This window comes from Sarcophilus harrisii, chromosome 5 (genome assembly GCF_902635505.1).
Source record: "Sarcophilus harrisii chromosome 5, mSarHar1.11, whole genome shotgun sequence".
Classification (NCBI taxonomy): domain Eukaryota; kingdom Metazoa; phylum Chordata; class Mammalia; order Dasyuromorphia; family Dasyuridae; genus Sarcophilus; species Sarcophilus harrisii.
Genome location: NC_045430.1, coordinates 274,846,138 through 274,902,703, shown reverse-complemented (window position 1 = coordinate 274,902,703; position 56,566 = coordinate 274,846,138). Strand labels below are relative to the sequence as shown.

Below are 56,566 nucleotides of genomic sequence, written 5' to 3'. Positions count from 1 at the left end.
ACCCGCGAGCACACGAGCGGGAGGGGGGGCGGGGGGTCTCCCGCAGCATTGGTCCGGCCCCCGAGCGGCGACGCGTGAGCCCGGCTGTGCGGTGGGCGCGGGGCCCGGCTGCGGGAGCGCCCGGACAGAAGGAGGCTCCATCCAAAAGTGCGCTTTTGTTTTTGTCTTTGTGACCGAGGCCTCGCCTTCCTGCCGTGGAAGAAGCTTCTGGCTGACCATCCCAGCCCCTCGGACCCCCCTGCCGGCGCGGGAGCAGCGCGGAGCCGGAGGGGAAGGGCCATTTCCGAGGCGCCCCGCTAGTCCCAGTACCCGACGAGAGCCGTTGGGGTGTGAGGGAGTCCGGGCCCGGGGTCACATCTGCCCGGAGCAGATTGTCCGGCTGTGGAGCCAGTCCCAGGCAGCCCCTTCCAGAGCGGCTGGCGCTCTAAAGCTCAATTAGACACTACTTTCTGTAGGCACCTCGGGGAATGGCGGGAAACGATGGTAAGCGACACTTTGCAGCTGCTATTCGGGAGCTCTCATTAGTCCCTAAAACCTCAAGGAACTTAGTTTTGGGTTTTTTTAAATAGAAAGTGTTTGTTTTCCTTTAGGACCCAAAGCCGATTTCGTTTTAGGGAATCGAAGAATTCTCTGGTGTTGTTGTTGAAAATGTCAAGGCCACATAGGGCACAGAAACCCACGAGGGGATGACTGAGGCGGCGAGGCAGAGGGAAAGGAGGGCAAGAAACAGCGACGACACGGGGAAAGCTCATTTTCTCTTCTGGAGCACATGAAAGATGTTTTTCACTAAAATTCTGTTTTACAGTTACAACGATCATTGGCTCCAGTTCACAGAGATGCTGAGGGGAGATTTGTACAGAGCTCCTGACTCCAAATTCAGGGCCTCATCCACTTGCCTAAGGTCTCACAACTAGTATCTGAGGCTGATTTTGAACTCGGGTCTCTTGATTCCAGAACCGGTGCTCTATTCAATGCACCACCCACCTGCCCTTTCTTTCTTTGTTAATTTCTTTTCTTTCTCTTTCCCTTCCTTTTTCTTTAAAAACTCCAAAGCTTTTCCTAATCCTTCAACCAGACTCCAGGGATTTCTTGGTAATTAATATATACACACAACGATACAAGCACACATCCCCATATACATGTTATATTTGTAGCATACACGTGTTATATATGCATACGTATATAACATGTATGTATAACAGCAAGGCAAAGATTTAGATAAAACGTAATCCAATACCCTCGCCATTTGATTGAGCACTTAAGAGGTACAGCAGCGCGCAGCTAGCTGCTGGGGAGAAGAATAAGGAGAGATAGCAAAGTTTAGGGGAAAAAATCTGTAGATATTTGCCCACGGGACCTGAGAGGACACTCACAAAAAGCAGGTTTCCTGATTAGAAGGAACGTGACTTCTTATGTCTTGGATTCTACAAATGAGGCTTTCTAGCCAGAGAAGGGAGATTTAGTGGGCAGTGCCTACCTTGGTGTGTGAGTGTGTGGGAGCTAATCTTAAATTTGAGAGTCCTTGAATCTGAATTTCTAGCCAGAAAAAATATATATATAGTTCTTAAAAACCTCCTCTTTTCAAACCAGAAGCCAGTTTATCAGGAAGAGCACTGTTCACAAACTCCCCTGCCAGGCGCATGGATGTGGCCTTGTAGCTCCTAAAAGCTGCTCGGCCAAGATACCCCAGCCTTTCTGAGGGGGCCACTGCCTGTCCTTGGAATCTTTATTCAGATCTCAAAAAGGTGCTTACTTAAAGAAAAGCAAGAGTGAGCCAAGGATCTTTCTTTTTTGGCTATATAAGTAAACAAAGGCATCAGCCACGTGCTTCTGCCCCTAGGCAGTCATTTAAGGTTCCACCTGGCCTACCCGCTCCCTGAGTCAGAAGGATGAATAAATAAGCAGGCTAGAAAGTCAATTGGCTCCCCTTAAATCCTCACTCCTGGGAGGGTAAAGAGGCTGGCTCTTCCTTAGTAGTAGTCACAGGATTCAGCCAACAGAGATGATCTCGGAGCTATAAACTCCAGCCTAGAGGGCCACTTGTCAGGAGTAAGCAGGACTGGACTCAGTGCTGATATTCTGTCCGGTCTGTCCCTAGAAAAAGGTAAATGGCTCATGGGCAGGACTGGTTGGCCTCACTCACTGCCTGGAACAGCATGAATTGAATGTTTAATTGAATGGAGTTGTGTGACTTATGGATGAAGCTAGGGGTGAGTTCCACGTGAATGATCTGGGGCTACAAGATGGAAGAACTGGGAAGGTTGTCAGCTTGTCAGAAACTAAAACTCTTAGCTCATTGAAATGTATTCCAGCCTCCCTAGATTGCCTCTCCCTTGAATGTGTTGGCTCCATTCTCTCCACTTCTTACCCATAGTCCCCTTCTCAAGTTATTGCAGATTGATTCATTTTTTAAATTAAAGACCATCAACTAAAAGAGGTGAATGCTTACCTCTTGTATTCAGCTACAGACCTGCTTCCTAATTATTAGCAACATACTTTGTTCAGTTTTAAGTTGACTCTCCCAGAATTGAGGGCATCACTGTGCCAAAGTAACAAGGAAATCTTTCTCTTGATTGAGTTATATCAAGGTGTCAACTGGCTAGCTCAAGGTATAAATCCCTGAAGTGAAGATTGTTTTTTCTCTAGGCCTAGTTGGATGCTAAGTACTTAGTAAGTACATTATAATAGTTTGTTGAATGGAACTGAATTAGTTGCAAGTCAATAAAGATAATATGAACCAAGTCTCGAAAGCTAGACACTTCAGGGAAAGCGATTTCCTGAGATGTAGCAGCAACATTGACAAGACCAGAGCCAAACATCAAGCCTTGGGCATCTTCCTTCCATATCGCCTACTCCCCTGGATTGGGGAGAGAGGCGGGGCATCCTCTATTTGCTTTTTATCCTTGATTTAGAAACTTTGAGTACAAACTCGCTTCAAAATTGTTTTCCAGCATGGTCAATCTTTTCTAAAGCACAGTCACTTTAAATAGTACTACGCAGGTCCAATAAAACTCTTCTAACAAAAACAATTCACCAACTCCAACTTTCCTGCTTAGTTAAGTAAAGATCATGTTATTGTCCCCATCCATCTTTCCCTTCCAGCTCCTCAGACCTTTGACTTCTTTGCCTTCCCTTTCCCCTTATTCTAAAATTTGTGTGTGTACTTTTTTTTGGAACAAAATATCCTGGAGTGGTTCGCCATTTTCTTCAGGTCATTCCACAAAGGAAAAACTGAGGCAAACAGAATCAAATGACTTTGGCCAAGGTCACACATCTAGTACCCGAGATCGAAAGTAGCACTCTACTGTTATCACCAGCTGCCCAATTTAAACTTAGCAAACACCAAATAAAACAAATATCAGCATTGTAGATTAAAAAAAAAAAAAAAAAAGGATTGGGGATTTCTGCTGTGAGAGTTTACTTAAATACATAATAAATTCAACATGTAGCTTTCAAAGTTATCTTGTCTGTGATTCTCTCTGACCTTTCAGTTCTTTTCTCATTTGGGTGGAGGAGGGAAAGGGGCGGGGGATTCCTATAATCTCTTCTATTTTTCATCTTATTCCTATCAATTGATAAAGGAAAGAGAGAAAGAAAACTCATGTAACAAATATACAAAGACAAGCCAAACAAATTCCTTCATTGGCGGTGTCTAAAATTGTGTGTCTCATCTATCACTTCTCTGCCAGGAAGTAAGTAGCTTATTTCATCAATTATGGTTAGTCATTCTACTGAGCAGTTTTTTAAGTCTTTCAACATGGGGTTTCCCCCCTATATTGTTATTAGATAAATCGTTCAGTTAATTGTGCTCACTTAACTCTGAATCAGTCCATGCAGGTATTTCAGTTTTCTCTGAAACCTTTTCTCTCATAAATGTTAATTTTCCATTATATTTATATCTCATAATTCTTTCAAAAATACAGCAATTAATGGGAACTCCTTTAGTTTCCAGTTCTCTTTGACTACAAAAAGAGCTATTACATTGTTGTGCACTTAGAGCTTTCTCGTTTTCTTTTATAATATATAGAACAATTTGCAGTATCTCAGGGTCCATAGGTCTATGGTTTAGTGATTTGAGGGCATATATGTTTCTAAATAGTTTTCTGGAATGGTCTTCCTATTTTTTTAAACCATAATCATTTAATATATATTCTTCCCCACGTCCAACAAAATTCACTCTTCTAAGGAGGAAAAATAATTCAACAAATTGGATTGTAGCACTGGTTGTGTCTGACAGAATACAATACATCTTTGACTATCGTCTCCAACTTTTCTCTCGAGACAAAATTCATCTTAACTGTTCTCTAGGACTTGAGATGTTTCATTACATTTAATATAAGACAAGCTGCCTGTTAGTGTTGTTTCTGTTTCTGTTGCTATAAAGCATCTTTCTCTTGGTTCAGATTTCTTCACTGTTAGTTCATGTAAATTTCCCCTTGCTTCATAGAATTAGTCATTCTCTACAGCACAGTAATTTCCGGTTACATTCACATACCACAATTTCTTCAAACAATCCTTGGAGAACAGTTTTGTTTTCAGTTTGTTTTACTAACATAAAAAGTGTAGTATAAATATTTGAGTATCTATGGGACAATTCCATCTTTGAACTCCTTGAGGGGCATATTTCCAACAGTAGGATTACAGTGAGGTAACAGTGTAGTGACTTTTTTCTCTATATTCCTTTTCTGTTGGGCTATCTGGAATCTTCATTCTGTCATTAACAAGTTTCCTTGATCTCTTCTTTTCAATCTTTTTATTTTCTGGAACTTTTGGAAACCTTGCTCTTCTCCAGACAGTATTTCATCCTTGGCCATCCTCTTCCAGGCAAATTACGCCTTCTTTCACAAGGAGTTAAAGAATGGAGAGAACACACCCCTTCCTTGCCTCTCCTACACCCACTCATTTCAATTCAACAAAGATAAGAGAATATTTATTGCAAACTAATGCTCTTGGCTTAGATACCTATTTTCCTTCAAGGTTCACTCCATCTGTCTATATCAGGCAGTGCAGATCTTTATGGTAGGGATCTATCTGACAAATCCCTTCATTTTCTTTCCAAAGGAGTTCAGGAGCTAACTTAAAATCTTCGTTTTTACTCCGGTTCCAGACTGGTTTATTGAAAAACCCTCTTCAGTTTGTGTCCCTGCCTCAAATACTTCTCTCCAATCCATCCTCCACACAGCTGCCAAAGTGATTTTCTTGAAGCACAACTTTGACCATGTCACTCATACTTCAGGTGGTCCTTATTCCCTCTAGGTTACAACTACAAACTCCTCTGTTCAGCATCAAAAGCTCTTCACAAGCTGGTTCCAACCCTTTTTTTAAAAAAAAGTTTTATTTATATATGACTCCCCCTCATCCATTCAACAGTTTTATCAAAATAACCTTTTTGATCTTCACACAAGCCGTTCCCTCTCCTGCCTTTGTGTCTTTTCCATAGGCTTTCCCTCATACTGAAAGATGTTCCTCACATTCTGCCTTCCCTCCTTCCCCTCCTACCCCCACCATGTTTTCTAGAGTCTCCAGTTTCCTTCAAAGCTCAGTTCAATTACCACTTCTCACATGAGAGCTTTTCTGATGCCTCAGCTGCCAGTACTTCCCAAATAAGCCTCGTATTTATTTTGCCTCTACTTATCTGTGTGTTGACTCATCCCATAGAGTGTAATGTGCGGGAGAGTAAGGATGATTTGTTTTCATCTCAGTTCCCAATGCTGGCACAGAATAGGCACTAAATAAATGCTTGTTGATTCACTGAGGGGTATTTGGGTGTATCATTATCTAGGCTGATGACTAGCTGTTTGTGAACAGCATAAGGATGACAATTCGTTAGAGTTGAGAATGTTGTTCTTTGCTTTACTTAGTGGCTCTACTGGATCACCTCTGAGGTCCCTTTGAACTGTGAGTTTCTGTGTGTTTCAATCCCAAGAAGTGATTATTTTTCAGCCACAGCAACTTGAGAACCAATGTGCAAAGATGGATAAGGCTTCTGAATGGCATCAGTGTAGGGTGTGTCCTTGCTCCTAGATCTGTTGAGATAAAGAGGATTGAATTCGAGGTTTTCATAACATTGTGTTTGTAAGGCACTTAGCCATTTTTCAGAGCATTTAAAGATAATTGAAATTATAGAAGATAAATTGGTCTCAAGGTATCGAGAGATGAAAAGAGAGCTGAGGATGAACTCATTAGATACTCATCTATTGGGAGTTGGAGGAGGAAAAGATAGTGGGGTTAGTTTGTCAATAACCATCTATTAAGCACCCACTATATGCCAGCTCTGTACTAAGCACTAGGAATATAAAAATAGTCAAAAGACAGTCTCTGAACTCAAGAAGCTCAAAATCTATTGGAGGACATGACACAAACACATGGACAAACAAGCTATTCTTAGGATAAACGGGAAATCAAAGGAAAAGATATTAAAGGATTGGGAATGGTTTCTTGTAGAAGGTGGGAATTTAGCTGAGATTTGAAGGAAGCTAAGAGATAGACATGAAGAAGAGCATTCTAGGCAGAAGAAATGAGACTGTCATATTCATAGATCAGTAAGGATCCCAATGTTACTGGATCAAAGAGTACTCCATTGGGGTATGAGACTGGAAAAATAGGAAAGTTGAAGGACTTTGAATGCTCCAGACAGAGAATTTCATATTTTATCCTGGAGGTAATAACTACTGGAGCTTTTCAAGTAGAGGACTGATATGGTCTGACCTTCACTTTAAGGAAAATCACTTTGTCAGCTAGTTAGAGGGTAGAAGAGGGGAGGGCTCTGGCAGATAGACCCCTCCCACAGCGGCAATAGTCCTGGAATGCAATGATGAAGATCTGAACCCAAACAGGGGTAACATTGGAAGAGGGAAGAGAGTCATATTCGAGAGATATTGCAAAGGTGAAATCTAGAGGTCTCTATAGATTGAATAGGGAGGAAAGAGAGAAAGACAACAAGACAGAAAGAGAGGCATAGAGACCAAAGAGGGAGGGAGAGAGAAAGGAAGGGAGACAGAAACAGTGAGAGAAAGAGAATGAAAGAGAGTGCAAAAATTCAAGGATACCATCGAAATTGTGAGCCTGAGAGGCAGGTTTTGCTCTCTACAGTAGTGTGGAAGGGTGTAGGGGGACAGATAACGAGTTTGGTTTTGGACTTCTTGAGTTTAAGATGTCTGTTGGTTATCTAGTTTGAGATGTCTATAAAGCAGAGATTCAAAATTGAAAGCCAAGTAGAGGTTGGGACAGGCAAGGTAGATTTTGAAAATTGTCAGCATAGAGATAGTAATTAAATCCACAGCAGTTATCAGACCACCAAATGAAGTAATAGTGCAGTGGTGTCAAACAAAAGTGATCACTATATTGAACATAAGAATCCCAGTGACTATATGTTGACTTAATTTTAAAATCTAATATTACCTATGTTTTATTGTATTTTTACTTATACTGTTAATTTTTTTTTTAACTACAGTTGGACAAGTGGAGAAAAAAGGATGGTCAGAGAGATGGATAGAATACTTAATATTTTGGGTAAAGAGCACAATGGACTTAATATATTTATCTTAGTATAATTGTTTAATAACTATTAATATATTTATACTTCACTAACATGGTCACCTTCTTAATTCAGGCACTTAGTGCCTCTCCCCTCCTGCCTCTAGTCTTTTCCCCTTTCAAATCCATTTCTTATGATCAACAAATTAATTTTCCTAAATCATAGGGCTAACCATTTGATCTCTCTGCTCAAAAACTTCCTATGGCTCCCTAGTAGAGTCTCTAGAATATACAATATAAATTCTTCAACTTGGCATCCAAAACCCTCCACAATTAGATTTAAACCAAACTCTCCAGTTTTATTTTCATTTTCATACTATATTTCATCCATTTTCCTGCCTATTTCTGAACTGCATATCATGTGTTACCTCCATTCAACCTTTTAGTCTAGTCCTTCATGTCTGAGGTGCCATCTTCCCTTGAATTCACTTTTCAGGATCTTTAACAATTATTTCTCTTCAATTTGGAACTATGCCTAAAAGGCTATCAAACTGTGCATATCCCTTGATCTAGCAGTGTCTCTACTGGGTCTGTATCCCAAAGAGATCTTAAAAAAGAGAAAGGGACCACATGTGCAAAAGTGTTTGTGGCAGTCTTTTTTGTATGTCCAGAAACTGAAAACTGAGTGGATGCCTATCAGTTGGAGAATGGCTGATCAAGTTATGGTATATGAATGCTATGGAATATTATTGCTCTATAAGAAACAGTCAGCAGAATGATTTTAGAGAGGCCTGGAGAGACTTACATGAATTGATGCTAAGTGAAATGAGTAGGACCAGGAAGTCATTGTATACGGCAACAGCAAGATTATATAATCAATTCTGATGGACGTGGCTCTTTTCAACAATGAGATTATTCCAACCAATTCCAATGGTCCAGAGAGATGACTCTGGATCACAATATAGTATTTTCACTCTTTTTGTTGTTTGCTTTTTATTTTCTTATTTTTTTCCCTTTTTGATTTGATTTTTCTCCTGCAGCATGATTGTGGAAATATCTATAGAAGAATTGCACATTTTAAACCTATATTGGATTACTTGCCATCTAGGGAACAGGGTGGTGGGAAGGGAGGGAAAAAAATCTGAAACACAAGGCTTTGTAACAAACAGTGAATGTTGAAAATTATCTATGCATATATTTTGAAAATAAAAAGTAATAAAACATTTAGAAAATAACAAAAAGAAAACATAATTCTCGCTCCTGGCACTTGTTTTTAACATTTGCTCAATCAAGCTCTTCTTTTTAGTTCATTTAATAAACTTAGAAAGAGAGAACTAATTTCTGAAGTCAGGAATTAAATTTCACCTTTGGCACTTATCAGCTGTGGCATCCTGGGCAAGTCACTTCACTTCTGACTGAGAACTCTCTTAAGATTTAAGTTTCAGAGATGGTACCAGCTTGCATTGGTAAAAGAGTTTCCTTATCTGAGAGTTTCCTACACTAATGAAAAAAAAAAAAAAAAGATCCAATGTCTTCTAACCCTAAGAGCTAGATAGTTCAACTGTTAGTATCTCTATTTTGCACCTAGGAAACAGACTTATAGAGGCTACAGCACCACACGATCAGTTAAATGTGGAAGGAGAATTTGAAACCAGATTCTCTGGCTCCAAGCTCAGAGCTTTCCCCACAACTTCTTCCTTCACTTGAGACTGATTGCTTAAAGATTTAGCTTTAATGCTGAGGTGTCTGGGGTGTTCAGGAAAAATTTGATATTCAGGGTTGCTTACCCACCTTTTGTGTCCACCTAGCATTCAAATCTCACCTGTGGCCCCAAGAAGCTACCAGGGGTCCTCAAACTACAGCCCGCGGGCCAGATGCGGCAGCTGAGGACGATTATCCTCCTCACCCAGGGCTATGAAGTTTATTTAAAGGCCCACAAAACCAACTTTTTGTTTTTACTATAGTCCGGCCCTCCAACAGATTGAGGACTGGGCCCCTATTTAAAAAGTTTGAGGACCCCTGTCCTAGACAGCAGCCAAAGCCCAATTAAGCTGTCTCAGCAGATGGGCTAATCCAGGTCAAGAGTAGTTGAGTGGGGGTTTACTCCAAGTACATGAGCACTTCTCCTATCAGAATAGGCAGATGACAATTTGTTCCAAAGGCCATGGAGATGACTGAAGCAGATGTGTGGGCCACTTACAGCCTGGGGTGAGATAATGAAAATGCCAGAGTCATCTGGCTGGGCTTCAGATGAATCTGGAAGAGAGAGTGAGGCTGATGACTTTGTAAAACTTTTCCTCAGATCCAATTCACTAGAAAGTCATCATGCCTTATTTATGATATTTTTGATCCTCTTCAAAAATGGAGGCCCACCAACAACATAGTAACTTAAGTGCCTGATCAATGTCTTCAGCTAAAACTTGTTCCCAACCTCTTTCAACTTTTTAAGAACACTTTGGATTTTTTTTTTTTCTTTTTTCACTCTTGATCTAGTATCATGCCGTGGGTAGCTATTTTATTTCCCTGGCAGAGAGAGAGGCTTCCTGCAAAACTTGGGATTTAATTATTATTAATTAGAGAAATTCAAATTAAGATAACTCTGAGGGAAAGGAAACTACATGGGCAACAATGTTTGTGGCAGCTCTTTTTATAGTGGCAAAGAACTGGAAACAGTGGATACTCATCAATTGGAGAATGGTTGAACAATTTATGGTATGTGAATGCTATAGAATATGTTTATTCTGTAAGAAATGATCAGCAGGATGATTTCAGAGAGACTTGAAGAGACTTACATGGACTGATGCTGAGTGAAGTGAGTAGAACCAAGAGAACATAGTACACAGCAGTAAGAAGATTATGTGATGATCAACTGTGATGGACATAGCTCTCTTCAACAATGAGGTGACTCGGGGCAATTCCCATAGACTTATGATGGATAGAGCCATCTACAGTCAGAGAGTCCTCTGACTGGGGACTGAATGTGAATCACAACATAGTATTTTCACCTTTTTTGTTATTGCTATTTGCTTGCTTGTTTCTCTCTTCTCTCTCTCTCCCCCTTTTTTGATCTGATTTTTCTTGTGCACCATGATAAATGTGGAAATATGTTTAGAAGAATTGCACATGTTTAACCTAGATTGGATTACTTGCTCCCTGGGGGAAGGGAAAAAGAAGGGAGAAAAATATGAAACACAACGTTTTACAAGGGCGAATGTTAAAAAACTATCTTTGCTTCTATTTTTAAAATAAACTAATATATTAAAAAACAGGGATTTAAGCTGAAGGAAGACATTCTGGAAGCAGATGTGAGGGGGGAAGAATAAAAACAAACATACCAAAAGGATGTTATCTGAATATCTTCAAGTGAGTCGTTTTCCTTCTCTGTACCTATCTATTCCTGGAGGGCAGGGACAATTATAAGGATAGACCTTATCCCTGGAAGGGATCTTAGAGAGCATGTGGTCCAATCCTTTCATCACTCAGATAAAGGGAGAGGGAGACTAAATAGTTTATTCAAAGCCATGTACCTAGAGAGGGATAGAGAGGAGCTTTGAATCCACGTCTTGGTGGCTCCAAATGCTTTGCTTTTCCTACTGCAAAACCTGGTTCTGTCGTGTTTATTTTGTGCCCAATGTTTAGCTCATTGTCCTTTTAATATATGCTTGTTAATTATATTTTGAATTCTAAAGCTCAATTGACATTTTTTCAAAGCTGATAATCACCGAAAGATATATTCAAAATAAAATAACACCTAAGATTTTCATAGCACTTGAGGGTTTGCAAAAAAAGTTTTACCAATATCTCATTTCATCCTCACAGCAACCCTGGGAAGTATAGGCTATCTACTGCTATGCCCATTTTTTTTTTTTCAGATAAGGAAATTGAAGTATGGACATACTGCTAATAAAGTATCTGAGGTTATGTTCAAACCCAGGTCTTTCTGACTGCAGGTCCAGCACTTGATGCACTGTGCTACTTAGTGGTCTTCATTTTGAAAATATCTACTCAAGGTGGTCCCTAAGAGCTTTGGAAAAGAAGAGGAAAAAAGGAAGGAAGGGAGGGAGGGAGGAAAGGAGGAAGAAAAAAGGGAAGGAGGGAAAGAAAAAAAAGAAAAGAAGGAAGGAAAGGAGAAAGGAAGGAAGGAAAGAAGGGGGGGGGAGGAAGAGAAAAATGGAAAGAAAAAGAAAAAAAAAGGAAGAATAAAAAATGCTTTTTATTAAATACTCATATGTGTTCCAAATTCTGTTTACACCAGCGGTGTAATTCTAACAAAACAAACATGATTCATTGCACAATTTATATTGTCCTGAAACTTGTCTGCCTCAGTTTTTCATTTGTTAAAGGGGCATAATAGCTGCAATTCACTAGGATTATTGTGAAAATAAAATGAGATATATTTGTAAAGCATTTTGTAAAACTTAAAACGTTATAGAAATGTTAGCAATTATAGCTGCTATTATAAATACTTGTTGAATCACTTGAAACTGCTAATAATCACAGGCATTCCACAATTCTTTAAAAGTATGCAAAGCACTTTATAGACATCTCACTTGAATTTGTTAAAGTTTACCAATTAAGATTTTTTATTTGGAAAAAAGCAATCAGCCTTACACCTTAAACAACTGTTTCCGCCCCCACCAAACCCTGCTTCATATTATCAAAAATAGGAATAGAATGAGAATATTTAAAGCTGAAGAGGTCTCAAAGATTCTATTTTTTTTTTTTTTTTTTTTTTTAATCTAACCCTCTCAATTGATAGCTCTTAGCAGTTAGTGATGTTGACTTCCTGGGTCTAGTACAGAGACTGGGCTAGCATTTTGTTTGAAATTTCTGAGCTGTTCTTTCTCTGCTTAAGGTATCCTAATCTTCGTTTTTCTTCACAAATGATTGTTAATCCTATTACAAAGGGACAAAAGGTTGCATAATAAGCCTTTGGTTTTTGACATCCCAGGTCTCTATCATTCTTTCCAGGCTACATAAGGCTGCATAATAAGCCTAATTAGGCTTTGGTTTTTGACATCCCAGGTCTCTATCATTCTTTCCAGGCTACATATTGTTATTCTCAAGATTTAATGCTGGTAGGGACTTTAGAAGTCTTTTGGTTTAACCCTATTTACAGACCAACAAACAGAAGCCCAGAGAGTTTGTGGGTTGTAGATTCATACATAGATATAGGGTTAAAAGGGAGCTCAGAAACCATTCTAGCTCAGCATTTCATTTCCAGAAACTGAGGCCGACTAAGGGAAAAGAGCCCTCTCCAGGATCCCAGAGCAAGGAGCTGGATGAGGCTGGATTTGAACTCTCTTGGATCTTGCAGGCACTCTGGCGCCATCTAGCTGCAAGTCACTCAATCTCTCCATCTCTGTTTCCTCATCTATGACATATAATTAACACCTCTCTCACACAATGGTTATTGGGCAACTCCAAGGAGATCTTGGCTGTAAAGAACTTTGCCAAATGGCTAAAAAATAATTCTTTTAAAATGTTTTATTGATGGTTTTTTTCTTTATTTCTCTCTCTCTCCACCCTTCTTTGTCTCCTTTCTCTCCCTCCCTATCTCCCACTCCCAGCCCTGAAAGTAATTCTTGTGAAAATGAAATGGTTTAGAAGGATGCAAGCTGCCTATGAATCAGCATTGTGTTGTAGCTGCCAAAGAAGCAATTTGATCTTGGATTGCACTAATGGATGTATAATATCCATATCGAGGGAAGTCAAGTCTTCCATGTTTATTTTTACATAAGAAAAATCTAGCATCAAGTTTTTGATAAAGAAACCCAAGGTGTAATTTCAAGGGAGCTTATCTCTGTGAACTACCAATATTGGACAACTTCCTAAAGTCATGTAAAAGTGACAAAGATTTAGAAGACATAGATTTATATGGTTTTTATAATCACATAGGAACATTTATAAAGTTAACATTAGTTGTCCTATGGTTTAGTGGAAAGAGCACAGCTCTGTAGTCAGAAAGTCTGCTTGCCTATCTTTAGACACCTAGCTATGTGACTCATGTAGGAACCTCAGTTTCTTCATCTGTCAAATGCTCATAACATTTTTGAGGGACATGTTTTTTTTATGAGGGATGTGTTAAAATTATGAATTATTTAAATTATTATGAGTTTTGTTTGTAGGCTATGAGATTTACAAAGTAGAAATCATCTACTTTCCATCTACTTTCCACTTCGTCAAATTAGGTACTAGTTGGGAAAGGCCACATAAACTTTATGTTGATACTTACAATCACAAAACAGAGTTTATAATGACAATGAATTGTATCATGGGTAAGAATAGTAGACCTAGATTAAATCAATTACTCAACAAGCATTTGTTAAGCACTTACTACTATTCAAGGCACATACTTGATTAAGCACTGGGGATTCAAGAAAGTCAAAAAAGAACAAGAGAGCCAGAAAGCATGGCATGATGATGAATTTGGAGTCATGGAGACTTGCCTTAAACACTTAACTAGCTCTGTGATCCTGGGCAAGTCACTTAATCCTCTTATGTCTGTCTTAGCTTCCCAGTTTATAAAATGAAGCAATTAGGATACATGGTCTCTAACATCCCATTCAGCTCTAAATCTGACCAGATGAAAACTACTCCTTATCTTCAAAGAGCTAACATTCTAAAAGTGATAAGACAACATACACATAGATTGGTACATCCAGTACAAGATACCTTCAATGAAGATAGAAGACAGGAAAATCACTAGCAGCTGGGGAGAGGCAGGGATCTAGAAGAGTTTTTTTCCGGAAGCATTTGAGCTGAATCTTAAAAGAAGCCTGGGATCACATGAGGTAGAGATTAAGAGGGAATGGAGAAAAAGACCTGTTTTGAGTCCTGCTTCAGACAGCCATCAGGCAAGACATTTAATTTCACTGAGTCTCATTTTGCTCATCTGCAAAATAAGGGAATTGGAATAGATGGAATTTTAAGATTCTTTCCAAATCTGAATTTGTGATTCTATGATCATAAATTATAGAATTATGAGAAAATTTTTTTTACCATGAAAGTCGGCACTTGACCAGGGCAACATACCCAGTATATGTCAGGGGTGGGGCTAGGAACCAAGGTGTGTGTACCTGGGTTCCTCGGATTCTTTAAAGCCACTAGATGGCGCAGTCGATAGAATGTTGGACTGGACGCCAGGAAAATCTGAGTTCAAATGCAACCTCAGATTCTTTGTTGTATGGTCCTGGACCATATCTATTGGACAAAAGAAATGGTACCAAAGAAGATGCCAGACTTTAAATAAAGTCCCAAAGTCTCAAGTTTAGCATATCTCCTTTAGATCTGGGACTTTTTTTTCTTTCTTTCTGGATATGTTAAAGAAAGGAAAGGATAAGGATTGAAGATTCTGTAGGTACCACAAGGCAATAAGTATTATTTTTTCATTGATGTTTGAATCCAGGGCCAAATACTAGAGATGTGTCAGATGTAACTGAGAGAGGAGGAAGCTGAACAGGGAAAGTCAGGAAGGAAAGAGATACCACCAGAAAAGGCTTTTTTTTTTCCTTTTATAATTCTTTTATAATTCTGATTCTTTCTCTGAAATGTTGTGCAGATGTCTTTTGCTACAGAGAGGTCCAAGGGTCTATTGTGCCAAATGGCAAACTTCTCAATAACCATCTGCGACTCTCTAAGTTGCAGACTCATAGAAAAACCCTAAAATTGCCAAAAAACAATATGATTCTAGGTCTGAAATAAAAAAAAAATTCAGCCTTTCAGGAAAGAAAACGGCAAGAAAAGCATCATGGTGTGGTGAAGAATAAGTTACACTATGCCCAAAGGGCTATCAAACTGTGAATACCTTTTGATCCAACAGTATCTCTACTGGGCCTGTGTCCCAAAGAGATCATTAAAAAAAAAAAAAGGAAAAGAAGCTACATGTGCAAAAATGTTTGTAGCAGCGCTTTTTATAAGATGTTCTTTTGTAAAGAACTGGCAACTGAGTGGATGCCCATCAGTTGGAGAATGGCTGAATAAGTTATGGTATGTGAATGTAATGGAATATTATTGTTATGTAAGAAATGATCAGCAGGATGATTTCAGAGAGACCTGGAGAGACTTACAGGAACTGATGGTGAGTGAAGTGAGCAGAACAAAGAGAACATTGTATACAGCAACAAGATTATGCAATGATCAACTGTGATGGACGGGCTCTTTTCAACAATGAGGTAATCCAGACCAGTTCCAATAGACTTGTGATGGAGAGAGCCATCTACATCCAGAGAGAGGATTGTGAAGGCTGAATGTGGATCACAACATAGGTTTTTCACCTTTTTTTTGTTGTTTGCTTGCTTTTTGTTTTCTTTCTCATTTTTCCCTTTTTGATCTAATTTTTCTTGTGCCTCATGATGATTGTGGAAATATATATATACACAAAAAAAATTGTACTTGTTTAACATAAAGCAAACGCAAGAATAATAGTTACCATTTATTAGGCATTTGAAAGTGTGCAAAGTAGTTTGCAAATAGCCATTTTATCCTCACATCATTACCCAATAGGTACTATTATGAGCTCCATTTTACAGATGAGGAAACAGAGGCAAATAGAAGTTGCATGGCTAGTCCAGGACCATACAAAAAAGTATCTGAGGTTGTATTTGAACTCAGGTCTTCCTGACATTTGCTCCAAGACTCTACTCCAACATTTACTGTGCCACCTAGTGGCTTTAAAGTAAAGTACTATCTTTGAATCCAAGAAACCCAGATACACACCTTTGTTTCCTAGCTCCATTCCTGATGTATACTGGCTATGTTGTCCTGTCCAGTGCTGACTTTCATGGTAGAAAATGTTTTCTCATTTGGAATTTTCTAAACCAATGAAATCACAGGTCTTGACAATCCCTATTCCATTTATGGAAGGACAAATTCAAAACTATTCTGTAGTTTTTATGTTCTTATAGTGAGTACTTTAGGGACTAAGCATAGAACTCTAATAAGAACTGTAGAAGTTATCAGGAACTATTAAAATCATACGCAATGAATTAAAATGCTAAACACTTTCCAAAAACTCCTAGATTATTAATATTTCTAGATTAAAATTTCTTTTAAAAATAGAACATCTAAAATGGGAAGGCTGATTTAAAATGTTACTATTATTAACCAATCCAGGGCAGTTAGGAACAGGTAGCTTTGATAATTATAGAGGATGAGACAATGAAATGTAGTTTTCGAAGAGAGAGGGAATGGTTTATTCATTAGATTCCTTTGTTCTGCTCAGGAAAAGGTTTTCATGGAGTCACTGCAATAATCATTAAAATAGCACCTTCTAAGACTTTTAGCTCTAGGATTGGAAGATACCTTACATTTGATTTGGTCCAATGCTGTCATTTTACAGATGAGGAACTAGAAGTGCAAGGCAGTTGAGTGATTTGCCATAGCTAGTAAGTGAAGAAACTAGAGTTGGATGGAACTCAGGTCCTGTGATTGCCATTTTTGGAAGTACATAGCTTCTCTGTACCCCTCATTCCATTTTGACTTCTCTTCCTTCATCATAGGGTTAGGTCTAACAGGAGTGCCACATTTCTATTAAATGATGTTGTATTCAGAGTAAAGACACTTAGATTTTAGTTTTGACCCCGTTACTGACTAAGCTGATAATTATCATACAAAATGCAGTGATTTTTACCCAGACCTTTATATTTGTTGTTGTTTAGTTGTGTCTGACTCTTCATAACTCCATTTGGAGTTTTCTTTATAAAGATACTGGGTGGTTTGCCATATTCTTCTCCAACTTATTTTACAAATGAGGAAACTGAGGCAAACAGGGTGAAAATCACACATTTGGTAAATGTTTGAGGGCAGTTTTGAACTCAGAAAAATGAGTCTTCTTGACTCCAGTTCCCCCACTCTCTCTCTCTCTATATGCGCCACCTAGCTGCCCTTTACTAAATGGTAAAGCAGAAGAATATAAGTTACTCAGTAGAATGCATCTCTGTGTGTCTGTCTGTCAATGTCTCTGTCTCTGTCTCTCTTCTCCTCTCTTTTCTCTCTCTCTCTCTCTCTCTCTCTCTCTCTCTCTCTCTCTCTCTCTCTCTCTCTCTCTCTCTCTCTCTCTCTCTCACACACACACATACATACACACACTACAGGTCAACCCCAAATCTTTCCCACTAGTGTCTATGGGAGAAAGTGGCCACTCCCAGAAACCTAGTAGGGAGACACAGACATAAGGAAATTCAGATTTCTGGAGAACTCCCTTTTAAAAAACCTTCACTAGAGCTTATCACCTCTTCAAGATACTTCCTTTATATCAACCAAATTTCTTGAAAAGAATTTCCTATGCTTAATTTCTCCATGACTTCTCACTCCTCCACACTTTGAAAATTGCTTTTTTTTTTTTTTTTCCCCTTTGAGGCAATTGAGGTTAAGTAGTGACTTGCTCAGGGTCACACAGCTAGGAAGTGTTAAGTATCTGAGGTGAGATTTGAACTCAGGTTCTCCTGACTTCAGGGCTGGTACTCTATTCACTGTACCACCTAGCTGTCCCTGCAAATTGCTTTCTTGCCTCATTATTGCCAGTCATTTTACTTTTTGTCTTCTCACTAGACTCTGGTGACTGGAGAAGAGAGTGGGGCAGATGACTTTGTATGGCTCTGGCTCACTCAAATCCAATTCACACCCAAGCCAAGACATTAGCCTCATTGGTTTTATTTGAGAATGAAGGACAGACAACAAACGATCTTCAACTGAAAGAGTTTTTTCCAAAGGTGTCAGTGATATCTCAATCGTTAAACCCTCTGTCTTCTCTTAATCTCATTGTTCTTGGTCTATCTCCTACATTTAACACTGCTGCCCACCTTTTCTCTTGTATGTTTTTTGTTTTCTGTGTTTCCTTGACACTATTTCTGATTTGCCTCTCACCTATGGGACTGCTCTTTCTCTATCTCTTTTACTAGCTTATTTTCTATATCATATCCTTTAATAGTGGATGTTCCCCAGAGTTTGCTTCTGGACCTTTCTTTTACTTTCATTTGTACTGTTGGTAACCTCATTAAGTTTAATTATCATCTTTGCAGCAAATGTTTGCAGACATTTTCTACATTAAATTCCAGTACCCTTGAGCTTCAGGCCCAAGTTATCAATTGCCTATGAGACACTTAAAACCATATCCTGTAGTCAACAGTCTAAAATTCACTTTACCCTTAAACCCTTTCCTTTTCCAATTTCTGTTGAAGTCACCAGAATTGTTTCAGGATCCTGGATTGATAATTCTTGACTCTTTAACTATTCTTCACCTCACATGTCCAACCAGTTGCCAAATATTATGTTTCTATCTTCATAATACTTCTTAATTCCAACTTCCTTTATCCACTCACAGAGCTCTCTTCTTTGCGCAGGCTCTTATCACCTTCTCCTTAGATTGTTGCAACAGCCTCCCAATTGAAGCAGGGAGAGACTCTAATCCATTCTCTACACAGTTATGAAAGTGATCTTTCTTAAGCATGGATCTCAAGTCATTCCCCTACTCAATCAATTCTAAGGACTTCCTCTTGTCTCCAGGATGAATTATAAACACGTTTTCTTTATAATTATAGCCTGACTCCTTGCTTTCTTTCCAATCTCATTGTTCATTACTTTTTTTTTTTTTCTGAATTCTGCAATTTGAACTGTTTCTCACACATTTGTCCTGGCTTTTCCCCTGTTACCTTATCTTCACTTTATACAATCTTATGTTGAGCTATTTTGGATATGTCTAATAATTCACTTTATATTTATGCAGTATATATTTTCCTATGTAATCACTCTCTCCCATCAGAATATAAATGTATTGCAGTGGGGATTGCTTTACTTTTTGCATTTGTATTTCTAGCCCCACAACATTGACTGACAAATAAGGAACACTCAAGACCTCCTTGTTGATCAATTGGATGATTGATTAGGGCTCTCTCACTGCCTCCTCCAACTCTCTGTGCATTTGGTAACTCTTTTTGTTCAGGAGATTAGGTCTAATAACTTTGTCCACTCTAGAGAATCACATCGAATAGTCAAATTGAGAACTCTAGTAGCTTAAAAGCATCATTATCCCTGATTGGTGCCATCTCTTGGACAATAGTGTCTTCCTCACTTGAAGTCATTTAATTGTATTCTCTAAAGCTGCTCCCTCAGAGTCTGAACAGATTTCCTCTGGGTTCTGCTATCTTTACACCTTTGAAATTATTCTCCACTCTTTTGGATTTAGATACATTTCTCTCAACTAGATCTCTTAAAGATCTATAGGTAGGCTTCTGTTTATGGGCCCTAATTCCAGGTTAGTTCAGCTATACATGTAAGGTCCAATCAAATTATTCTCTAAAGCAGAATTCGATCATTTTCAAAGAGGTGTCAAGAAGTCTATAAGTATCTAGATTAGGATCCTTGGGGCTGTTACACCCATTAGGGAGATTTAATCAAAGCCTAAAGGGAGGTGTCAGACTTTAACTTTAATCCACTTCCAATTCAACTAACATTTTAAAGTACTTCCTACTTTTGATAGGCAGCCTGAAAGGGAAAGGAAAGGAAAAAGAAAGTATATAGCACCTACTTTGTCCCAGGCACTTGCTAAGTGATTAACAAACTTTCATTCATTTGATCTTCCCAACTAAACTATGGGGTGCTACTCAAAACCCTATTTTCTAGTTGAGGAACCTGAGGCAAAATGAGATAAGTGTCTTGCCCGGGGTCACACACAGCCAATAAATATCTAAAGCTGGATGGAGGTCTAGCCCTCTCCCCATTGGTGTAGTGTAGGGCTGACTTTGGATCAGGAAGACCTGTATATAGGATCATACATTTAGTGCCGTAGAATTCAACCCTCCCACTTTACATGAGGAAATGACTGCATAGAGAGCTTGGATGATTTACCCAGAGTCACACAGATAATAAGTGTGGATGGTTGGAATTTGAACCCAGAGATTCCTAACTCTGAATCTAGCCCCTTGGTGACTCACCTCGCTATCTCAATCTTCTGGCTGAAATCACTTATCCTCTGCTCTTGTCAACTCTCTGGGTCTATACATTTCTTTTATTGATAGAAAAAAGTGTTTTCACCTGAGAGTTCCCTGATCAGTGAAATAAATCACAGGCCCAGTTCCTATCCCTAAGATTAATACCTTTTGTTTTTGTATCACACCATTTTTATATTTTTAAATTATAAGTTTAACAACCACGAATAAACACTTCAAATATTTATAAGATCAGTTTTATGCCTGAAATTTTAAACTTCCACTATTTGTTTTTGAACACTTCACAGACTTTATAATTTATTTTTCTTTTGGCAAATTTATAATTCTCAGTTACCCAAAGAAACATTTACTATATCTTTATCAGAAGGACCACAAATGGTCATCACAATCTCCCCACTAAAATAATTTTAATAAAGTAATAACCAGAGTAATTTGGTTTGTTTGTTCCTTTCTGAATTTTTTTTGTTTTTTTAGTTTTTCTTGAAACATTTCCTGATTTTGCTGCTGTCATCCTTGTTTACACAGTTAAAATGAGAGTGGACATTTCTTTTTTATATCTACTTAATTTTGAATTGCTCCAGAAAAATCTAAAACTCTCCCAAATTTCTTTGTATTGATTATGCTTTTCATTTCTTATGGTGCACTAATAATCCATCACACCCACATCTGACTATTTGTTTTGCCTTTCTTCAGCTGATGGTCACAAGCATTGTTTCTTTTGTTATTAAAAATAAGGTATTTTTTATGCAAATAGACTTTCCTTTCCAGGGAAGAGTATCCTCCGAAGGTTTGGAGAAAGGACAAGTAGTCCATAGTTAGGATCCCTGGACTAAGAGTAAAGCTCTCTAGGGAAGGTGAGGGTAGGGGGATTGGAGCTCTCAAGATTTAAACTTCAAAGACAGAGGAGGAAAAAAATCAGAAGGGACTGTTAGGGATGCACAAGGAACTCATTCAATTTAAAAGAAAGAATGAATACAAAAGCGTGATACACACAATACGAATGAATCCAAATACACATTAGCAGCGGTAGGAAAGATCTAAAGGAGCCAAAGTGAGGGAAAAACTGCAGGGTGAGGGCTGGGATTGTTTGCTTTGGGGTTTTTAGTTATTTTGGGGGAAAGAGTCATTATATGGGATTGGGATTCAGAAGGGAGTGTCATAGACAGGGGACATCAGGGAAAAGACAGAACCCCTCAAGCCGTCCTTTTGCTCCTGTTCCCTCTGCCACAGACTGTCGTCTAAACAAAGTTGGAAGCTGCCAGGTGTCTGCTTTGGAGCTCAACTGCACCCATTCATCTGGGCAGCTAGATGGCGCCATAGTGCATAGAGCCCTGGGTCTGGAATTAGGAAGCCCTGAGTTCAACCTTGGTCCCAGACACTTCCCGGCTGTGTGACTTTGGGCAAGTCACTTCACCCTGTCTGCCTCAGTTTCCTCATCTGTAAAATGAGCTGGAGGAGGAAATGGCGATCACTCTATCTTTGTAAAGAAAACCCCAAATGGGATCATAAAGAATTGGACATAATTGATGTGAATATTTAAGACAAAAACCAACTTCCCAAAGACAAGATGGGATAGGTGACCAGGCAGTATTTTACAGGAAAGAAAAACCTGGCAATTTCTGCCCCATATTTGAGCCCCATAAGGGCTTCAATTTTGCCTTCCATGTTTTCAGAAAGACAGTGGTAACCTAAAAACATCCACAGAACCACCTGGCTGCAAATGGCCTTGAGATCATGTCACCGAGTGACCTCTTTGTTGTGCACAAGGAAAAGGTGACTGGAGGATAATACCCCTTTGGAAGAGACTTAGTCCAAAACTGGGTCAGAATGAGGATCAGAAGATCGAGACCTGTCTCTGAGTGTGATGTGACTCCTTCAAAAGAGTCTGCCTTCTTTAATATTTGAATGGCTTTTGGGGGGAAAGAGCATGGAGGCAGGACAATTATTTGTGTATCTATTTAAATAATTGAATTTTCTATTTAATATGAAATTTCTTTGAATTTTCATCCATGTTAAATTATTTCTGAAATGTCAGGATACTTTCTTGCCTTAGTAAATAGTGGAAAGAATTTAATTTTGCTCTAATGATATTTTTTAAAAGCCCGCAATTACAACTGAACAATATATATGTATAGTGTTCAGCAAAGACTAGTGCCCTCTAGTGGGAGGGCTGCTGAGTTCATTTCAGGGCTGCCCTTCTACCTTTGGTTTCCCCATGGCACTCAACTCTCACCTGTAGCTCCAAGAAATTGTAGCTTGTGCAGCGGCCACAGTCCAATAAAACCATCTTAATAAGTGAGCTACAGCAGATTAAAGGTAGCAGGCAAGCCTAAAACCCATTGGTGACTTAGGAGGATACTTATTCCAAGAATGTGAAGTCTTCCCTTGGTGGAATGGACAGATGAGAACAATTTGTTCCATTGGCTTTGAAAGTGGTCCTTAGAGCTTGGTCAAAGGTGCTAAGGTCATTCGCTGAAGGCTGAGCTGCCTTGACTTTTGTCCTGACACTGGACTTTGATTGACTCAAGAAGAACTCTCCATGATGCCATTTGGGGTTTTCTTGGCAAAAATGCTGGAATGGATTGCCATTTCTTTCTCCAGATCATTTTATAAATGGGGAAACTGAAGCAAACTGTGCAAAGTAACTTGCCCACGGTCAATAGAAAGAAGTAAATATCTTTTTCTGATTTTGAAAACAGTTTAAACAATACAGAGATTACTCTGAACATTCGATAGAATTCAATAGTGATTTTACTCTTTTTCTTGTTAAATAATAGCTTTTTATTTTCATAATACATGCAAAGATAGTTTTCAACATTCACCTTTGCAAAACCTTGTGTTCCAATTTTTTTCTCCCTCCCTTTTCCCCATCCTCTCCCCTAGATAGCAAACAATCCAATCTAGGTTAAACGTGTACAATTCTTCTAAACATATTTCCACATTTATTAAGCTGCACACACACAAAAAATCAGATCAAAAAGGGGGAAAAAGAGAGAAAAAAACCCAAGCAAACAGCAACAATAAAAAAGGTGAAAATACCATAGTATGTTCTGATCTACACTCAGTTCTCACAGTCCTCTCTCTGGCTGCAGATGGCTCTCTTCATCACAAAACCACTGGAACTGGCCTGAATCACCTCATTGTTGAAAAGAGCCACGTCCATCAGAGTTGATCATCACATAATCATGTTATAGTGTAACATGTGTACAGTGTACTATGTTCTTTTGGTTCTACTCACTTCACTCAGCTTCAGTTCATGTAAGTCTCTCCAGACCTTTCTGAAATCATCCTTCTAGTCATTTCTTATAGAACAACAATATTCCATAACATTCATATACCACAACCTGTAAATTTACTCTTTACCCCCTGTAGACTGGAAATTACTTCACAAATATTTACTTTTCCACTAGAGATTGGAAATTAACTTTGCAAATATTTAATTTTTCCATTCCAGAAATACTAAGAATTACAGGAGGCAAGACAGATGTACTATACTATATTAAAATTTGAAAATGTTGGCATAATGAATCAACTAATTGCAAAGACATAAATCAAACAGTCCCAGCTCTTAAGGAGCTTAGTTTCTGTAGAGGAGATAGCATATTCATATAAAATAAAATGCAAACTAACTAGAAGATAGTTTAGGGAAGATCATTAGTAATCAGAAAAAAACCTTCAGGTGGAAGCAAAATTGTGAGCAAATGTTGAAGCAAGACTTCAAGGTGGAGGTGAGGAGTAAGAGCATTGAAGATATGGAGGAAACCCAATTCAAAGATATAGAGATGGGAGATGGATTACCATGTGTGTGGAACAATTAGAAGGAAGAGAGAATTCGTGAAAGGAAGTGTTGTGTAATGAAATTGATGGCAAATTGTAAAGGAGATTTGAAACAAACAGAGGAGCTTATGTTTTATCCTAGAGGCAATAGGGTTTCACTGGAGTTTATTGAACAGTAGAACTAAGGATTCAAAGAAGAAGTGAAGGAGGAGGACATTCCAAGAATGGATGATAGTTTGTGCAAAGAAGCAAAGCTAGACGAAAGAACTCTGGGAGATGATTATGAACCACTACATAGAATTCCCAATCCCTATATTTTTGCCCACCTGCATTTTTTATTTCCTTCACAGGCTAATTGTACACTATTTCAAAGTTTGATTCTTTTTGTACAGCAAAATAACTGTTTGGACATGTATACATATATTGTATTTAACTTATACTTTAACATATTTAACATGTATTGGTCAACCTGCCATCTGGGGGAGGGGGTGAGGGGGAAGGAGGGGAAAAGTTGGAACAAAAGGTTTGGCAATTGTCAATGCTGAAAAATTATCCTTGCATATATCTTGAAAATAAGAAGCTATAATAAAAAAAAAAAGAAAGGAAGAATGCTAGAAAATGGATTGTTGTTTTGTTAGGAAAAGCAAGCTGGTTGCCCTCAAAAGAATAGGGATATTAGACATGAGTGGCAAGTTTGGGAGGGAAGATACTAAGCTCAGTTTGAGAATGTCTTTGAATCCTTGATTTCTTTAGTTTCAAATATTTACTTTCAAAGCTCAGCTCAGGTATCACCTTCTACATGAAACCATTCCTTATATTTGGTTCTTAGCTTCCTCTCCATTACCTTGGATGTATTTATTTTGTCCATGATTTTCTTTCTCTGTTTTTGCTCTTCCTAGTTTGGGTATCAGCAACACATTTGTTTCATAAAAGGAGTTTGGTAGGATTCCTTCTTTAATTACTATTTCAGATCATTTATTTAATATTGAAATACTTGGTAGAATTCATTTGTAAATCTGTTTCTGATACTTTTTCTTAGGAAGTTCATTTATGGCCTGTTCAGTTTCCTTTTCTATAATAGGTTCATTTACATATTCTATTTCCTCTTCTGCTAATTTAGGCAGTTTGTTTTTATAAGTATTCTTCCATTTCATTTAAATTGTTCAATTTATTGGCATATGCTTAAGCAAAATAGCTCCTAATAATTGCTTGATTTCATCTTCATTAGTAGCGTATTCAGCCTTTCCATTTTTGATTGGCTGTCTCCTCTCTTTTAAAAAATTATATAAACAAATGGTTTGTCTTATTGGTTGTTTTTGTTTTGTTTTGTTTAGAAAACTCCCAGTTCTATTTATTAACTCAATGGTTTTATTATATTCAATTTCATTAATTTCATCTTTAATTTTTAGATTTTCCAATCTGGTGTTTAATTGCAGATTTAAAATTTGTTCTTTTTCTAGATTTTTTCATTGTCTACCCAATTCCTTGCTCCTGCTCATCTCGCTCTTTCCTCCCCCTACTCTTTCTCTCTCCCCATTTAGAAATAGACATTTTCTTCAATTGCTTTTGTTGGCTTTGGTATCTTGTTTCATTATTATTATTCTCTTTATAAAATTACTTTTTGTTTCTCTGCACATGTTGGTTCCCCTCCTTTGCAATGTAAGGGCAGGAGCTGTTAGGGGTTCTTTCCCCACTGTATCTCTGTGCTTTGCATACAGTAAGCACTTAATAGATGCCTGTTGGAGGAAGAAACAAATGGAGCTCTCTGAGCTCCGGGCAGTCTGTGGTGGGGCTGTCCTTCAAGACTCTAGCGCAAAGTGAAAGGAGAGAATGTAAGGGGCAAGCCTCCGTCACAATTCTGTGCTTTAGAATATTGACCCTGTACCACCATGCACCTACTACTAATACCTAGCGGACCGCTAGGGGGCGCCATAGTGCACACCGTGTCAGGCTTGGAGTCGAGAGTGGAAATCCAGCTCCCGACGCTTCCTAGAGACCCTGGGCAGGCCACTTTACCCTGCTTGTCCGTTTCCTCATCTGCAGAATGAGCTGGAGGAGGAAATGTCCGGCGTCTCTGCCGAGAAAGCCCCAAATGGAGTCCCGGGGGGCTCAGACAAGAGGGACGAGAACCGAAACTAAGTCTCGGGGCCTGGGCTGCATCGCTGAGAGGTGACGTCGTTTGCCCGGGTGGCCAGCCGCATTGTGGCCGGAGTGAAGGGCGTGGAGGAGGCTCCCGGGCGCCGCCACCGGCAACACTGTAGCGACGCCAGGGATACATTGTTTCCTGGGACCCAGGCTGCAGTCCGGAGATTTCAGACGGCAGCATTCGAACCCACACCTCCCAAGACTGTCCATTTTGTAACCCAGAACTAATCCAGGAAACCGAACATAGGACTGGGGCCTGAATGGCTCCTGTTTTGACCAGGCTGACCTCCAAACGGAGGCGGACATAGGGAGTTGTCTAGGGTCTCACAGTCAGCAAGGGTCTGGGGCAGGATTTGAACTCGGGTCTTCCTGACTCCGAGTTCAGCGTTTCTGCCTCACGACTTCTGGGGCTTTCAGTTTCCTCGTTTGTCAAATGCAGGGCCTAGGCTCGATGCCCTCTAAGGGGAAACTCCCAGTTCTGAATTTAGGACACAGTCCTCAAGTTTCATGCCCGCGATCCCTTCTCCCCATAGATCGCATCTCACCCGGCTAGGGCTGGAACGGGGAGAACGAGGCTGCCAGCGCACATGCGCACAACTGCCGGCCGTGAAAGGGCGCCCGGGGCGGTGGAGGCCCCCGGTTGCTTCGCAACAGCGTTTCCGGGGGTGGGGTGGTGGGAGGAAGAGGCGGAGGAAAGAGGCGGGTCGGTGGGCGGGGCCGATTGGAAGCAAGGGGCGGGGGCGGAGTACCAGTAGGCGGAGATTCCAGGGACTCCTCCCAGGAGCCGAGGCTCCTCTTTAACTCCGCCAAACTACACTCCCCACAATGCAGCGCGAGGGGGCGGAGCGGAAGCCGGGTGAGCTGGGGGCGGCCTGAGTGCAACGCCTCGGAGCCGGAGAAGCAGCTCCCGCCTCCGCGCCGGTGCCCGTGCCCGAGTCCGTGCCGCCAACGGGGTCCGCGCCTCGGCCCCGGCCTGGACTGACGAGCCAACGGACGGACGGACGAGGTAATCCCGGGGCTGCCAGCGCTGCTCCGTGCCTCCCCCGTCCCGCCGGGCCCGGCTGGGCCTCCCTCCGCGCCCCCGGGGACCCGGGACTTGGGACCCGGCGCCCGGACCCAGAGCGCGAGGCGCCTGCGGGAACTCCCCTCGGACCCGGGCCAGCCCCGCCCCCTCCCCGTCCTCTGGGTCCGGCGCTCCTCCGCGGGGCAGTCCCTCCAGCAGTGCAGATCGCAGCCCCCCTCCCTCCCGGGGCGGTGGGGCGGGGGAGGGGCGGGGCTAGAGTTCTGACCTTGACCTCCGCCCTCCGCCCTCCGCCCGTGCCCCGGCGGCTCCCGCTGTGTGGGAGGCTGGAGAGGTGCCCGGCCCCGCCTCCGGGGCCCCGCCTCCGGGGCCCCTCCCTCCCGCCCCCTGGCCCGGACCTCCACGTTCCCATCTGCGAAGTGGGCACGGCCGCGGCTACTTCCGGGCCGGGAATCGGTTAGCGCTCCTGCGTGCGCCGCCTCCTCCCCGACCCTGGTCAGCAGTGGAACCCGGGGCTTCGCGGCGCCAGGTCCAGCGGGGGCTCCGCCGCGGCCCCTCGGAGAGCTCCGAGTCCCGCCGGATGCTAGCGGGGGAGGAGTAGAGAGAGCGCTGGGAGAGACCCGGGGCTCCGCGGGGAAGGGAGGGAGCCGGGCTCAGGCTCCGCGCGGAGGGGCTTCAGGGATCCTTCAGGGTCCGCAGGGCAGTTTTGGGGACCCTCGGGGGCTTTGGGGACCCTCGGGGGCTTCGGAGACCATTAGGAGGCTTCAGGGTCCGCAGGGCAGTTTTGGGGACCCTCGGGGGCTTCGGAGACCTTTGGGGACCATTGGGGGGCTTCGGAGACTTTGGGGGACTAGATGGTCGTCATTTTTCAGATAAAGGTGGAGAGGGGGCTGCCAGGAACGGGCAGCCTGCCTAATCTTAAATAGCTAAGAGAGGGTCAAGGCAGAAGTTTGACCCACATCTCCCGCCTCCAGGGCCGGCAAGCGGCCTTTCCTCCACACTTTCCCCACCCCCAGGAAACTCCTGTTGTGCTGCTGGCAGAGGGCAGATGAGAAGCCCCGGCGCGCTTTCTTCATGTCGAACCTGCGTGTCATTCAGCCTGACCAGGACCAGAATTTCTGGATTTCTGGAGTTTAATTGTTCTGAGCCTCCCAGAATTCTTTGTCCCTGACCACAGCCTCCACCCTGAGTCCTGGCCCTTTCCACCCGCTTCCTTTCTGCCTTGTCCTGAAGTCAGACTTTTCTGCCTCCCTGGGGTGGTCACAGTGAGAGAGGGCACTTGGGAGAAACTGGTGATCAGGGGTCCGAAGTGCAGCAAAGGCTTGTGCAGTTCCAGCTCCATTTACTTTTGTAAGCCCTTTTCTCAAGAACTCTCCCCAGATCTCATTGGTTTAACGTTCTCTCCCATCTCTCAGATTTTATGTTTTCAAGAGTAGTTTTCGGCTGCTGAGGAACCGCTAAATAAAGATAATCCTCTCTGTATTAGCAGGGATGTCAGATGTTCTGTCTATAGTTTTGCCATCATTTCATCTGCATTTGGGATGGTGGGCTTTCTTTTTTTCCTATTATATATATTGAGCTTAGTAGGGAATTTCCCTTTTTTTTCCCCCCAAAAAAGAAATGTCTGTGACCTTTAATGTAGTTGAGTTTTAATTAAAATATCCATTCTTTTGTATTTTATGGACACAAAATATTGGAACCATCCTAGCCCTGAGATTTTTATTTTCTGAATGTTCATTAAAAAAAAAAAAGAAAATGGCATGTGGCACCCAAGAAATTACTTGATTGGTGGCAGTGATTTTAACTTTAAAAAAATTTAAACATTCATTTTTTAAAAAATTAAAAGCTTTTTATTTTCCAAATCCATGCAAAGATAGTTTTCATCATTCACCCTTGCAAAGCTTGTGTTCCAAATTTTTCTCCCTCCCTTTGACAGCGAGTAATCCAATGTATGTTAAACATGCAATTCTACTATACATATTTCCATAATCATCTGGCTGATCATTTTATTTTATGATAACAGTTTTGTTTTTCCAAATCCATGCAAAGATAGTTTTCAACATTCACCCTTGCCAAACCTCGAATTCCAATTTTTTTCCCCTCCTTCTCCCCAGACAGCAAACAATCTACTATGAGCCAAACATTAACATCCATTTTTAAAATGTTGAGTTGCAGATTCTCCCCCTCCCTCCAGCTCTTCTCCCACCCGTTGAGAAAACAAGCAAAATATACCCATTAGACATGTAAAGTCATGCAAAACATTTCGGGATTAGCCATGGTGCAAAAACCAAATGAACTCGCCCTCACATATAATGTAGCCTCCGTTTTTCACCATCACTTTCCTGAGCTGCCCAGGGCAGGGGTGTGGCTCATCCTTCCATCATCCCCAGCAAATGGTTGTCTTAGGTCCTGCAGAAAAGATGTGTCTTTGCATGAGGGTCTGCCCTCTTCCAAGTCACAGGTGGGCAACAGGCTACTTTTGCCAGCAGAGAGCCTGCTGGGGGTACCTGTGGGCATGGCTTAGCCCCACCAGTATTCCTCAGGACTACAGTGTGCTACCCCCTATAATGTGCCATTGAAGGAAATGGCCCATGCTGGAGGTTTTGCGACTTCTGATCATGGCTGGGGGTCATTTCCTCCCTCTTCTTCCCCTCCAACCCCCCTACTTCCCAGTGAATCAAAATCTCGAATGGAGGGGGTTAGAAATCTGGCCTGTGTCTGAGCTTAAGATGCTTAGCAAGCCTCTGGGAAGTCCTGGGCCAATCTGTTCTTCCTTTCTTGGCCCTGCCCCCAACCCTGGGCAGCTCCTGTTACTTTTGGACTGCTTGGATGGGGGCGAGGTGTAGAAGGGGGCTCCTTAGCCAGACTCTCCATCCATTTCTTTGAAATATTCCCCCCGCCTGGTTCTAGTTCTGCCTCCTAGGGTCCTCCCAGGAAAGGAGGCCTTATTCTTCCGTCAGACGTTCAGACAGACGACACCTGGGACTCTGCTCAGGGGCCAGACAATGTCTCACCAAGACATTGTGGTTTTTCGAACTTCAGGTGTTCTGCCACTTTGCCATCTCACAGTGAGGGACACAAATAAGTTGCCCCTGGTCACCGCTGCTGCCTCTCTGCAGACCCTTCTAGCGCATAGAGATAGGATTTTATTTTCAAGGCCTTGGAAGGGAGACTGTCACAGGGAAAATAGTGAGCCGGAGTGAGTCATTTCTTGTTCATTTGTATGGTGCGGCCTGAGGGTCACTGGAGGCAGAAGAGATCAGGATCCCGCAGGAGGGAAGCCCATTTCACTTGACCCCCGAGCGCTGAAGGAGATCTGTGGAGAGACTTCTGGACAGTGGCAGTGACGATGGCTCCCTGTGGGGGGCTGTGCACAGGAGGCTGTGAAGGGAGGCTGAGGACCGGCTGGAGGCCTCCACCCCTTCCTTCCTTCCTCCTTTCCTTGGTGAAATTGAGTAAATCAGCCACCTTTCTTGGGCCACTGTTTCCTTATCCAAAAAGCACGAGGGTTAGGCTATCTGATGTCAGCTCTAAACATGCAACAAAAGGCAATCCCAGAGCTTTGCCTTGGGAGGTCAGCAGTGGGAGTTTGATTTGGCCTTTTTTTACAGGTGGGGAATTTCATAGGGATTCTGAAATCGGAAGAAGAGATTTTTGAGTGAGAGGTTCTCCCTGGCAGGGAGCCGAGGAGAGCTGGGGAGACGGGCTCCGCTGGGGAGAGGAGAGGAAGGTGGGGAAAAGCCTGGGGGACATTGGCTTTCCCCCCAACTTCCTGAGTCCTATCTACAGACACTTCATATAATCCGGATGAGTCCAGCCTCCAGCCCAAAGAAGCTAGAGGCTAGCAAGAGGCAGAGCTGTGAACTCAGCAGAGAGCCCCCGACTTAGAGAGCTTCCTAATTCAGGGGCCCAAGGCAATTGTCACCAAACTCAGAACTCTCCCCAGAAATAAACTCCCTAGGAAACATGAGGGGCCGGAGGGGCTGGGGCATGCCCCCAGATTTAAAGTGGGCTAACAATGGTTACAGAGGGTTTGAGAAGTGGAGAGGGCATCGAGGGGGCTGCAAGGTGGAGTAGTTGGAGAGGAGGAGGAGGAAGTAAGAAAAGGTAGCTGAGACAGAGTTTTGGTGCTTAAGTGGGAAAGTCCACACTTACAGAGTAGGGATGTCTGGTTAAAGATGTCAGAGTAGGAGTGTGGGGGGAGAAACTAGGACTGAGGCCAACCCTGGGCATTGTAAAATCAGCCATCAGTCATTTATTAGCTACCCACTAGTGCCAGGCACTTATAAACAATCTCTGTCTGCAAGGATTCCTATTTATCATTTAATTAAGGGAGATATTTGCATCCATAGGTACAGACAAACTAGGTAGAAGGCCATTGGTGGGAGAGGAACGAGGCCCTGGCAGTGTTGGGAAGGACTTGGTGTAGAAGTGGGGCAGGAGCTGAACCCTGGAGGACCTGGGGGATGTAGGAGGGGTGGGAAGGGCCTGCATCCGGCAAAGGCAGGCTGGAGGGGATGGCGCTTAGAGAACCTCTCCTCCGCAGGTTTGCCTGCAATGGAGAGAGTTGCAAGGAAAGTTTAAAAAATAAAATTAAAGCAGGAAGGTAGGTGGAAGACTCTAAAAAGCAAGCTGGGGATTTTGCATTTTCTCCCAGAGGCCACAGGGAGAAGTTTGGGCCCATCTTCCCCCCGCTGTGAGTTGGGGAAGTTGCTTTCTTAGGTGGAAGTCCAAAGAGATCAAGGGATCGATCTCCAGTGAGGGACTGAAGCAGGGAGGCCTCAGCTGCCTCCACTGCTGGGGAAAGGCCTGAAAATGGAGGAGAAAGCCAGAGGGTTAAGTTACGCTTACCCGGGCCCTGTGGTTTCATGTAAAAATAAAAGCACTGCTGATATAAAGTGTTTAATTTGATTCCCTTTCTTTGTCTCCCCTCCTTCCCACTTATTTTGGATCAAAAAGGTCCGTGTGGAGAAGAAAGTGGCTTTAGCTATTAGCAAATGGACATTGGCCCTTTTCTTTGAACCTGAATTTAGGTGGGATCGGCTGCTCCAGGAGATCGGCTGCTCCAGGGGATCTGATCTGAGGAAGGTCTTCGGTGTAAAATAGGGGTAAAAGGTAGGAGGAAGTAGGATGGGATGTTCAGCACCCCCAGTGATACCCAAAGGGAGGAAGGAAAAGGCCCCAGCTGGGATGGGGCTCCGAGGCCCAACAGATGCTGTTCAAGCCTTTCGCATGATACTTCAGCAAAAAAGAATAGGTGCTTTTCCAAAGTATTAGCCTGAAAAGTTTATGTATTATGTGATCTATCAAGGGGCCCCACATTGGCGATGGGTCCAGTATCCTGAGCTCCATTCCCTTCCTGGCACCCCCCCGGACCACCTGTTCTCCATCCTTTTCTTTGGGGTGTCTCCCTCTGCTCCCTGTCCCTGGAGAACACTTAATCTATGCCTGCAGTCTTGCTTATAGCCTCATGGATTCTTGCGTGTCCTTTGGACAGCTAAAAAGAATGGTTTTAAATGCATAAAGCAAGGGAAATTAGATCTATTGACTTATAGCTATCCCAATATTTTAAAAACAACTTGCCAGATCCCACGTTAGCCTCCCTGCTGGAGACCACCACTGGGAGAGATCGAGGAGCATATGTTGAGAGCAGAAGCAGCCTGAGGGGTCCCTTGGCCATCTTTTTTCTCTTGGATTATCTCTCACGTCTTTCCCGGGTTCTCGCCCGTCTCCAGTCTTCTCCATGGTGTCCCACTGTGGATGCCTTCTCCCCCCGGGCTCCTCTTCAGCTCCTTCTGGGTGTTCTCTGCCTGCTCCTCGGGGGCAGGGACTGGCTTGCTTTTTGCTTGTGTCTGTGCCCAGCGTCCAGCATGGCCCTTGGCACACAGTAGGAGCTCACTAAACACTCGTTGATTTGAATCGACATGACTTGGGTGGCTGTTGCTGGGAGCTGTGTCCGGCCTTTGCCTCTGAAGGGCACAAACCTCGCTACCCTGGTTTTAGATTTGGAAGGACTGGACCTGAGCAGTCATCTCATTAACAACAGAGAGGAGGTCACACAGTTAGTAAATGGGCAGAGAGTGATTAGAACCCAGTCCCCACATCTCCAAATCCATTGAGTTTTTCATGCTCTCTGACATTGCTTCCCCCAGGGTGATGTCCCTGCTCTGTTCTGGCGGCCTCAAGGTGCAAGGCCAGGCTTTGCTCAGTCCACTCCCACTGCAGGATCAGGAGAGGCTGATGGCGGGCCCTGGCCTGCAGTGGATTTACAAAGGGACCTAGATTTGAGTGGATCCCTGGGGCCGGCTCCCATGTGCCCCGCTTTTGCTAGGCGTGTGTTCCTAGGGGCATCCCTGTCCGGTGCCAGCCAGCCTCTGCAGGGGTGCCCACCGGCCCGAGCCCTTCCCGTTTGTTGGGATCAGAAAGGGCCCCCCCTTCTTGGGGAGGCAGGAGACACCCCGGTGTCTTCTCCATCTCTTCTGTGGAGGCAGACCCTGATAAGAGGGACTGAGGCTACTTTGGGCACGTTGTGCTGGCTTGTAGCTGCACCTACATCTGGGAATTTCCTGCCCACCAGCCCTGAGGTTGTTACCCCTAATTTCTCCTGCAAGTTCATAGGACACAAAGCATTTTCAGGTCAGCACTGATTAGTGCTCATAAAACTTGCCAGTTAAAAGATCAACCATTTATGGGGTGCCATCAAGATGACTCCCCATGGCAACTGTGGAGATCTGGCAGCTTCCTTGCCAACTGGCTCAATCCTCAGCCCCCAGCTGGTGCCCAAATTCAGCCCTTCCCCATATTTTTCTCCCATCGCTCAGCACGGGCAGCTTCCCATCCAGACTCTCTTTTCACAGCTAAAGTGGGGGCGGGGGGGATATTGCCAGGGCTTCTTGAGGCAAGGGCCTGGTTCCGAGTGGTTCTGCAGTCACTTTTGCTAATGGCCCTCCCAGAGGGAGGCTTCGGAAGAACCCCACTCTCCTACCCCAGGGGCCAGCTGCTCCTGGCAAATCCAGGGCCTCCTTCCTTCCCCTTCTAAACTCCCTTTCTGCTTTGATCCCATTTTCCTCAGATCTCACGATAACCAGTCAGTCACAAACATTTACCAATTGCCTGCTATGTGCCGGGGACTGTGCTAAGTACAAGGAAGGGCCCCAACCTCCCGAATCAGAACAAAACTCCAAAGCCCCAGAGCCCAGCCCCTTCCCTCCAGGGGCTCTGAGGATGATGGGGGAGAACGCAGACCAGCAGGGCACGAGACAGATTGGGAGTCCCCGAGGGAAGGCAGTGCCACTGAGGAGGCCCAGGGAGGTCTTCTGTACAAGGTGGGACTCGAGGGAGGCTTCGGGGAAGCCACGTTTCCATGTGACACTGGAGGCATCTCCGACGCCCATGTTTGTGCCCGTCCCCTCCCCTGAGGGCCGGCGCTGTATCCCTCCTGGCCTGGGGCCTCCACTCTGGTAACCAGGGGGCTCTTGTGTGTTTGGATGCCTCGAGGGAGCTGGGCTCATTGGTGACGGTCCCCCGTGGCCTTTCCACGGAGCTTGCTTTTCATAAACATTCCCTCCCGCCAGACTCCCCTCCCGCCGGTTCCAGGCTGTTTGGTTCCAGGCTTGCCTGTCTCTGGCAGTTGTGCGTGCCCTGGGTTCTGGTTTTCATCCCTGGGCCCGTCTCATCCCCATGTCTCTGGGCCGTGGCGGGCCGGGGGCCCAGCCCGGCTTCCCTGCCCTCTCTAACCTGCCTCACAGTGTGCAGCACATCTGGCTGTAAGCCCGCACCCAAACTGTGGGTCGGGATCGGCCGTGCCGCCCGCGAGGGCCGTGACGAGCGCTCAATGAGTGAGTTTTGCTGCCATTCGTTGTTGGCGATGGTGGCTGTGACGGACTCTGGCTTAGCGCCCGGAGGGCTTGGTGGAGGGCACCGTCCTGGGGCAGGGGGGACTTGGGGGATGAGGTGAGCGAGGAGCCGGCCTTCCGCGGAGCACACGGGCAGCGCTCCCGCCTCCCCCACTGCTGCCCTGGGATAGACCAGCCCGAGTAACCGAGCTCTCCCTCTGAATCTCCCCTAGGGCCGCCGCGCTGCCTCGGAGCTGGAGCGATGGCCATCAGGCCGAGCCAAGCGGGAGATTAAAGGGTCCTGGCTTTTCTCTGCTCAGCCCGTGGCTCCCGTCCCCGACTTCCCGCCCCAGCCGGGTGGCTGCCCGCATCCGGAATGTTCCTGATGCTCTCCAGAAAGAACATGTCGCAGAAGCTGAGCCTGTTGTTGCTGGTGTTCGGCTTCATCTGGGGGCTGATGCTGCTGCACTACACCTTCCAGCACCCGAGGCACCCAAGCAGCGTCGAGCTGCGGGAGCAGATCCTAGACCTGAGCAAGAGATATGTGAAAGCCTTGGCTGAGGAGAACAAGAGCCTCGTGAATGGCGAGAATGGGGCCTCCCTGGCGGGATACGGTAAGGTGGCGCCCGGAAACCCCAGCCTTTCCTCCCGTTGAAGTTGGGGTGGGAACCGAGCTTTGCTCTCGCCGTGCATCCTGCGTCTCAGTCTGTCTGGCCAGGGTCACGCAGGGGGCTGCCGGTGCCTCAGACACGGTGTTCAGTGTCCCCCATTCTTTCAGTTGGTGACCCATTTGTCCACTTGCTGGGAAGCTCCCTGAGGGATGCTCCCTCTTTCCTGGTCCAGCCATGTATAGGAACGGCCCCTCAATCCCAGGCTGAGGCGGCTTCGTGCCCACCTTTCAGAGCCAATAGATTGCAGGCTCTGTTCTGGGAGCCACTGTTTGTTCTGGGCCCAGGGGCAAGGCCCAGCATCTTGTAGGTCCTTCAGAAATACTTCCTGATCTATTGAGAAGCCCAAACACAGGCCAGCCAGCTCTTCCTCTTGTCCCTCCCACCATCCCATTCGTCTTCAGCTTTCTATTGAGAAAAACAAAAATCTCGAGCAAAGGAGAGAACCAGGAGGGAAGGAGGAAATGGCAAGAATAAATATATGAATTCTTTCACCCCCTCAAAGAACCAGCTTATTTACCAGTTTAAAGCTTCCGTGCTGACATTTAGTGACAATTAGGCAGGGAAACTGGGCCTAGCTGTGTTCCCAGCTGTGTTTGAACTTGAACAATCTTGAATTTCACTTTAAGAAACTAAATTCCTCCAGGCATTTAAATGAAACCACCTTTTAAGTGGACATCTTGTTTGGCTTAAACTAACAGCCTGCAGAATTTCAAAGTAAATTAGGTTTACTTTTACTAAATAAAGATTTCCTAATCTCTTCCTCCTTTAAATCCTGCTGGCTGCCGAGGATTGACCCCAATGGGAGACTCCACTCTCAAGTCTTCCTGTGTTCTAGTACTTACTAGTCAATGGATAGAAATTTCCTCAGGGCTTCTGGGGGATCGGTACTGGACCAAGCCCTGGGATGCAGAAACAGGGATGACACAGGTTGCTTCCAGCAAGTATTTATAGACAGCAGCATAAATACAGTGAATTAATCCAAAGTAGGTTAAGAGCTATGGCTGAGAGAGAGGGGGGAGAGGTAATAAGGGCAGGAGGCTTCCTGAAGGATTTTGAAAGATGGGGGAGATGGGAACATTTGAAAGCAGGAAAGAAACAGGTTGAAGATTGGGGGAGCGATTAGTGATTGAGGTTGCAGTCTGCTGAAGAAGATCCTAGACCATGGGGTCAAGGGCACATGGACAGGGTTTGGCTTTGGCAAAAAATTCACCCCTTTGTAGTCTCAGGGACAAGTGGAGGACTGGTGGGGGGGGTTATTAAGGGGCTTTAAGGTGAAGAGAATGGGTGAGAAGGGGCTCCTATAAAGATTGGACTTAGTTCTGTCAGAGTATGATTCTCAGCTGAGAGAGGAGGACAGAGTTGTGGGAATGGGATGATTGAGGAGAGAAGATAATATCTGGAATAGATTCTGTGAGCTCATAAGATGCTCGGCTCCAGAAAGTCAGCTGATCAAAAGTAAAAGCAATTTCTTTTACTGTTATCCAATTTCTCCTTGAGGTTTTCAAGCCTGAAAGACTTTTTCAAAAGAGCAGGTTCTATTTAAAAAAAAAAAAGATATTTTATATATTTTTAAAAAAGGGTAGATTCTAAAAATCAGGGGTTCTTAACCCTTGGATTTGTGAACTTAGGAAATATGCTGATATTGAATATGTCATTTTTCAGTATAACTGGTTTCTTTTGCAGTCCTCAGCTACTTATGCATTTTAAAAAAAGCCCAGTTCTAAGAAGGGCTCCCTGGGCTTTACTGTACTGATTGCCCGAGGGATTATTGCTGCAAAAAAAATCAAGAAGTTCACTTGTAATTGTCTGCAGTCCCCTGTGATTGAGCCCTAAAGCAGCAAGACTTTTTTCTCCATGGTGATTTCATAGACATCGCCTTCCCTGGTGAAGATTGCAGCACTCTGAGATTCAGCAGAAAATCCTTGAGGAGATCCCTCACGTGTCCCTTTCTGGTCCCTCTGGGGCTGGCAAAGTGGCTCCCTTGGATGGCAGCCAGTGTCGACACAGGCTCAGACGTCCCTGTTGGGGAAAGGTGTTGGTGGGAGAGGCCGGGAAGTTTCAGTTTTGCTCAGGCCCATGCTTCGGTGCAAGCAGGCAGGAAGCGCCCGCAGATGTCTCACTGCATAAAAATGAGTTTGGGCATGCAGTGTCCCAGGGCTGCTTATCTCGGACAGCTCATTGTCCGGGAGGTGAGATTATCGAGACTCCACCGCGGTTTTATCGCAGCACTGGTAATTTTTACTCACTGTCTCTCCCAGGCCAGATAGGGCCCCCAAGAAAGCCCACCCATTTTTCTTCCTGCCCTTCAATGACTCACTTCTGCCTCTGCGGACACTAATGGATGATCTGGCCCGCCGACAGCCCGCCATGTGCAGGGGGTACTCACACACAGGCAGCCTGGAGCCAGGAGGTTTTCTCTTGACATTTTCCTCTGTTTCCCAGCATCTTTCTTCCATGTTGATGGTCTGAGTGCTGTTCTCAGCCCCTGCAGGCTGACGATCGCTACTTCCCAGGCCAATCAGACCGGCCGGTGGAGATCTCTAGCCATGAGAAGCTCGGGTGCCGCCTCCCACAGGAAGCCTGCCCAGATCCCCTGGTCTGCTTGGGCCCTCTTTGCATGTAGTTTGGTTCCTTGTTGCTCCCCCTTGTTTCTCCTAATAGAAGCTAACATCTGGTTTTGTCTTTAGGCTCTATGCTTAGCACATTGCCTGGGATGGGGCAGGTATTTAACTAAACTCGTATTCTTTGGCTTTTTTAAATCGTGCATACATATAAATAGATATTGGTACATACATGGGTGCATAGCTACATATATGTGTATCTCTTTTTTGGCCTTTCTGAAGGCTCCTTCCATAAAGTAAATTTGCACATTTAATTATAGCCAAAATATGAGCACTTTCAAATTTGCAAACCACTTTACATGTATGATCTCGTATAATCAGCCCGACAAGCTGGTGAGGAAGATACTAGGATTTTCCCCATTTTATAGAGGAGAAAATTGAAGCTGAGAGGGTAAGGACTTACCCAGTACCCCACATTTTTCTGGGAACAAGAGGGTCTTTCTAGCCATTCAATTTTGTTGATGGAGTACCCCCAGCATCCCTTAGTCTGTTGCCTCCTGAGCACAGCGGGGGCTTCATCACTGTTTACAAGACAGCCAGGACAGGGCAGAGTTCCTTGGTCTCCTTACCTTTTTCCTTCTCCATTCAGTTTAAATGTATGTGCATGTGTGTAACTACTTATACAGGTAGTATACAGGCCTTTTTGGCCTTTCTGGAGGATCCTTACCGTAAAGTAAATTTGCAGATTTTAACTATAGCCAATATATGAGCACTTTAAATTAGCAAACCACTTTTCATGTATGAGCTCATATGATTGAGCCAATAAGCTGGTGAGGAAGATACTGTGACTTTTCCCATTTTATAGAGGAGAAAATTGAGCCTGAGAGAGGGTAAATAAAAATACTACATATTCTGTCTCTATAGTTCTCTCTGAATGCAGATGATCCTCCTCATCCCAAGTCTATTAGAATTGTCTAGAATCACCTAATTGTTGAAAAGAGCCAAGTCCTTCACAGTTAGTTGATCATCACATAATCTTGTTGTTGCCATGTATAATGATCTCCTGGTTCTGCTCATTTCACTCAGCATCAGTTCCTGTAAGTCTCTCCAGGCCTTTCTGAAATCATCCTGTTGGTCATTTCTTACAGAATAATACTACTCCATAGCATTCATATCCCATAACTTATTCAGCCATTATCCAACTGATGGGCAGCCACTCAGTTTCCACTTTCTGGCCACTACACAAAGGGCTGCCCCAAACATTTTTGCACGTGTGGGTCCCTTTTCCTCCTTTAAGATCTCTTTGGGATAAAGGCTCAGTAGTAATACTGCTGGGTCAAAGGGAATGCACAGTTTGAAAACCCTTTGTGCATAGTTCCAAATTGCTCTTCAGAATGGTTGGATCGGTTCACAACTGTACCAACAACGTATTAGTGTCCCAGTTTTTCCATATCCTCTCCATCAGTTGTCATTATCTTTTCCTGCCATCTTAGCCAATTTGAGAGGTATGAAGTAGTATCTTAGAGTTGTTTTAATTTGCATTTCTCTGATCAATAGTGATTTAGGACATTTTTTTCATATGACTAGAAATGACTTTAATTCATCTGTAGTCTTATCAATTTGAGTCAGTTCTTTCTATTTTTTAGAAATAAGGCCTTTATCAGAAATACTGGCTATAAAAATGGTTTCCCCGCTTTCCACTTTCCTTATAATCTTGACTTCACTGGTTTTGTTTGTGCAAAAGTTTTTTAATTTAATGTAAACAAAATTATCCATTTTGCATTTCATAATATTCTTTAGTTTTTCTTGAACCATAAATTCCTCCCTTCTCCACAGATCTGCAAGGTATTCCTTGTTCTAATTTGCTTATAGTATCATGTCTAAGTCATGAACCCACTTCAACCTTATCTTGATGTAGGGTATTGGATTTTGGTCAATACCTTGTTTCTGCCATACTGTTCTCCAATTTTCCCAGCAACTTTTGTTAAGTAGCGAGTTCTTATCTCAGAAGCTGGAATCATTGGCTTTATCAACATTAGATTACTATAGTCACTGACCACTGTGTCTTGAATCTAACCTATCCTATTGATCAACTACTCTATTTCTTAGAGTGATGATGACTGCCACTGTCTAGTATAGTTTTAGGTCGGGTACAACGAGGCCATCTTTCTTGCAAGTAAACTTAAAAAAAAATAGGCCATTTTATATACAGTCTGTTGAAATTTCCTTTTGAAAAAACTGTTTATCCTGAGTTTTAAAAGTTGCAGAAGCTAAAGAAAACAGTTATTAGGTGAATGCTGAGTGATGGTGCTGTTAAGTATTTGGAGAACAGCTGGTGGAGGACATCTTCCTCTACAGGTGGGGAAAACCAGTTTAGAAATCTGGTCGACAGCAGAGAAAATGAAAAATAGACTTTGTATTCATAGTGAGCAGCTTAAGGAAAGTTGATCTGAGGATTCACATTAGGCAAAGTGAGATTGTTGGGCTTCCTTTAGAAAGCAAACTGCAACCTGGAATAAGGCTTCCTTCCCTCTCATGCACACAATGTTGGATCTGAGTGGCTCACGGGCTTCTTTGTTGGGCTTGGTCACACTCAGCTCTCTGGCTACACGAGGGAGCCGAAATCTTAGTTTCATTCAGAATTCGTTCCCTTTGTTGCAGTCGCTACGCTCATGAACAGAAGGGAGAAAGGCCGTATGTATGTACACATGGGAGAGCAGAGAGCTAAAATAGGAGTTATATTTAACTGGAAACCATGGTATATTCAAATCACCAAACTATTGCTTTCCTAATTATGTTTTCCATTGTATAACAAAATGATGTTGCATTCTGAGTGGCTAGGGCTTAGATGTTAATATTAGTGTTTCACATAGTGATAATCATGTTGCCTCTAGTGGTTTCTTCCATATAACTATTAAGATGTGGATTTTGTGATGTTACAATATCATTATTGACAAAAATAGGCGTTTTATAGTAGTACATCTCAAAATCCCTATTTACCATTGTGTGAATTCTATTTTCTTTGGCCCTTTCACACTTAATCCTGTTGTTTACTGTTGTTTCTGATACCTAAGTAGTAGTTGGCAATAATGGATTATGGTATTTCTATTTTTAGTCAGTTTGTGATTAGCTGTGGGATTAAGGGGCCTGTCATTTATTCTCATTAAATCTTTTATTTTTTTTTAAACTATAATTAAGCAGATTAGGTGATCAAGCTCTATTTTGCTAGTGTTCACTATTTTACTTACAGGAAGCCTGTCCTTTTAAACAAAAATATCTAATGATGCTAGTAAACAAGCATTTACAGAATTTTATATTTAATTGTAACTGGTTTTTAAATCACCTTCATTTATGAAAAACTCTCCTCTCATCTCTGCTTCTCAAGTCTTTTTTTGATTGGTTCAATGTGAAATGAAGCAAACTTACCTTCCCAGTCTTCACCCAGAGTCCCCTGCTCCTGAAGAGAAAAAGAGGGGGAATTCTCCTGTCTCTCCCTGACCTCAGTTATTTTAATGAGTGGTTAGTTTCCACTTTTCATTCTTTTCATTGACATTTCCCCAAGTATCTAGTGCCTACTATGTGCCAATTGTGTGTATTTGGAAGTAAAAGAAAAAAAGCAAGATAGTCTCTGCCCTCAAAGACTTATTTTCTAATAGAGGGAGAGACCTAAAGAGGAAGGGTGGCAGGACAAGGCATTTAGTTTGCAGGACACTAGGGGTGGGGTGAAGGGTCGAATTAGAACCATGGGGGAATCCAATAATGATCACATTGATTTCATTATTGTTCCCAGTATCAGAATGGAACTTGGGGGTGAGGGGATGGGAGCAGAATCTCCCCGGGCATCAGCCAGAGTGGACGACGAGGTGGCTGGGAAGCTGTGAGGATGGCTGTGTGTCTCTGCCTGCCCTGGCCTGGGCAGTTGGTCACCTCGGTCATGGTGTCAGGAGGTCCAGGAGTCCACAGGGTGCTTGGCTGGGAGGAGGGCAAGGAAGTGCCTGGCAGAGCCAGGATACAAAACACATCTGTTGACTCAAATCTACTCACTGTGGTCTTTCTTCCAGTTCTACTCGCCTTAGTGATTGTTTGAAACAAGCACATTTTCTGCCAATAGTCTGCTCCTATGGAAACTTGAAAAGTGTTTAAAAATTTTAACGAGACTGAGAAATCCCTCCGTAGTCTGATTTACATAATTTGTTTAGTAAAATAACCTTTCACGGATTATGGAAAGATGAGTTTTTATCCCGATCTGACTCAAGTCTGAATTACTCATGAATTCTAAGTGGGCTCTGAATACTAAGACTTTATTGTTTCTACAACATTGTATTTATATACATAATTGAATTTTGTTTCAATGGAATCTTCCTATAAAGCAGAATTTTTTAAGCTGTGAAGATTGATAAAAATGTCATAATTTAAGACTAAAAGTGCTGGTCCTGCTGCTGGGGGTCCTTGATCTAAAGTCAGGATGGTCTCAGAGCCACTGAGTCTTTACCTGTGAGGAAACTGAGGCTCATAGCTGGAGAGATTTGCCCACGGCACCATGGGGAGGAACAGAGGCTTCTGGTCCTTGAGCTCCAGATCCAGTGCTCTCTCCTCTATCTGCCACGTGCTGCCTCCAGGAACGATCAGTACTGCCTTCCCAATCCCAGGAAGCCAGTTCACTTGTCTTGAGTGTGGTGAGCAGGCCCATTCTGTGCTATTCCTTCTCTGAGCTCAAATCACCAGCTCTTGTCTGGATTCCCCCATGGCCTTTGGAACTCCCGCTTTATTGTCCACAAACCGCCCTTTAGGTTCTTGAACTTTTATATTCCCCGCCTCCTTGATGTAACAGAATCCTGGCTCTCCCCAGGACCCCACAGTACTTGTAGTGCCTTCCCCTCGTGGCCACTTCTTCTCCTACTGCTCTGTCTTACAAGGCCAGGGCGAGGTGCATTTTCTCAGCCGCTTCCAGATCACCATTTCTAAGTGACATCCTAGCTACTGTCTTATGGATCTTTCTCTCTTTCAGTGACTTCAGTCCTTGACTTCTGACCTTTCTCCTTAATGTGTTGTTATCAGTTCATGGACTTCGGTAATCATAGTGACAGCACCTGATCACCGAACTCTTGAATGTCTTCCATCCCCAGAAACTCCATCATGATTCTATCTTAGCCCCCACCAGCTTGGCGAGTCGTACGGCCCGCCACATTCTGCCCTTTGGGGTCCTGTTCTTTAGGAACATCTCCATTAACTATCCCACTCCCACACAGACAGTTCAGTTTGGTTTTCCCTTTCCTCATCCTGATTTTAGCTCCCCCATCACCACCCCCTTTCTTCCCTCTTAGTGTCGCTTCTCTTGCCTCCATACCCACTCTAATGTCCTCGAGCCACCAATCTGCCATGTTCGCTTGTTTCTAGTTTGCTGACTCTGACTTTGCCCGCCATAAATCTGGGTGCAGAATCACCTCAGGCGAGTCTCTTCTGCTACCTTATTGACTCCTTATCTTCCTCAGTTCAGCAGCCAAAAGGAACTTGCCCTCTCCTTCAGTTCTCTGGCCACCACCCCAGCAGAGCAGAAGTACCGTGAAGAAGACGAAGGCTCCTTCCTCCCTCTACCTCTCGGCTCACGGCCTGCTCTTGGTGCCCCCCTTATGGGAGAAGGCAGAGACCTCCTTAGGCCCATTCCTCTGACTGCTTCCTTCTTCTAGGCCCTTGCTCTTGCCCCCGGGGCCTTTCTTTCTCATGCATCTTTATTTTCTCTCTTCTTCATCTTCTCAGTGCCTCGCCACGGGCTCTACACACACATGGGTGCCTTACAGACATGGGACAGAAAAAGTCCCCGGGATCTTGAAGCAGACCACACTGTCTGGGCCTGAGCCAGAGTCAGTTGAGATCCCTGGGGCAGCCTTGAAAGCCGGCCCTGTCTTGTGACAACCTTCCTTCCTCTGGGATGGAGGTGACCCAGGATGTTATCAGGTGGAATGGAGGGGGGGAGGGACCCATCTCTTCTCTTACTTTAGGGCCCAGGCTTTAGGAGTGATCCATATGGGTTGTTCTTTTAGCTCATTCTTCCCCAGTGGCTTTTAGCTCATGTCATGACAGATGCAGGGGACGCTTGCAGTCTTGGGTAGTGAAGTGTTTGCCTGAAGACAGAAAAGGTGGCTCTCTGCTTAGGCTTGTTACACGCAGACCAATTTCCTCAGTGTTTATGGAAAAACGGCTTTATTAAAACCGTTCATTCCAAGCTAATTGCACTTTGGAGTGTCGTTAAGTCAAACATTCCAAGATACAAATAGGATTTTCTTTCTTACTAATTGCTCCATTTTCCTTTAATAGCTTTTTCTTACCTCACTCTTACGTTGAGATCCTGATTAGTTCCTTTCTAACTCAGGCTGGGTAGCAGCAGCAGCATAGCGTCTGATTCCTTCTTGGACTTCTTTGTCAGGGAGATCCTGGAGATCTTCTGGAGCCAGGAGTTTCTTGGCTTTTTCCTTTTCTCAGTTTCCATGAGAGAGACACCGGTCAGAGTGTAGGATAAGGACCAAGTTGTTATCTCTTTCTCTTAGTTTATGCCAAATATAAAGGGGAAAGTACATCCTGGGTCACACATAAGGGGATTCTGCTCTACCTTAAAACAACTTCACTTTCCCCTTTTTTCTTTTTGAAGAAAAGATGCTCCGGAGCTTTGTTCTGGTAAATTTAATCTGTGCAGCGAGTTGGTTAGTGACTCTGTTTAGCTGATTCTGTCAGTAAAACTTCTGGTCAGGGCCCAGGAGCCTGCCTATGTTAGGGGAGAGAGGGAAGTTGACGGACAAGACTGGAGAAGGGAGATGATAATAATTAGCATGATGATGATGATGGTATTCCTGAGCAGCTTGGTCCCGGGCGCTAATCCTGGAGACATGGAACCCTTGGAGGACAGACCTTGGAGTTAGACCTGCCAGAATGATGCCCTCTTCCCCAGAAGAGTCTTAGAAAGAGATTGTCTCCTTCCCTGGGTCAGCGCCGGTCCCCACAGGACAGGCTTTTCAGTTTCAAGGCCTCGACCTCCCCCTCCTAAAAGCTCCCATTTGTAGTGGACTAGCATGGCCCCCCCAAGTTCTCTGCCTCGGGTCCCACTGGACTCAAATCTTCTTCATACTTGGCTGTCTGATCACTCATTTTACCTATTCCTGTGGCCTGCCTTGAGTCCTCATGACCAGCTTCTCTGGCCAAGAAGGCAGATAATTAGAAGGACTTGTCTGTGTGTTTTTCAACCAAATACCCAATTAAATTGGTCTAAACACAGTCAAATACTAGGAAAAGGATGTTTTTAATCATATAAGAAGATAGATCTAGAGCGGAAAGAAGCCATCTAGTCAAAGAGAAGGAAACTGAGTCTCCTCTGGAGTAGGGTCCATCCAGGGTCACATGCCTCATCCCAGGCGCCCCCCAGCGCCGGCAGAAATTTCGGCGGAGGACGGAATGCCCTGGCCTTGCCGCAGGACACCGGGAAGGGGCGGGGCTTGTTTAGTCACTTTTCCCCCTGTTTTCATGTGGTCCGTCTTTTCCTTTCCCAGCTGACTTGAAAAGAACGATCGCTGTCCTCTTGGACGACATTTTGCAGCGCCTGGTGAAGCTGGAGAGCAGAGTGGACTACATCGGGGTCAGTGACTCAGCCACTAACGTCACCAATGGCACCAGTGGGCACCTGCTGCCAGGGACGCCCAGCAAGAGGATCAATGCGTCAGGCCACAGCAGATAGCGGCCCCAGAGTCCCGGGGGCCACCTCGTGCTCTGGGGCTCAGCCCCCCGCCCAGGGCCCTGGGGACTCTCTCTGGCCCAGGCAGAAGCCAACACTGGCATAGACGGTCTACACGTGGGATCCATGGAACCTTCACTTCTGTATATAATTTAAAGAGATGGTCGATGTGTTATTTTCCGGCAAGTTTCTGCCTTTGCTGGTATTTATCATGGCACTGTTGTTGTGTTATAATAAGCAGGTGGGTGGAATACAAAGTTCTTGTGTTTGGGCTGAAGCTAAAATCATTCAAAAGACATAGGAGCTGATTTCTATATTTATTGAAGTAGAAACATATGACTTTGGGGCAAGTGGAAAATATTGTAGTTGAATCATTTTTTTCCATCTTTTCAACAGATGTAACTCCTGAATGTTAAACTGATGCTGTTGGGAAATGTGTATATTTACAGTATTATATTTTGTTACCTAATTGTCCATAGAGAATAGGATATGATGTTGAGAATGTTTTAAAATCACGACCCAAAGAATGTCTTTATTTGCACTATTTGCCAGAATATCTATAGAGAGATTGCTGTATATTTAAATATTTCATTTGCAAAAATGTAACCTTGAAAATAGGTAGCAACTACTGTCCAGAATATGTATGTTCCAGACATTGGAACAATTAAATTATCAACAGCCAAGTGAGCATAACCTCATACTCAGATTTTTTTTTTTCCTTCGCTACATTCTAAGGGAAAAAAAATCAAGATTTTATAGCAGGAAATTAAAAATAAGTGATTTAAATGAAGAGTTTATAGTTGGCAGATATATGAATGTTTCCATCATTTTTCTCTTCATGTTGAACCCCTGGACAGTTTGTGCTAGCAGCTTGGTACATCATCTCCTTATTCTGGGTTATTTTTTTCTTGTACTGAATTGAAGGGAGAAAAAATGAATCTAGTCAGGGAACAATAGTGGGATTTTGGGGGGTTCTAGCTGGATGTTTCTCCCAAGGAGAGAGACTGGGGAGGGATTCAGGTGAAATCGAAAGTCAGGGAAATGCTGGTTCTTACATGTGATCCCTACTTTCACGAAACATAATGTGACAATCTGGATTAGGCAGTAGCTGGGTTAGGAGTGGCTATTGACTTCACAAAATGCTTCTTTTAAGGCTTTCAGATCATTTAGAGCAGCAGTATCACATACACGGCCCAAACTAGATTATAATGTAATTGGGTGATATTTCACAAGATAAGGAAAAACAGAGTAGAATATACATAATGTGAATATATGATTTTCTAGGTTAAGCTGTCCGTGCCCTGCCGTGATCCTCATAGAGCGTCCTCATTTGTAATCATTGAGTTGGGCTGCATTGTCTTAGAAGATAGTTGAACTTAGAACTTTTCAAGAATATACCGATTATGTAAAGCAGAAGTTCTTCAAGAATGGTTTTCAGCTCTTTTTCATAGAATCAGAGAATGTAAAGTGCAGAGGAGGAAACCGGGCCCAAGAGGGGCTTTGCTGGGAAGCAGCCTTGGCTTGCCAAGGAGGGAGTTAATCCCATTTCCCTGGAGCTCCGGGAACCAGTGGCGGGGTTCGTGCCGTCCCCAGGGATGGGCGCCGAGTGAGTTTTGACAGGACGGTTTTAAGGAGAGGAGGCGAGATTCACTGTCACAAGCCTCACTGGCCTCCCCTGGAGGAATCGCAGCAAGTGGAAGAAAGGGTGCTGGGCTGGTGACAGCCACCGCGGGGAGCGTCTGGGGGAGCCTGAGCCGATCCCCCCGTGGGACCTCGTGTGGTGAGCCGAGCAGGCTTAACTGCTCCTCTCTGCAAACAGGTCCACCTGTCATCACGGTGCCCCGGGACCCCTCCTTTTACCTTGTTCTCAGTTGCTCAGCTTTGAGCAGCACCGTGTCTGCTTGTTCAGCTGTACTGAGTTACATTTTGCAGGGTTGCATTTGGGAATATTCATTCTTGAAACATGCTGTCGTGTTGTACTGATGATTAAAATACTGTACTAAGAGATGGAAGATTTCAGGTGCTTTTCATATTCAAAGGTGGCTGTCTGAGTCCTTGCCATGTAGGCGAGCATTGGACAAGTGAAGAAACGACATGGGCTGCAGCAGAATGAAACACTTTTGGTTGGACCTAAATGTTTTGTTTTTTTTTCAGGGAAAAAAATAAAATGTTTGTATTTGTAAAAAGTTATCTTAGTTTTGTGTTCCCTCTGGTTTTTTTACCCCTTTAATTTCCTGAAATATCTGTCCTTCTCCCCAACCAAGAGAGCCATTCCTTATAAGTAACGAAGAATAAAAAAGTCAAAAAGTTCAGCAAAAATCACTGACGTTATATCACACACACACACACACACTCAAATACACACTCAAATTTAGTAAGTGTTCTGTGCTCACAGGCCTCCTCCTCCCCACCTTTGCAAAGATGAGGGAGGAAGGCCCATCTCATTTCTGAAAAGAGGGTTTTCTTTGGAGATGATTTCTCAGAAATTATTTTTCCCCTCATCTTTATTATTTTTTATTAAAGCTTTTTATTTACAAAACATATGCGTGGGTAATTTTTCAACTTTGATCCTTGCAAATTCCAAATCTTTCCCTCCTTCCCCCACCCCTTCCCCTAGATGGCAAGTAGTCCAACACATCTTAAATATATTAAAATATATATTAAATCCAATATATGTCTACATATTTATATAATTATCTTGCTACACAAGAAAAATCTGATCAAAAAGAAAAAAAACTGAGAAGGAAAACAAAATGCAAGCGAACAACAACAAAAGAGTGAAATTGTTATGTTATGATCCACCCTCAGTTCCCCCAATCCTCTCTCTAGGTGCAGGTGGCTCTCTCCATCACAAGATCATTGGAACTGATCTGAATCATCTCATTGTTGGAAAGAGCCATCCTCTGGAATTATTTTTAGGACCCCAGAAGTTAAGCTTACACCACTGGCTCTGTCATTTTTAGCATTGTTTTAAGAGACAAACAATTCAAAATGAGATTATAGAAATTATGAGAACTGGCTGAAAATGCAGCTCATTTGAAATTCAGTTTGTTTTGAGACTGGGGAAAACCCTCATTGTCTACCTCTGCACAAACCCTGGGCGTGAGCCACGGATTATACAGATTAAAGGAAGATGGGCAGCAATCTTCCAAAGACTGTCCTTCGGACCTTAAGCTCCTGAGTGACGGGCTGAAGTGAGGAAAGACGGAGTGGGGCTGATGGGAGGCTGGGCCCGGCAGGGCCCTGTCTGATGTCCCTCTAGCTCAGAGTGGACAGTCTGGTAATGGGGACGGGGTGTGGCTGGGCCTGGACCGTCACTCCGGCTCAGTAATCTTCCATAGCCCCTTGTGGGTTCTGCTCAAGGGTCTCCCCCCATGTTATGATCCTCCAGCTTTAGGGAAATCTCTGGAACTCGGCTTCCTTCTCTGTAAAATGGGGGAGATGGCCTGGACCCCATAATTTTACAAGCTACGGTGCTATGTGCATCACCTGAAAGGCAGGAAGGATGTTACAAAGCTGGGAGGGATGATTTGTAAATGGATAATGATAACAATCGCTAGCTTAACATGTGCCAGACACTACGTGAATGACCACTAGACAATGGTTATCGGAATTACAATAATTAGGTGGAAGCCGGCCAGGTGTCAGGCCAGGTGCTCCTCTGGACTGTTATATTTGGGGGACGAGGAAGTAATACCAAGAGCCTCAGCCTTGAGAATGGTTTCAATTCCTTTTGAGGAAACTCCCCCCCCAAAGCTAGTGTTTCCATCACAAAGTATTTGTTGGCCAGTCACATCCAACTCAGGCCTATTGGGGGTTTTCTTGTCAGAAATAACTAGTGGTTGCCATTTCCCTTCCAGCTCATTTTACAGATGAGGAAACTGAGGCAAATAGGGTTGGTGGCTTGCCCAGGATCACACAGCTGGGAAGTGTTTGAGGTTGGATTTGAACTTGGGGCTTCCCGATTCCTGTTCTCAGGCCATCAGGCAACAGCTATTTATGAAGCTTCTTCTCTCTGTCCAATACTGCCAGGTGCTGAGACAACAAAGGCAAAAAGGAAATGGACTGTGCCATCAAAGATCTGACATTGGGTTGAGAGAAATAACATCTATTCTTTTTTTAAAAATGTGGTTTTTTTTAAAAGCTTTTAGTTTTCAGATCATATGCACAGATAATTTTCAACGTTCAGCTTTGCAAAACTTTGTGTTCCAATTTTTTTCTCCCCTCCTTCCTCCCATCCCTTTCCCTAGATGACAAATAATCCAATATATGAATAACATCTATTCTTTTTTTAAATTATAGCCTTTTATTTATAAAACATATGCATGGCTAATTTTTCAACACTGACCCTTGCAAAACCTTCTCTTCCAACTTTTCCCCTCCTTCCCCCTCTCCCCCCCCAGATGGCAGGCAGTCCCATACATGTTAAATATGTTAAAGTATATGTCCAATACAACATATGTATACATAGTTATACAGTGAATAACATCTATTTTTAAGACAATTCGGAATCACTAAGGAAAGAAGAGAAAATCTGGGAAGAGACTGAAATGACGCAGCAGATCAGACTGGCCACTCGGATGGTGATGGGAGCTGACTTTTTCTAGGTGAAGGAGGCAGTAGATCAGGGCAGCAGAGAGACTGATGGACCTGATTTAGCAAGGAGTCAGAAAAGGACCAGTTTGTCTCTGGTTGACCCAGATGGGGCGGCCATCATGAGCAAGCAGCCCTGCCAGCCAGTCGCCCCTCACCGTGCCCCCCTGAAGGCATATTGACCGTAACATGGGACTTCCCACATGCCCCTGCTGCTTATGGCCCTGGCCATCCCTAGCTGGTGCTAAGCTAACTGAAAAGAACCAGAGGTTTTCCTGAGTAAATGTATCTGGCTGAGGTGTTTGTTTTCTGATGGATAGCTTTGGTATTTCAACGCGAAGTGGCATTAGGGGGCTGGTGAGTAACAATTAATTCAAAAATCTGGGAGCTGCAGAACAACCGGGTGGCTCTTGGAGGAAATAAATCTCCTGGACAGTTTGACAGTACTGATGAAAATGGTCTGTTTTGGTGAACTTTGCCAGAATGGGCCCTTCCAGGTGCAGAATGGGAACAGCCAAGGCCTTCGTGGGCATCCGTGCCGGAGATGCCTGAGCCTGTGGGTGCAGGGAAAGCTCTCAGATGCCACATACCTGCAGCGAGCATTCTGCTTTAATCCAGTCACTGTCACTCACCTTGGGAGAGGCTGTTCCAAAGCTCTTTGTTCCTTACTCTCCCGGACCACTGACTCCCTTCTCCTTCCTCAGCCAAGGCCCCTGGCCCTTACTTTACTAGATAAATTGAGGCAACTCAGCAAGAGCTCCCTCTTTTCTCGATTCTTGGCAGCTTAGCAGTAGTCATTCCCCTGTGGTTTCCTTTACATTTCTTTTTCATGAAGAGATGACCCTTCCTGCAAAGGCACCTACATGCTGAAGACCATCTCTCTTCCTGTCTTCTCCACAATACTGTTCCCTTTGTCATTTCCCACTCTCTATAATCTTCAGTGCCAAATAGAGGACTCTGCCCTTCTTTCTTTCTTTTTTCTTTTTTTATTTTTTTTAATTTGTTTTTTAATAAGCCTTTTATTTACAAGTTATATGTATAGGTAACTTTACAGCATTAACAATTGCCAAACCTCTTGTTCCAATTTTTCCCCTCCTTCCCCCCACTCCCTCCCCCAGATGGCAGGATGGCCAGTAGATGTTAAATATATTAAAATATAAATTAGATACACAATAAGTATACATGACCAAACCGTATTTTGCTGTACAAAAAGAATCGTTCTCTGAAATATTGTACAATTAGCCTGTCTTCATTTCTTTCTAGAGGCAGCAGGGAGCCACTGAAGATATCTGAGTGGGAGGCGTTCAAGCTTGAAATCCATGATCTTATGATCACAACACAATTTTTCCTCTTCCAACTCATAAGGATCATGTGCTGTTCTTGGGGCAGCTAAGAGGGTGTTCTTGTGTTCATGATAGTTTTTTTCTCCTTTGGCATATGAAATTTACATTTACTATTGTTCCCACATTGAACTGTGAGTTGCCAAATACTATTCGATAATGCATATGATTGATTAATAATAGTTCTAGGAGGCTTTTTTTTTTTTAAGGATTTAGAATTCCATCCTTGTCTGCCCATCCTGGGTGATTATTGTTCATATTCTTCCAAGGATTTGCCACAAAGGGTCCGTCCAGCGTGTCTGTGATCTTACTTTCTCATGGCCTGGCCATCTTTCTTCTGTCCACCTGTTTTCTCTTTCTCTTGTCCCACAACCAGTATTTTGCTCTTTGAAGTTCCTCATTGGTTCTCCTGCCACCTGGTTGCCAGGGAAGAAAGCAACTCTGGGTTCTCATCCATGATGTTAGTAAAGTGGAAGCTCTGAAGGTTCCACCATTGTAGAAACACCATATGTGGGGTTTTGGCAACAGTCTAGTTATTGGGAGATCCAAGAAACAGAAATGGATTTAGAGCAATTTATTTCTGAAAAAATGCAAAAAGCCATTTAAGATCTTTGAAAAACTTTTAATTATCTTAGAGATATAGTACTAACTGTAAAAAGTTATTTTGGTTAAAAGAGACCATATTTTGCTTCTCTTCTAATCCTGGAAATCAAAGCTGGGGAAATTATTTACTTTTAACTTTCTGATGCTGAAAAATTCTATCTATAATTATTTCTCATCTTTTGAACTAAGCTCTTGGGTCTATTGTTTAGACTTTAAATTTATATATACATATATAAATAAATAAACTCATAGAGATATATTTTAATCATCTGACCACTTTCATGATGGGGAAGAACCCCTGTTCTTCCTCTCACACCTATGGATGATTATTTGGTGTGAAAGACTAAGCCAGAATTATGGAGTATCCCATATTCCTATGAAATTTCTGTTCTTTCCTATTGTTTTCCATTCTTTTCATGATAAGCTTCAGAATATCATTTAACATAAAATCCAGGCACTGCACATAGTTCCAAGTGCTATTCTTTTGGATCCAACTGGCTTTTTTACTCTAAGAACAGGAAATCATCCAAGTCTGCTTCTCCTCACCAACACTTGTCTATGCATGGTGCCATTATTTTGAACAGAAACACACTAGTTTTTATAGCTGAAAACTTTTCCAAAATCAGCCTTGATAAAGGGAATTCTATGCCTGGAGCTCCCAGATGAATGAAAAAGCATTTATTAAACACTTTCTGTGTGCCAAACACGATGCTAAATTCTCTAAACTGAGGGGGAAAAACCTATCTGAAATATTCCAAGAAAAATTGTTTCAGAATCACCTAAAGAATGAGTGAACATGTATTGGTCGACCTGCCATCTCGGGGAAGAGGTGGGGGAAAGCGGGGAAAAGTTGGAACAAAAGGTTTTTCAATTGTCTATGCTGAAAAATTACCCATGCATAGATCTTGTAAATAAAAAGCTACAAAAAAGAATGAGTGAACAAAAGGAAAGTCTAACTACAATGAAAGAAAGCTGATGAAAAAGTTGAGCTTCAAACATTATCCCAAATACGAGACAATTATCACTATAAATTGAAAGGCTATTTGGAATATGATGGGATGACAGATGAAATTTAAAGAGAAAATTGTTTCTTTACACACGATTTTCAATATCATCATGGATTAAGATAGTTTAGGAAATATCTGTGGTTGAATTCAGCTGATCTTTAGTAGGGAACTTGAATAAAAGCGTGGAATCATTTCACTATTTGCAGGCTTCCTACACAAATGATAAACATCTTTTATTGCATTTTCATTCTTTAAAATTGTATTCCATATGTGATTAAAATATTTGACTACAAGACCCTTGATTTGAGGGATATTCTTTCCTGGTGATATTTGGGAAGAGTCTGGACCATGGACAGATTTGGAACTGCCCTCCCAACTGCAGAAGGCTGTATCATTTTCTCAAGAGTCTTTTACATTTTATCCTTAAAAAGAAATTTATTTTCAGTCATGGAGGGGGCCTTTTATTTCATGGATATAGGGAACTCCTGGCTGAGAAAGCTCCCCCTCTCAAACAAGATCTGCATCAACTCTGCAATCTCCAGCCTTTGAGAACTGCTTGGGGAGTTGAGCTGTTCAATAGCTTAGTCAGGGCTCCACAGCCATGAGATGTGAGAGTTAGGACTTGAATAGAGGCCTCCCTACCCAATACTGAGGGTCTAGGACCTCTGGGGAGGGATAGTGGGGAAGGATCAGGGAAGGAGAAGGTCTGCTGGTTTTGGTTGTGAGGCTTCTTGGTAGGCAGAGAGAGGAAATATTAAATGAACAAATAAATGAATTAATGAACAAATCATTTATTAATCACTTCTTCTATGCCAGGCATAGTAGTTAGCCTTGAGAAGAAAAATAAAAAAGACGGAAACTCTGCAGTAATTAGGGAAGAGAGTTTTGGACTGGGGAGTCACAGGAGGTAAATTAATGGATAGGGCCGTTGATTGACTCGCCCTTTTCAAGAAGTAATGTTGCTATTGACTTGTTTACTGTACCCAGAACAAGGGGGAAGTGGGGACCAACTAGGGTTGTCCATGCAGTTGATAAGACAGCCTCAGTGGGCAGGCAGATGGCTACATAATATCAATAATACAGTTGGTTATTAAATTAGCATTTTTAGAAAGACACTGTTATTCTCATCTTTGCAGACAATTTCATAGTGTCAGAACCGATATAACCATGGCAACTTTATAGGACAAATTTATTGCTTCCTGCACATCATTACAATTGACTGACATGAGTGTAAATCTCCAGGGGGCTTCTGAGATTTAGAGTCTGTCACAATTTGGAATGAAGAAAAAAGTCGGTCTCTTTCCCCCTTGAAATCACTTCTACTTTTCTACTTGCTCTGCTTAGTTACGTGAATTTTCCATCTTTATGATTTATTGCTTCTACTAATTATACCCTTAGTATATTCTCTGTATTTATCTCTGTACATATTGTAACTTCTTCCCCTCCTTCAAGTACATTAGAAGCTTCCTTGTGCTCCGGGACTGGGTGAATACATGTGTGTAAGTGTCTTTAATTCTCCATCGCTTGCCATTTGGGGTCGGGGGAGGCAATATCTAGACCTGCGCTTTCACAGGTCAAGGGGATCCTGCCTGAGGGAAATCATTCTACCAATGGCAGGTGGAAATCCGGGGCCATTTAGTATCTGAAGATTTCGCCTGGAGGTCACACAGTCAGTATATGTGACAGGCAGCATTTGAACCCAGATTTTCTTGACTGCGGTGACTCTTATAGCAGAAGCTTAATAGACATTTGTTTAATTAAATTGAAGTCAGTCTCACAACCATCAGGCTCAAATTAATTAGAAAAGTGTGCTTCATTAATATGGAAATTAGCCTGATGGAAATATCGGTTAAAAGTCCATTTCAGTAGGGCAGCAGGTGCTGGGCCTAGAGTCGGTTCAAATCTAGCCTCAGACATCTTGGGCCATCCCCACACACATACATTTCAGCATCATGAGAGTCAAAAATTCAGGCTCTATGTTCCAAAGGGATGCAGCTAGAAAGCAGGAGGGAGCTGGCAAGTTGTACCACTGGGGTCTGCCAGCCCCGGCTCCCATTTGGATCCAAGAAATGTTTAGAGACTCAGAGACTCTTAGCCACAACTGCCATAACTCTACAAAGCACGGCTTTTTATCAGTATGGAAGGGAAAAAAAGAATCTCCTTCCTGAACAGAGCGCTTGGGCTTTCTCTGATTTATTTTCGTAGTCTTATGTGTTTGTCAGAAAGTGGTAGCGTTCTTTCTGGAGGTCATACCTTGGCAGCTCAGTGGTACAGTCTGATAGGTACTGGGCTTGGAGTGAGGAAGACCTGAGTTCAAATTCAGCCTCAGATATTAACTAGCTGTGTGATGCTAGACAAGTCATTTAATCCCTTTCAGTCTCAGTTTCCCTATCTGTAAACTTGGGTTGTTGTGAGGATCAAATGAGAGAGTAATTGTAAAGAGCTTAGCATAGTACCTGGCATATAGTAAACAGCACAGAAATATTGCTATTATTATTATTATAATTATTATTATAATTCTGGTCCTGGATAATGAGATCCACAGTTTAGAAGTAAAAGTCTACCAAAAGTTTAGGAATGTGAAGGATCTAGAAGCCCTTTACCCAAAATCACTACTCAGAGACTTCTCGAAGTAAAAAGCAGAAAAGTTGTTTATTAATAAATTCTCATGAGAATGAACAATTCCACCATGAGGAGGGAAAGAGAGAAAGCTCACGGTAGAAGGGCTAAAGATTTAGGAAAGATATACAGTTTTTATAGGTTTGGTTACAAAGGATTACATCATAGGTTGGGGAGCATTAAGCCCTCTCCCCTTAATTGAATGTTAGACATGGGTGCCAACAGACCTTCAAAATTTAGATTACTAAGCT

The 56,566-nt window shown here is 43.0% G+C and overlaps 1 protein-coding gene across 1 annotated transcript; it reads left to right on the top strand.

The window, feature by feature from the left end:
• Nucleotides 1-27,126: 27,126 nt before the first annotated feature.
• On the top strand, nucleotides 27,127-48,343 carry CCDC126 (coiled-coil domain containing 126). The gene is made up of 3 exons (XM_031940610.1): nucleotides 27,127-27,351; nucleotides 35,435-35,815; nucleotides 45,972-48,343. The coding sequence occupies exons 2-3, from the start codon at nucleotides 35,578-35,580 to the stop codon at nucleotides 46,154-46,156; spliced, it is 423 nt and encodes a 140-aa protein (XP_031796470.1). The 5' UTR covers nucleotides 27,127-27,351; nucleotides 35,435-35,577; the 3' UTR covers nucleotides 46,157-48,343.
• The last annotated feature ends 8,223 nt before the right edge of the window (nucleotides 48,344-56,566 follow it).

Excerpts from the sequence above, each read along its gene's own strand:
- CCDC126 (XM_031940610.1), top strand. The coding sequence starts at position 35,578 with ATGTTCCTGATGCTCTCCAGAAAGAACATGTCGCAGAAGCTGAGCCTG. Across the intron at positions 35,816-45,971 it reads GGCCTCCCTGGCGGGATACG|CTGACTTGAAAAGAACGATC; the intron begins GTAAGGTGGCGC and ends TTCCTTTCCCAG.